We start from the raw sequence: 69,517 nt of genomic DNA on the forward strand, positions 1-69,517 counted from the left end.
CGGCCACGGCCAGCTTCTGGAGGCGCCCGCATCCCTCGCTCCCGGCGCCATTCTCCGTCTTCGAGTCGCAGCATTACGACCTCCCCTTCCCTCCTCATCACATCTCCTTTTCCCTGACTCTGAGCCCCTCCTCACCTACCTCCCTCCTTCCCTCATGAGCACCCTCGAGGGCACGATGGTCCACCCGGGCAATCCATCCCTGTCTCATCCGAGTCGCCCCAGGGCCTGTACTCAGCCGAGCACAGGGCACGCACCTGCTCACAGCTCACAGGCCGTTGGCTCCCGGGTCCCGCCGGACTTCCCAAAGCGACGTATGAAGTCGCAGGACAGAAGTATCTGCCCCAGGTCACAGGTGGAGAGCTGAGGCGTGCGCAGCAGGGAAGGGGTGCACAGGGACCCTGCCGGGCCTGCGGCCGCTGGTAGCGAACCCGCGGCACACAGCGGGCATCTGCGCCTCCAGGCAAACGGCCACAAGTACGCGAGGGCGGGTCGGGAATTCCTCCCGCGGTACGGGTCCACGGCGCAAGCACTTTGGGGTTTGGAATGGAGGGTCTCGCTTCTCCCCCAGACTCACCTCTTCCCTATGGGGCTGCCCGAGGGAAGAGCACGGGACGAAGGGGCAGACAGACCCGGGCAATGCACGCGTGCGCACACGCACGTGGGCGGCTGAACATCCCGAGCCTCAGATCCCACCTCACTATGGACTATGAGCGGGTTGCCGTGTGCACGTTCCAAGCCCTGGGCCTCGGAGAAGGGGGCAGAGCATGACTTCTCTGCTTGGCCCTGGCTGGAATGCAGACGGGATGGAGGGAGCTGCCGCAGCCATCTGAGACCGTGAGCTCAGAGTTTCTTGTGGAGGACAGAGCAGCGGGCTCCCCGGCGTCTAGGCTTCCGATGTCCCGATGGCCCCACATCCAGAACCGCCTGTGTTTGGACTGAAGGGGGAGAAAGAAAGAAACGTCCATCATGTCTAAGCCACTCTCTGGGGGCATCTTTGTTCTAGCAGCAAGCATGAACAGCATCCCGACGGATACAGATTCGGGCACACAGAAGGGACGGGCGCTGCTCTTGTAGCTAAATCCCCCTCGGTCTGGCCTCCGTGGTCCAGGACACAGGTGTTGTGAGCTGGAAAGCTGTCGCCAGCCCCCCACCCCCACCCCGCCGTGCTGTGATCTTGCCCTAAAAGTGCTCCCTCGGACGCATAGAAGGCAGACCACATCCCGATGGCCCCTGGAACTCTAGGACTGGTTTGAAAGACTCATAATGTTGGGGTGGGGGGGGGTGCTTCCTGACTTTGGGAACTGATCTGGGAGAGTCACCAGATGGCTTTGGAGACACAGTCTCGGTGGAAGAGAAGAGGTTGGTCCCAGGAGGCATCCCCAGCAGGACAGGGGGGCCGGCCCTGGGGCCGCGATCTGAATGGAGTGCTGTCCCCCTGGCCAAGCCTGTTGATTCCGGGGACAGCAAGGCAGTCGCTCTTGAATGAGCAAGATAAGTCAAGAGCAAGATGGGCCTGGAAAGAAGAGACCAACTTTATGAGAATAAAAAGCCAGGTCTGGACAAGATCTCTAGGTGGGGTTACATGCAACATGGCACGAACCGGTTGTAAATAGACCAGCAGTTGACTAGTTTTAGAAGGAATTGTATTTCCAAATAAACCCAAAGCCTGGCTTTCAAAAGCCTGTTGTTTTTTGTAACCCGCCCCCAAAGAAATTCCTGGACGCCCCAGGAATGTGGACAGAACCAGAAATGAGTTAGGAAGGCTGAGCACGTGCCGTGCTTCTTCAGGTGTGGGCTGAGGGCGGACGGTGGGGCAGGTGCCCGCTCCGGGAGGACAGAGCCAGGACGGCGGGGACAGCAGGCGAGGTGGTCCAAGCGAGCAGACAGACGCAGGGGGGCCCAAAGGGCCGGCTGACGCAGGGCCGCGGCGATGCTGGTCCTGGGCGAGCGGCTGCCCCACGGTCCACCCTCCTCTCCGCCAAAGGCAAGTCTTTACGGCAGTCTGTCCCTGCACCGCCGTGAACTTGCCCTTTTCATGACAGTCCATGGTTCCCCATTCGTTGAGGGGTCACAGCAGCCTCGAAGTGCATCACACACGGATCCTGGATGTGGCTGGACACAGAGCCTGGAAGGATCTCAGGGCCACGCCCACTGGAAGGGGCCGAGTGCGCTCAGAGCACAGAAGGGAGAGTCTGTGCGGGAATCACGGGCCCCAAAGGGCCGGCCTGTGGCCTAGATTGTTAGCGGTCCCCCAGTCCACCTGCCCTTTCTTTCTGTCCGGGCAGAGCCCTTCAAGTTCAAGCTCGCATAGGGCAGCCCACCGAAGGGGATGCCCCCTGCCTCCCTCACTGCAGCCCGTGGCCGTGTGACCAATGGTCCGTGAGCAAAACGCGCATGTGTGGCTTCCTGCGGAAAGGGCCCCACGGCCCGCTCTCATCTACTGTCTTCCCCTGGCTGCCCGGCGGATCTGCGGCTCCCTGAGCGGCAAGGTAGAAGGTACGGGAGGACAGCGGGATGGGAATAGGAGCAGCCGGTGCCCCGGCCACCGGGAGCTGCCGCGTGAGCCCTGCGTGGCTTGTGACCCGGGAGAGGTTCCGCTCACTGGGCCGCGGGGACCTTTGTCACGGCTGCCGACCCTGTGGTCCGGCTGACACAGCCGCGGGCCTGCGTGCGGGCTGGGGAGGGGGAGGGAGGCCTCGCCACGTCTTCATGCTGCAGTGCCGGCCTCGGTCGCCCCTCCGGAAAGGGCCGCGTCGTCGGTCGCCGCGGCAACAGTGCGGCAGGTGCGCGACCCGCGGCCGCGCACACCCGAAGTTGCCGCTGCTGTAGCTCCTGACGATGTGCTTTGTCCGGGAGGCACTGGACTCGCTGTGTGTCCTCGGGTGACTTAGTCATTGTGTCTCTGTGCCGTCGTCTGTGAAAATGGGGACTGCGGTCCCCACTGCCTCCCCGGGGCGCTGGGGTCCGGTGAGACGACGCAGGTAAGGCCGGGCGCTCCGCCGGCTCTCAGCGACGTCACCTTACGGCCTTCTGACCCTGTGCTCGGAGTCCGGGACCCCGAGGAGAAGGCGGGCACGACGCTGCCCGCCCAGGAGACCCAGGCGCGGCCCACGTCGCTGAGGAGGCCCGTGAGAGGTTTGCGGGCGAGAGACGCGGTGTGGGACGCCCGGAACGGCCCGGGCACATGGCACCCGTGGCGGGGACAACGTGGGCTGCGTGGGGTCGGCTAGAGGGTGGGAAGAGGGTGGCAGAGGGGATGGGGACGGGGTCCAGTCCCCTCGTTGCACGCCGATCCTCCCGCCCTGGGCCGCTCCCCAGCAGGGTCCCGGCTGGGCTGCAAGCTTTGGAGGAGCCGGGACGGCATCCGAGTCATCTCTCCCTCCTCCGGGGTCTTCGCCCCTTCGGCAGCCCCCTCACCTGCCTCCTGCCAGCAGCGCGGCAAGGGGAGCTTGGCAGCCCCGTGCCGAGAGCCCTCCGGTGTCTCTACACCACATGGCAGGTGCCTGGTAAACGTTGGGTGGACGGAGGCCTGACACACAGTAGGTGCCTAGTCTGTGTCTGAGGATGAACATCGCGGGCGCTCAATAAATGCTGCGAGGGCCCGGCGCACAGTAGGTGCTTTAACTTTGGCCAAATCAGCCCTTGGTCTCGGGCCCCGAGTGGGTCTGGAGGCTCCCAGGCCCGACCCACTGTGCGCTCACACCTGGGAGACCTCGGTCACCTGGCGTCCCCTCGCCCACCTCTGCCAGGATCAGGGTGTCCTCAGGGGACCCCAAGAAGCGAGTGCCACAGAACTGGGAGGCAGTGTTCCTTTCTGTCTTCACATCGGGCTAAGACTCAAAACAAAACTGTCAGATTTCAGAACATTTCACAGCGGCAAAAATAACTACACTTGGGGAAAAAACACGCAGACACTTCTCAAAGTCATCTAGTCGCTTCAACAATGTGCCAAAAGCTTCTGGAATTGACAGGTTCGGTTTGCCACGCACCAACTGTGCCTGCCCCTGCCAGCCTCGTCTCCCGAGGCCCCCGAGGCCCCCGCGTGCCAAAACCTCGGCGCAGAAGAGGCGGCCGGGGCACCTTTGTCTGCCCCTACTGAGTGCCGGTTCCAAAACCGGCCCCGGGATTCACGAGCCACAGACGCCAAATCTGAGGTGACAGAGGCAGGGCAGGAAGGGGAAAGGCGACTCTGGAAAATGCCTGATGATGCGCAGGGCGCACGCTTCTGCCCATCCCACCGGCTTCTCACAACCGCCTTGTGGAGAGGCCGCCCCATCTTCCACGAGGGCGCCGGCGCGCAGGGATGGCACTCGGGTCGGGGGCGAGCCACCCTCTCCTGGGAAGGAATGCCGGCTGTTCTCCAAGTCTGCAGTAATAGAAGAGGGAGCCGGCCACACACCGCCCAGCCAGAAACGGTTCCCAGCCCCCTTGGCAGCCAGGTGTGGCCACGTAAGGAAGCCTGATCAAGCGGTGTGAGCAGAAGAACTGTGTCCAACTTCCTGGCTGCGCTCCCCCTCCCCTCTGCGATGGCAGGAGCTCAGGCAGCCACCTTGGACCCTCGAGGATAGCAGAGCCACGAGACAGAAGGAGCCTGGGGTGCCCACACCGGGGAGCTGCCATGGGAGCCTGGGCCACGTCCGCTCACTCATCAGGCTCTTGAGGAGGGACACTTGAGCACCTGGCCACCGAGGGTTGCTGTCCGAGCTCTTCCTGTGGTTCTGTATCAGGGGACCAACCAGAGCAGCCTCGTTGTGAGCCCTGGGTGAGGAGCCAGAGCAGAGGAGGTTCCAGGCAGGGCGGTGATCCGATCCCACTCATGTCTTTTAAATGTCCCACTGCCTGTTGTGTCCACGGGGATCGCGGCGGGCAGCACGGCCTCTGACGTGTGAGAGGGGGCGGTGCTCAGCCTGGGGCGGTGGCGGAGAGAGAGAGAGGGGTGGGTAGGACCAGGACGCATCCCAGAGGAGGGGGGACACACGTGGGGAGGAGGCCTGGGGCACCGGCACTCAGGGCCGCTCCGGGACTCAGCTCAGGCGGTGAAGTCCAAGGTCCCCGTGAGGCCAGCAGGCGGGTCGGGATTTCAGAAGGTGGCGTGGAGGCATTACGTGGGGGGCTCACCAGCTTCAAGTTAGTAGTAAACACAGGGAGGACATGAGGTCCGCTGAGAAGGGGGCCCGAAGGTCACAGGAGGAGGGGCTGAGGAGCACCAGCTTTGGGGGTGAGCGAGGGGGATCCTCAGAGAAGACTGGGGGAAAGCAGCCCAGAGGGGGCACGGCCACCTGCGTCAGTGCAGTCAATGGGCCGTCCCAGAGGAGGCCGACCGTGCACCTCCCCACAGAGTGACCACCAGACCCCCTGACACAGTGGCCATGGGGAAGGTGGCCGCGGGGGAAGGTGGCCGTGGGGGAAGATGGCCACTGACGTGGTGGCCATGGGGGAAGGTGGCCGCTGACATGGTGGCCATGGGGAAAGATGGCCTTGTGGGAAGGTGGCCACGGGAGAAGGTGGCCATGGGGGAAGGTGGCCACTGACATGGTGGCCATGGGGAAAGATGGCCTTGGGGGAAGGTGGCCACAGGAGAAGGTGGCCATGGGGGAAGGTGGCCGCTGACATGGTGGCCATGGGGAAAGATGGCCTTGGGGGAAGGTGGCCACGGGGGAAAGTGGCCACGGGGGAAGGTGGCCACTGACATGGTGGCCATGGGGAAAGATGGCCTTGGGGGAAGGTGGCCACGGGGGAAGGTGGCCACGGGGGAAGGTGGCCGCTGACATGGTGGCCATGGGGAAAGATGGCCTTGGGGGAAGGTGGCCACGGGGGAAGGTGGCCACGGGGGAAGGTGGCCGCTGACATGGTGGCCATGGGGAAAGATGGCCTTGGGGGAAGGTGGCCACGGGGGAAGGTGGCCACTGACATGGTGGCCATGGGGAAAGATGGCCTTGGGGGAAGGTGGCCATGGGGGAAGGTGGCCACGGGGGAAGGTGGCCATGGGGGAAGGTGGCCCTGGGGGAAGATGGCCACAGGGGAAGGTGGCCCTGGGGGAAGATGGCCACGGGGAAAGATGGCCTCAGGGGAAAGTGGCCACTGACACGGTGGTCACGGGGGAAGGAAGGAACAAGACACAGACAGCAGAGGATCCGGGAGACAGGCTGCAGCGGGGTCCTTCTCTGCAGGTTTTCCCTGACACAGAACGGGTGTGGACGGCTGGCAAGGGCAGGTCCCCGGGGAGGTCCCTGCGGAGCCCCGCGGAGCCCGGGGTGCAGGACGAGGGGGCTGGCACCGTGCTTGGTGTTTTTCCAAGTCCCTGGTTTCTTGCCATCTAGACTGATTCTTACTGAATGTTTTTCTCAAATGCAAAATCCTTAATAGTTTTGTTCTTCAAAACTTGCTTTTTTTTTTTTCTAGGCAATATCCTCAGTGAAATCACAGATTTGATGGGTTGACTTTCCTCCTAATACACATGACACCAAATACACAGTTATGTAAAAGGCTCCATCCGCAGGCCGCCGCAGTGGTCTCGGGACCCACCCCGTCTCCCTCGCTTTTGGAACTGACTTGGGAGGAGGACCACCGGCCAGTCCCTGGTGTCAGGCGACCCGGGCCCAGCCCCGCCTCACCTCTCCCCGGCAGGGCGACCTCAAGCAAGTTATGTAAGCCCTCTGGGCTCCACCTCCATAAACTGGAGACAACAGTCTATCTCAAGAGTGGGCGTAAGAGAAAGGATCCACAGGGAGTCCTTAGCGGAGAGCCGGCAGTCGGTTTAGGCCGAGGAGCGCCTGGCACGGCAGGATGGGCCCCGGGACCGTTCACGAAGGTTCAGGTGAGCGGAGAGCCCACGGGACCTCCTGGTGCCGGCGCCCGGCCCGCCTCACTCTGGCCGGGACCTGGAATGTTGTAACATATCCCAGCAAGGCTCTGGAATGCATTACACCCCAGGGAGCAAACATGAGCAGAGGAGGGACCTCTGTGTGTGCCAGGCTGTGACCGTCCCCCCCCCCGCCGAGTGACATCGGCTTCTCCGAGGACCCTACCGGGGAGAGCCGCTCACGACGGCAGACAGGCACATGGGCTGGAAGCACACCATCCTGCCCATTTCCACCATTTTTAAATGTGGTTCTCTCTGAGCTCCCAGGATCTGCAAATACAAACCTCATGCTACCTTTCTGGAGCTGCCTCTTACACGCTATCCTTTTACAGACGGGAAACTGAGGCAGAAGGAGTGACCTTTTAGAACCGGACAGAACTCTCGAGAACAACCGGTCCCGCCTCTGCCCCTGCCTGTGGAAAGCGAGGCCCAGCAGGGGCAGGGCGGGAGGGGGGGGACTCCAAGAGGTCAGCGGCCTGTCCCATTGTCACAGGCTCAGGAAACCACCGTCCTGGGGGCTCTCCTCCCCAGGTAATACCCCGTCACCATGCAAAAGGGGATACCGCAGGCCTCTCTTCTCTCTCTTCTCTGCAAAGTTAGCAACTCGTTCCATAGAAGCTGGGCGCTCTGGCTGGGTGGCGGCTGTCTGTGCAGAGCAGAGGCCAGCTGAGTCCGGGGTCAGCACCGGGACCGTGCTGGGCCGACCCACGCCTTTCTACCCTGACTGAGCCCTTGGCAAAGGGTGCCGCGTTCTGACCGCCTCCCGCACCCTCAGCATCAGGGCCTTACCAAGCCAGTGGCTCCCCGAGAGGCCGGTCTCTGCACAGATAAGGAGTGTCTGTGATTAGCGTGAGGCCATTTGCCCCAGGACACCTGGCTGTCCAGAGCCGGGCCGGGGACACCCCTCTGCCCTCTAGGGCCTCTCTAGGCCTGTGGGGCAAAGGTGAGCCCCTGCCCAGCTCTGTTTCAATTACTTCCAATTCTAAACTCGCAGGGTCCAAAGAGCAGACCCAAACATACTTCTATAAAAATGTGTTTGAAAAAGAACATTCTCTACTCATGCTGGCCCTCTGCCTGCTTCCACTTTGGGGTTCTGGGCAGACTTTTAGAAGCAAACCTCTCACCAATTACCAAGAGCAAAACAACTCCCAGAAGATCTCAGCTGTGCCAAGCAGAGCAAGGAACAAGCCCCTTTTGCAGAGAGTTTCCGCTCCGTTCGAGAAATCCCGGGAGGTGCACATCGTGTTGGCCCTGGCCACATCCATAGCTGAGCTGGTGCCCTCTACCTGGTGCCCCCGCCCACCCCCTGACCCCACCCCCTGCGTCTCCCCCCAACCCCGGCCATCTCTGCCTTCCTCCTCAGCTCCTAGAAGGACCAGAAGGAGCCCCCCAGCTGCCACCAGCCAACACTGAGCACCCTGGACCGTCAACGCACGGGTCCAGAAAGTCCAGACAGAGAGGGGCGCCGTAGCCAGCTGGGGCTCCCCGGGGCGCACCCTCTAAGGCACAGCCACCCCCTTCCCATTACCATCGCTGCAGGCCCTGGGGCTCTGGGCAACACAAGCCAGGACTTATTTCCATGTCGCACGAGGGCGCTGAACATTCTGGAGCTAGGTCTTGTACCTCGGCGGCCTGAGGCTGCGAAGGAGAGGAGGGCTCCGGGGGGGCCCCTCTCTCCTCATCTCCAGCCCCCTGTTGCAGATCACTGACGGGAAAGGCAGCAGGAGGGACCTTCGGATGTGCTCTGCTCAGGGGCTCGGGGCCGGGGCCAGGGAAGTGGGCCTACGCCGTGTCCCGGAATGATCCCGATACGCTGGGAGCTGGGCCTTTCAGGAGCAGATTGGAAAATCCCCCGGAGCGGGTGGGGCCTTGCCAGCTGCTTGGGAAAATGTCTTTTCAGAGCTTAAGGGCGTCATCTCCTCGATTCCCTCTCATTCAGGCTGCAGGTTGCAGAGCCCTGTGCCTCGGGCTGGAGGCTGGGGCCCCACGGAGGAATCCAGCCCAGCCACCGCCACCACCCCCCCCCCCCCACCTTGCTGGAGGAGCCTCCGCCCAGAGCAGGAGACGGTCCTGACAGGAGACGGCGGCAATCACGCGGGGTAACTGGGGGTTGTGCACTGTGTCCCAGGCTTGAAGGAGGGAAGAGGTCAGGGAAGGCTTCCTGGAGGAGGCGGCTCCCGAGGACCAAGTCGGAGTTAACCAGAAAACAAGTGGGGAAAGGGCACCCCAGGGGACGGAAGCAGACGTGCAAAGACCCCGGGTGGAAGCAGAAGTAGCCTGTGCAACGGTGAGGACAGAGAGCGTGCGGGCGCCCAGTGGAGAGACGCCGGAGCCAGTCCAGATGGGGCCTCGGTGCCACGTGAAGGAGTATGGGCTTTATTCGGAGAGCAGTGGGGAGCCATGCAGGCCTTTAAGCTGGCGACGACCCAGCCTGGGTTTATGTCTTGGAAAGTCTACCCTTCTGGCTGCCAGGAGAGCACAGCACAGAGGGAGGCCAGCCGTGGGGACCGGTGGGGGGGGGGGGGGGGGGGGCGGATGAGAATCTCCTTTCTGGATCCACAGCCGCTTATCCCGAGCCCTTCCCACCTGGCCCCTTCTCCAGCCTCACAATCCTTCAGACTCACCATGATCGCCCTACCTCTGAGCCTTTGCAAGTGCCGTTCCCTCTGCCTGCTGTGTCCTTCTTTGCCATCTACCTGCAGAGCCTATGCACATGGGCAGCCAGAGTGCCCGCCCTGCTGGGCCTCCCTGCCCACTCCTCTTCTGGGAAGAATTTGTTCCTCGTTTAGAAGGTTCCAGCAGAGACCTGGCCACGCCCCAGGTGTGGCAATCCTCTGGTCAGGAGGCGGCCTCCCCACCAGACTAGAAGCCTTTTGAGGGCCGAGATGTGCCTTTGGATCCTGAACCCTCAAGCAGGGGAGGGCACGCGTGGGGTGGGCCCTCTGGGAAGGCTGAAAAGGCTGGCAGGCTGTCCCGGGACACCTGGTTCTGAGGTCCCCTTGACTCCCGCAACCTCAGCTCTAGCTCACCCCGGAGCAGTTCAGCCCCATGTTGGCCAGAAACCGTGAGATGCCACCTAGCTTCCCGGCCGAAAGGAGAACTCTCTCCCCGGCCTCTGGATGTGCTGCTCGAGAGGCCAGCAGTTGATGTCAGCCCTCTGGAGAGTGACTCAGCTCGATAGGGCTCCCTTGCCCAGGATCCCTTCCTAGGGTGGCCCGTATCCAGTGACCGGTCACCACGGGGCTACGCGAGGCCAAGCCATTCATCCCAACCTGAGATAACTCGGAACGGCCATCCCAGTCTTAGACTCCTCGGGGCTCGTCTGCGGGCCCCGCTGGGACAGCAGCTCCCTCTGCCCGGTGGGCTTCCTGTCCTTCCTGTCCCCAGGTAGCGACCCAGGACCCCCCCCATCACATGCCCTCCTCCACCTCCGGGTCTGCTTCCTGGTTCACGGCCTCAGTTCTCACGTGAAAATGGGGCCGAGGAGCGGGCTCACCGACCGCTGGCTGCCTGCGAGGACCCCTGGCCAGTGCCAGGAGTTAAAGGCGGGAGAACTTGTCCAGATGGTCACCAGAGCGGACCGGGCTGGTCTTCCGGCGGGCAGACGTGGGTGGTGGGTGTGGTGCCTCAGGCTCCCGAGGGATGGGGAGACCGCCCGCCATGTAGGGAGGGGGGACCGGGATGGCTGTTGCAACGCTCGCCTGATGCTTTGGGGAAAGATAACACTGTATGTGGGGAAACCGCGAGGCCTCCTCGGCGGCTATAAATCCCAGGATTTAGCGAAATGAGTAATCAGGCTCCAAAGGTTAAGCTCCCAACACAGGCAGGTCTGCTATGACAAGGTCAAGGCCAGAATTGGAAAATACTAAGATCTTTAACAAACGGGGTGGTGACTTCTGAGTCGAGGCACCCAAAACCTTGAGCCCCTCGCGTCCCCTGAACTCTCCAAGCTGGCAAAAAAAAAAAAAAAAAGAAAAAAGTGGTCTGGTCTGTCTGTTCCTACTAAGGGCAAGTGCTCCCATTTCCTTGAAGATGTCAGGAACCTCCTCACCACAGGACAGCAGGCACCCCCCAGAATTCACCCCACCTCCCCTCCCGGCCACCAGGGCAATGACTCAGGCTAAGTCACAACACAACTCATCCAGGGTCATGGGAGAAAGAGGAGGGGACTGAGGACCTAGCCAGCACGGGACTGGGGTCCAAAGGTGCCCGACCAGGGGGTGGGACACACAGGTAGATCCGGGAGGGCTTATCTCTTTGGGAACAGGTTTGCGGGGTGTGGCAGGTGCCACGGATGACGGTGCCAGCACACAGAACCGATGGCACCCAGCAGCACGGGGCAGCGACGGCGTCCGCCGAGGGCAGTGGAGATGCCGGGGGCGCCGTGGCAGGCGAGCAAAGGGGCAGAGGCGTAGGCACGCTGGATGGATAGAACACGGACGGCCCGCACGGCCACCGGAGGACTGCGCTCCATGGAAGGACCTGGAAGAGACACCCCTTAGCAAAGCAAGGAACGCACCGGCGCCTGCGAGAAGCCCAGGGGCTGATGGTAGGACGTGATGCTTCAGAACCAGGCTCGCTGGTGGCAATGAGGACAACAGGGCCCCGAAAAACAGGGGTGAGGTGGCAGCGGCCAGCCGTCCGCAGCAGGTAGAAACGATGACAGCAATGAGCATCAGCACGCGAGCGGCAGCCGGTGGGCTTTGGCAGTGGTGTGTGTGGCTAATAAAACAGGGGGCCGATAGCCGGGTAGCCTGTAAGGGTAAAGCACAATCTGCACAATTAAAAAATATTAAGAATGATGGGGCGCCGGGCGGGGGGGGGGGCTCAGTCGGTTAAGCGTCTGACTTCGGCTCAGGTCACGATCTCACGGTTCGCAGGGTCGAGCCCCCTGTGGGGCTCTGTGCTGACCGCGTGAACCCTGGAGCCTGCTTCAGGCTCTGTGTGTGTGTGTGTGTGTGTGTGTGTGTCTGTTCCCCCTCCACCCGCACTCTGTCTCTCTCTGTCTCTCAAAGAGAAATAAATGTTAAACTATATACATTATATACGTTAACGTATATATTCTATACATTAAGAATGAGTGATCGGGATGCTACGGACGACACCACAATGCAAAGCCAGGATTCCTTGCTCGGTTTCCAATCAGACCAGGAGTCAACTGATAGAAGGCGGGCCAGTCTCCGGGAAGAAGGACGTCGGGCCACCCCAAGTATACACGTCCCAACAGCCTGTTCCTCCCCAGAGGGGTGTAAGCGTGCTGACAGAGTCTCTGGCAAGGGAAACAGAGAATACCCAGTCGCGTTGAAGGCTGTTGGACTCAGGGTCCCAGGTGACACTCCCGATGTCGTCCCCGATGGGGGTTGGGGGGATGGGGACCAGGGGGTAGGTGCGTCCGGATCCAAGTGTGGCTCCGGGGTCTGTGGGCCTCCCCAGTCTCCCCAGTGATTATTTCCCTGGATCTTCAGTGAATAATTCAAACAGACCTATTCGGTGGTTGGGACCACCCTCACCTGGGCCAAAAAAGTAAACCAAACACAGTGTCAAACACAGGAGAATGGCACGAATGAACACCACCTTTCAAAGCTTGGGGCGCCTGGGGGACTCAGTCGGTCAAGCGTCCGACTCTTGGTGTCGGCTCAGGTCGTGATCTCGCGGTTCGTGAGTTCGAGCCCCGAGTCGAGTTTGCGCTGACAGGGCGGAGCCTGCTTGGGATTCTCTCTCTCTCCCTCGCTCCCTGCCCCTCCCCCACTCATGCTGTATCTCTCTCTCTCTCACAATGAATGAAACTTAAAAAAAAACCTTTTAACGCCTAACGGATGCGGGAGCGGTCCCCCGTGTATCTCCATTTATTAAATTTTTTTTAATGTTTATTTATTTTTGAGACAGAGAGAGAGTATGAACAGGGGAGGGGCAGAGAGAGAGGGAGACACAGAATCTGAAACAGGCTCCAGCCTCTGAGCTGTCAGCACGGAGCCCAACATGGGGCTCAAACTCACGGACCGCGAGATCGTGACCCGAGCCGAAGTCGGACGCTTAACCGACTGAGCCACCCAGGCGCCCCTGTATCTCCATTTAATTTGCCTGTCGGGCCCAGGAGAGTCGGGGGACGGGTCCCGGACGGTGTCAGTGGATTAGTACCAGCTCAGCAGAGTGGTTACCCCGGCCACAACCTCTGTGCCAAATATGGTCTTTGTCAGCCCAGATGGACGCGGCCTCGGGTTCTTGGTAGGGCCCATCGCGTTCTCATCCCGGGAAGAAGAGAGGATCTGACACGGATTGTCCTCACTTGCGATGAACAATAATACACAGTTAGTCCTGCACCATGGCCCGTGCTCTCCCTTCTCTGTCTCCTTCTGGCCTCGAGTCTGTCATATTACTTTCTGGCTGCACACCCCCCAGAACATGATGTTGGGCCACTGTCACAGCGGCACCACGCAAATCAGGGGCGCCTGGGGGGCTCTGTCGGTTAAGCGTCCGACTTCGGTTCAGGTCATGACCTCGTGGCTCGTGGGTTCCAGCCCCGCGTCGGGCTCTGTGCCGACAGCTCGGAGCCCAGAGCTGGCTTCTGATTCTGTGTCTCCCTCGCTCTCTGCTCCTCCCCCGCTCACGCTCCGTCTCTCTCTGTCTCTCAAAAATAAATACACGGTAAAAAAAAAAAAAAAAAATTTGAAATACCCTGCAAATCAACTGCATGAATGAGGCCTTCTCTCCGGGGGGGTGAGATACAAGCCCTTTGGAAACTCCCGGGCCTGCCGCATCCGTCACGGGAGTATCACGTCCGCGAGGGAGCCCCGCAGCGTGGGTCCCCACTTTCCAAGGCCGGTCCAGCCAGTGCCACTGCGGAATGTCCAGCCTGCCAGCGGGAGGGGGCACCGGTGAGTCCGTAAGGTGGAGCCATTCCCGGGGGGAACCTATCAGCCCCTCAGAAGCAGGTAAACCACCCTGGGCTTTTTCCATCCCGGAAGAGGCGACGATGAATTTTGACAGGAATGGAGAAATCGTACGGGCGGGTTGAAGCCCGTGCTCAAGGCGGTACTTGCAAGGATGGGGCGCTGCCCTCGGGCCGTGGCACACGCTCTCCGCCAGTGACCTTCACAGCGATTTATGTCCCCACCGGGTGGAACATACGCGTCCGAGAACGAAGAGGCAGGAGCTGGAGCGGCCACGTCGACTGTCACTCCCGGTGACAGATTTGGGGAATGTGGGACTCCCGCCCCTGCGATTCGGGGCCCTGTTAGAGCGGCCACGGGGGGACACGGTAAGGGTGTCACTGAACCGGAAGCTACAGCAGATGCCACACTTTGGCTTCTTGGGCCAAAGGAGCGGCCAGGAAGCAGAGGCGTCACTGTCCCGGCGGGGCTGTCTGACCCGCCAGGTCAGGAGGAGGTGGCGAGGTCAGCACGGCACGCAGGCGGCCCGGGCCGCCACCTCTCGGGACACACCTGCCCGGTTGTGACGGTGATGCGGCAAGAGCGGCCTGGAAGGGACGCGGAGACCAGGACCCCAGGCATTTCAGGGCTGACAGTGCGGAGAGCCCGCAGGGGACCCCGCCGAGCGCTAGCTCGGGGGGAAGGGTCTAGAACAGAGCAGGGGACGAGTTCCGCGTGCAGCCTGAGGCCGGGCCAGGGTCCACCTCCTCCGAGCGTCTGTTAGGGAGGGCGGCCCCGCCAGAGTCCTGCAGAAGGGTTCCCAGAGGCTCCGTGCGGGGCAGAGCTGAGCAGCACAGGCCCGCGTGCGGGGGAGGCCGCCGTGCGCTGCCCAGACACCCCTGCGGGACGGGATGTCTTCACCCCGCGGCCTTCGGCCCTCGGCCGTGGGGACGTGTGGGCCGTGAGGCCTCGGCGGGTCCCGCCCCGTGACCGGTCAGTGTGAGAGGAGGAGGCCCGCCGCTCTCAGCTCCCTGTTGCGCTGGCGGAGGCCTGGCTGAGACTTGATTACGGCTCAGCGTCCTGCCTCCCTCCCACAGGTGGTCCCGAGCCCGCTCCAGACCCGTCAGAGTGTCCCCAGCCCCAGGCCCCGCACACCCGCGTGGCCTCCGACGCGAGCGAGGAGAGACCTGGGTGGTGTCGAGTGACTGAACTATGAGTCGGTTGTGGCGACAGTGAGCTCCCCCGCATCCTCTCTGGGGGACAAGGGACCAACCCAGCGAGTGGATGAATGCCGTGGACAGCTCATGTCTGGAAAAGCAGGGGGGGCGCACCGCATCCCGCTCGGGTCAAGAGCGGGGTCCCCTCTGCCCCGGTGGCCTCTGGCCTGCCCCGTACGTCCCGGCGGTGCATCCTAAGCCCTTGCTGGCAGCCGGCAGCCGGAACAGGTTTGTGGGGAGCGAGGGGCGAGCTGGCCACCGCCTCCCCCCAACGCCTGCCGTGCGAGACCCTCCCCTCCGGGCGTCTGGCCCACCCACCCACGAAGGGAGCCGATGCAGGCCGCCCACCCACCTGAGAACAGTTCAGGGGCCCTGTGGGTCTGGGGTCCGTGTCTCCCACCAGAGTGGGAGCCCTCGGGGGCGGGGCTCGCGGCAGAAGCAGCCGGGGGTCCTCAGCACCCAGGGCGGGGCCAGGTCTGGCTGGCGTCCAGGTTCCCTCCCTGCAGCTCCGTGCTGGGATACCGGAGCCCCTTCCTCCGGGAGCCCCGGGAGCCCATGACCTTGAAATGGAGCAATGGCCCGCTGCCCTCTCTCTGTCCGCGGCTTTGGCTCTGGGAAAAGACTCTAAACCCTGAGTTTCCTCCGTCCACCTCAGGAACCCCACCCGGCAGGCGGTACGGGGACCCCAGCTGCATCACCCAGAGCCCCAGCGGTCCTGAGCAGGGGCCTTCCGCTCTCTGAGCCTCAGCGTCCCGTCCCTGGAGGGTCACCAGGGCCCCCGAGAGCTAAAGCATCAATAGGTGCCCCGCGTGGACAGAATCTTCTTCCAGACAGCATCCCGTTTGCCGGGTGCATCGGACAGGCCCGGAGAGGACACAAGTCTGGGGTGGCAACTGGCACTCATCACATGGGGCAAGGAGCCCCTTCGAGAACCCCCCTCTGAAGGGCGGTAAGTTCCCCAGCTCTGGGGCGGCAGCTCCCAGTGAGGAGTGAGGGCTGGTGCCCGCCCCACCCGCGGACCACCCACCCCCCGCTCGGGCCGTTCACGTCGGGTCAGAGGCCAAGGGAAGAAATGAGGAGGCGGCCCAGCGCTCTCGACCCAGCTGCCTGCTTTTGCTGACGGGGGTGGCTACCCTCTCCTCACCTCCAGCCCTTACTGGGTCCACATACATACGGCTTCTTTTGCAAACTGATGCTAACAGTAGACAGTAGCTGGTGTTTTGTTTTTGTTTTCAACGTTCTTACTTGGCAGATCTGAAGTTGGCACCCTATGACAGGAACCGAAGTCGATTTTTGAAATTTTAATTGTTTGCGAAATCCACAGGCCCAGGACTTTGCGGGAGCCTCTTGTCTGATTCTTACAACATCCCCGTGGGACGGGGTTCGTCATGCCCATTTTACGGATGAGGGACCGGTGGGAGAGGACCGGCCCAAGGTCTCAGCCTGGAGGCCGGGGCGGGGCTCGAGCCCCGCTGGCCGGCCCGCCTCCCTCCCCGACCTCTTTCGTGCTCCCATCCCGCCCGCCGCGGAAGAAGGGGTCCCACCTCAGGCCTGACGCCGGCCACGGATCAGAGTTGGCCCGTCCCTCCCCGGGGCCCCTTTTTCCCCAGTGCTGAGCCTGGGAAGCCCCGCTCCCACCTTCTCCCAGCCAGCTAGATGCCCCGGGCTCCCGGGCCCCGCCGGCCCTTGAGCCTCCTCCCAGAACCAGGCTCAGGCTCACAGACATGGGGGCTTGGCCCGGGCGGGTAAGGCAGGGGGTCCCAGGCCACCCGGCCTGGGCCGCCGGCAGCCCGCTGTCCTGAAATGGCTCGGACCACAGGGCCCAAGTGCAGTTACTCAATGGCAATGAGGACAAGTTGTTTTCCGTGGCCACGGGCCAAGGGCTCCGACTGTGGTCTGCCTCGCCTGCCTGGAGAGCCATCTGGAAAGGGGGCGTGGCTGCACCAGCCCCTCCTGGGCAGCCGCCTCCTCAGCTCTCACCGCCCGCAGGATGAGCTGCCCCCGGTGGCGCCGCCCTCCCTCCAGGCTTGCCCAATAAACTCCAAACTCCGCGGGTTGGCATCCGAGGCCCCGCACGTCCCTCCCACCCGATTTCCACGCCCCCCGCCCCATGCATCCTGAAGTCAGCCAGATCCCATCCTTTCCCCTGCCCGTGCTGTTCCCGCTGCCTGCGGTGACTCACTTCCCACCCGGCCCAGTGCCCACTCCGGGGACACCGCCTCCTCCCCGATGCCCTCCTGGTGCCGCCCAGGACTTCTCTTCGTGCTCTGAGTCCCCGCGGCCCTCTGTCAGAGCCTCGGTGTTTCCACCTGTAAAACAGGCACAGTAATAGGACCTGGCTCACCAGGTGGCGGTGAGGACTGAGTCAACGAGACGGGTCTGCGACCCGGCCACTCACACATAGTAACTGCTCCATAAACGGTGCGGGCGTTATTGTCATTGTTATTGAGCTTCCCTGTCGCTGGGGGCAACTCCTCTCTTCCACCTGCCCCACGAGGGCGGGTCTTGCCCAGAGCTCTGTGTGCACCTGCTGGTCCCCCTGTCTCCACCCTCCCCGAGCAATGCCACCCTCCCAAGGCCTTAGCCACTACCTGCAGCGGTCTCCAGGGGCTGCTCTGCTGGGCTCTATGCTGCCACGTGGGCACGTCCACCTGGAGGCCCCTCGGGGCCTGAGAACCAGCATTTCCACCACATCCCCTGCCTCCTCCTGTCCCAGCGGACTCTGCTGGTTGAGTGCTGGAAAATCCTTTCCAACCGCGCTCTTGGCACGGAATCCTGTACTGGGCGGGAATGCCTCTGGCTACAAACAATAGAAGCCACAGCAAATGGTGACTTGGCCGAAGAGAGGCTCGTCTTGCTGGCGTACCGAGGGGCCTGGGGTCAGCGGTTGCAGCCCAGGCCGGCCCCTGATGATTTCTCTTCACGGTGACCCCATTGTCGCAAAAAGGCTGCCGTGGCTCCAACCTTTCAAATGATGCTCAGAGGCCAGAAGCAGGAGGAGGTACAGGGAGGACAACCCTCTTCACATACCTGCTCTCATCAGGGAGGACAAAACCTTTCCCAGAAGCCTCCAGGAAGCACCCCCTGCATCTGGCTGCACAGACCTGGCTCCTCAGGGGGAGCCCGGGAGGGCAGTTTGCTACAGCCGCGAGACATCCAATCACCGGGCTGAACCCTGGACTCCTCTCTCTGCCACCCCGCCTCCCCCCAGCCCTGCACCCCACCTCACCACCCGCCTCCCACCCATCCCTCCCTGCTCCACACCAGCTTCCCGCACTTGCCTTGTCCTGGCCCCACAGAACAAGCAGAGTGATCTTTTAAAATCCAAACCTTTCCATGACTCCTGACCCCTCTAGGAAATGCTCAAGCTCCTTCATGTATCCTCCAAGACTGCCGGACCCAGCCTTGGCTCTTTCTAAGCTTACCCCCCACCATTTGCCAATGACCCACGGGATTACTGAGGAGTCCCCAGACGGATGCTGGCCAGGGATCGAGCGCGCGTTGTTTCTTTCGGTGGGCAGGGATCCCAGGACACCAGGAGGGGTGAGGAGGGTCAGCAGCGGGGGTTGGGGGGGAGGAGCCCATGGAGGGTTACCGCTGAGGGAAGAGACCAGGAACTCCAGTGTCCCATCCGCAGGGCAAGGAGCCAGCGTGGAGGCCTGCTCTTGGGGTGGACAGGTGGGCGTCAATCTTCTGGAACTTGTGGGCTGAACCGCTCCCTCCTGCAAAGCAGTACAGGCTCTGGGAGTGGACGTCAGGCCTGGGCCACATGGGAGGCCAGAGTGGGAGTGGGCAGCGGGCAGCGGGCTCCCTCCCAACAGCCCAGCACACCTGTCTCCTTTCAAGAATCCCGTCCCCTCGGCCTGCTTCCGATTCTGTGTCTCCCTCTCTCTCTGCCCCTTCCCTGCTTGCTCTCCGTCTCTCTGCCCCCTCAGTTCCTGCCTCAGGCCCCCCAGCGTGCCTTTTCAGTGCTCCTCTCCCTCCCGCTCACCCACCTCAGCACCCAGCCCGGCCTGGCCAGCCTCACTCCTACCACGGGACTAAGATCTCAATCCTTCCCCAAGGGGAACCCATCCCTCTCCCCGGCCCCAGCCCAGTCCCGGCTTGAACAGTGGGTCAGTCTTAATCCCCCACCCCAAGGGGGCTGGGGCTCCAGGCCTCAGGCCCTTCCCTGACCCCTAAGAGGGGAGGCAGGAGGGCAGAGGGAGCACCAAGCCAGAAAACACCGCTGCCCCGTGGGTAGCAGAGCTGGGACCCCAGGGTTGTCCACCTACCGCCGCGGGAGGTCAGAGGTCGGAAGGAGAAGGAGAACCCAGCCCAGCCCTTGGCCGCAGGACACAAAACGATGACAAGGAAGGAGCCGGTCTTCAGAGCCGCCAGGACGAGGCCACACCCTCCGTCGCTGCAGTCTGGACAAGCTCTCCGGCTCTGCGGGCCTCAGTCTCCCCATCAGGAGGACGGGCACCATCACACCTACGTCACAGACCGGCTTCGAGGAAGCCACGTGGTGCACGCACACTCAGAAGGCCAGGGCCACGCCTGGCTGCTCTGTCTCCCTTCTCACCCCGGGAGGCCCAGCCCAAAGGCCATCTCTGCCAAGAGCCAGACCGGTCCCTCTGTCCCATGAGGCCGAGGCCCAGGGCCGCCGGGGTCTGTGTCCTCGCCGGTCACCCCGCCAGACCGGCAGCTCCACCAGGAGGGCCCGGGCCTCCCCAGAGCCACCAGGGGCTCCCTCCTCCCTGGCGTCCCGGCCGCCCCTGTTTGCTCCCCATCCGGGCGCTGGGGCTCCTCTCTCAGGCCTCAGCCTGCCGGCAGCCTCAGCTCACAGTCGAGGCACGGGGCAGGGCCAGGGCCACGGAGCACCCAGGCTGCAGGCCTGGGTCCGGCAGCAGGGACCGGAGGGGCGGGGGAGTGCTGGGGGGGGGAGGGAGCGCTGGGGGGGCGGTGGCTACAAGCTCGCAGGCTGGGGCTTTGCAATTCGTCCTTTGAGCGCGTTCCTCGAACTCCTTCTCCTGTCACTGCAGAGTGGATCCAACTGGGATTTCCCTTAGAGGCCATCTGGAGGTGGGAAGGGGGAGGCCCAGAGAAGGCGCAGATGTGCTCACGGTAGCACAGCGAGCTCAGAGCCTGGGCCTCGTGCCTCCCAGCCCAGGAGGGTTTCTCACCCCTCCTTCGTTCACCTGGCGAGCAGAACCAGCCTTTGAAAACTTCCCTGGGCTATGGGAAGGGGCCGGGAGCTAGGGGCTGAGCCTCAGTTTCCCCCTCAGAAAGCGGCCATTGAGGGCTCCTTGGGACACCTACGGGCTCCTGCAGTGCCCGCTGGGGAGGAAGGTCAGTCGGAAAGGGCGCTTGTGGCCCGAGGGCGCTGGGATGGGACGGAAGACCCCCACCTCCCCCGCCCCCTTCTGCTCCAGGCCACCTAACTGGCCTCTGGCTTCTGGTGACAAGCAGGCAGGTGGGGCCCGCCCTTGAAGCAGAGACAGGGTGGCGGGCATGAGCTCCCAGGACCCTCGCCACCTCCTGAGGCCCTCCCCTCGTGCCCGCCCCCGTTCCCTGGGGTCCAAGGGCTGATGGGGGTCCAGTCCCGTGGCGACGTCCCTGGCCGGGTGGTGCCCGTGTGTGGGGGTGGGGTGGCTGCCAGCTCTCCGGTGTCTCACTCATTGTGTCCTGGGGTGTGGCCCACTGTGGGCACTGGAGCCCACGAAGCAGATGGTGGGAGCAGTGACTCGGGCGGAGGCGAGGCCGGGAAAGCCCCAGGCGGCAGGGCTGGGTCGGTGACAGACGGCCCAGCGCCCAGGCCGAGGACAGGACACTATGTTTTGATTATTTCCAGTTTCCTGACCCCCAAGTAGTGATTTAATGTTCCTGTTTACTCCGAGGGTTAGAACAGAAGGCGGGACGGCTAAGCTGGCCTCCTCGGCCTCCCCTGGTGTCACCCCTGAACTCCCAGCAAAGAGGCAGGCAGAGGGAGCAGAGGGTCCTCGGGGACAGTTCGAGGCCTCTGGGTGCATCAGGGACCTCAGATGGGCTCAGGCTGGGCCTTGCACAAAGCGGGTCCTGTCGGGGGGGTTGGAGGGCGTGACCTGCCCGTAGGAAGCACGGCTGGGTGACCCCCAGAGCTGGCCTGAGAGGCTGCCTGACGGCGGGGACCGGGGGCCAGGGCTCGCTTGCCCAGCTCTACCTGGTTAAAGGCGGACGCATCCACATTCCTGGGCCTCCCTGACATTATCTGGGGCTTGGACTTTGGCTGGGACCCTGTCACCACTCAGAGTCTGAGTACATCTCAGGGACTGCCTGGTAAGCAGAGCCAGGAGCCTGCGGCTGGCTGGGAGGGGCTCCAAGAGGTCATAAGCCCAGCTCCTCGCTCCGGAAATCTTGGCACACAGGGGCCGGCTTGTAAAAGCACTTCAAATGTGGCCTTCCATAAGCACCCTCTGAGGCCGTGGCCGTGCCTGGCAAAGTGAAGGGTGTTGCTTTTTTCAATTACAAGTAATCCAGTTTTCTGTGTGTAAATGAACCCCAGGCCATGTCACTGTTGGCAAAAAATGTGGATGCTGGTATACTTTCTGCACAGGGACGTCTATCTTAGAGGGTCTGTTCCTTTGTTCAAGAAGCATCCGCCAGCACTGGGCGGGCTCTGGGAGCACAGACGAGTGGATAGATGCAGGAAAGAGAGGGGTAGCGACTGGGGCTGGGCTGGGGAGAGGCCCCCTTCCCCCCCCCCCCCGGGAGGACCACGCAGGGAATGGAGCCGTGCGGAAGCAGGGGCCAGTCCCACAGGGATAGACGGGGCTCAGGACGAGATGCTCCCCAGGCACGGCCTGGAAGTTTCCAGGCTCCAGATGCACGCGGAGCCCGGGAGCACTACCTGGAGCACTTGTGTGCAGCCGGCCTCTCCATGACTCCTTCTTCCCAGAAGCTACAGAGGTGACAGCAGAGTCATAGAGGGGAGATGTCGGTTCAGCGTCCCCCACAGGGTAACACGGACCAACTCTCCTGTGCCACCTGTGGTCTTCAGCTGGCCTTGAGTAGCACCCGAGATGCCAAGGGGAAGGTCTCTGCCCCCGGCCAGGTGCCGTCCTGCCCTGCCCTGAGGTCACTGGTGTGCAGAGCTGGGCGGGCCCAGGAGATCACATCCCCAGCCCTGTCTCCACCTCCGAGGTCCTGTTCAACCATGGACTCAGTTTCCCCTTCACTGAAACCAGAGTTGACCCCCAAGGACCCCTCGGGTGTTCCATCACCCACCACGGTGGGGCGAGTATAGGTGGTGGAAGAGCTCGTCCCTAGAGCCGGGACCTTCGTGTCCACAAAGGTCACCCCCGGACCCCAGCCCACAGGCACGCACGAAAACTGAGTTCTTTTGGCCTCCTTCGCCAGCGTTCACGCGGCCCTGGTGTCCAGTCCCCGCCCTACCGCTTGTAGCTGTGTGACTTCAGGCAAGTTTCCTGACCTCTCTGAGCCTGAGTCCTCGAGGTGACAGACGGGAAGTCTGAGACGGCACCGAGGTGACATGGCTCTGAAGGACACTGAAACCGTGAGGAACCGTGTGCCCTTGGGGGCATCACGACAATCACCAGCGGGGCTCTTCTCCAAGTGCTCAGCGGCAGAAAGGCAGGTTTGGGGGGTGCATAGACTCAGCTTCGAAGCCCAGTCCTGCCATTTGCCAACCGTCTCCTCCTTGAAGACCTCCCGGAGGGGGCCGGTGAGAGAACAGACTGAGACCGAGGGGAGCCCAGCACAGCAGGGGCTCAGGAAGCGTCCCTCGCGAGCCTGCACGCAGGCAGGGAGGACTCTGAAGTCACTGGACAGTGTGGCCCCAAAAGCTGAGACTCCACCCCGGAGGCCGGCAGTCACTGCCCCCCGCCCCTGCCCACGACCCTGCTTCATGGTGACCGTTGGATGGGCGGCTGGGGGACACGGTGGGGAGAGGGTGCTGTTTGTGCAGAGAAGTGGAACAGTGGAAGCCAGCTCGTTCAAAGTTAGAGTCCCTTTTTCCAGAGTGGTTGTTTAGAAGGGAAAAAAACATCCTCCAAATCACAGCAGAGAAAACCTGTAATTGCCAGAGAAACGGGGGTCGGTGGCCAAGAAGGATTGCAAAACAACGGCCCTGGGGAACCGTCTGCTCATGCCAAGCCCTGCAGAGCCACGGCTCGGGGCATCTTCCCGGGTGCCCGCCTGGCCTCAAAGGCCGGGAACCTAGACCCCTCGCCCTGGACGTCCGTGCCCTGCTCTGGGACAGGGAGAGACGCAACCCAAACAGTCACGGTACCTCACGGTTTGCAAAGTGAGCCTTTGTGGGGAGGGTGCTAGAATCAGGAGTGGGGAGGGGGTTGGACGTGTTGCGGATGGGTTGGGGGCAGCTCTCGCCTGAGCATTGGGTCCCAGGGCCCAGAGCCGTGGGTAAGGAACCTGCAGAAACGAGCGGGGGTGGGGCCCCAGCTCGCCGCCGCAAAGGGGGAGGAAGAGAGCCGGTCACCGCGTTCCTGAGAAAGGGACCCACGTCTCCCTGCCCCCTACACCCCTGCATCATGCCCCACTCCGACAGCCACCCCCGCCCCCCACCGCAGGACGTCCCTGCCACCCCCTGAGCCGCACGGACTGTGTTGCCAAGCCAGCCCCATTTCCCGGATCCGTGAATCCACTTTCCCGTCTACACCTCGTCCCCAGGCGGTCCGGCTCCGAGAGCCCTGGCGGTTCCCGCCCCGCCGCCCCGCCGCCCCACCGGCTCTCGGGGGTCTCGACCGTGGTTGTGGGATAGAAAGTGGCTCTCGCGGTGTTTGCTGCCCACCGACGGCGTGCCGGGCTGGGAGCACTGAGGGGAGCACAAGGCGAGTGCCCGGCGAGGAAGCACGGGTTCCCCCGGGGGGAGGGAGGTAGCCGGGACGGCGTGGCACCCTCGACTCACGTGGGCTGCCCGCGGGCCCCGCTCCGCCACAGCCTCCCTCCCCACCCCCGCGTGCCCGACGCCCGCAGCCCTCCACGGAGAGGACTCGGGAGAGGAAGTAAAGGAGGAGGCCGGGTTCTGGTGTGGGGGGCTCCCCCAGCTCCCAACGGGACGCACCCGTTCCAGGCGAGCTCCCCGTTGGGTGCAGGGGACCCAGAATGCAGCCTCAGGCACCCACCGCGGCCGGCATCCTGCCAGCCACAGCCCCTGCAACGTGGTCTAAACATCCGAGCTCCACTCTGAGCCTCCGGGGAAGGAGGCCAGGTGCCCTGGACTCAGTCCACCCAGAGTGGGTCCTGAACACCCGTCCACGCGTGGGCAGCGGCCACACGGGCGGGGCCTCCAGACCGCAAGTTCCTCACGTCTGTCCCCAGGCCACCGCCGGGCTCGGGAGGGAAAGCCTGGCTTCCTGGAGGTCGTGGCATTCGAGCAGGGCCTCAAGGACGGCAAGGTCAAGGGGCGGGGCTTGCCTTTCAGGTGGACGGCACAGTAAGGTGAAGCCAGGACCGGCGACAGGCCCGTGTGCCTGGCGTGTGACGGGTGACGACATGGACAGCAGAGGCCGGGGTGGCGTCCCAGCACCCTGAGCCCGGAGAGATCCCGGGATACTTGTGTCAACGAGAAGGGCTCATCTTGGAGGCACAGCTGGGAAGCAGGCGTCCTCCCTGCCAGGGGCTGGAACAAGGCCCACGCGTTTTACAGAAAGAAATACTTAGGGGCGCCTAGAGGGCTGAGTCAGGTAAGCATCTGACTTTGGCTCAGGTCATGGTCTCATGGTTTGCGGGGTCGGGCCCCACGTCAGGCTCTGTGCCGACAGCTCGGAGCCCGGAGCCTGCTTCGGATTCTGTGTCTCCCTCTCTCTCTGCCCCTCCCCTGCTCTCTCTCTGTCTCCCTCTCTCTCTCTCTCTCTCTCTCTCAGAAATAAATAAACATTAAAAAAGTTTAAAAGAAAAAAAAAAAAGGACATACTTAGGCTTAGGAGACAGAGCATTTTTCTAAGGCCACCAAGGAAGCCAGGCCACAGAGCCTGCATGGTGCTTCCATGGGACAAAGGAAGGCACCCCTCCAGGCAGGTGCATCCCAGCACCCTTGTCCTCAGCCCAGACTTTGGCTTTGCACAACCACCCCCAGGAATAACATAGTCACTGTGGCCGCCATGTTTTGATGTTCACTGTGGGGCAAGACCTTGACGTGGTCCCTACAGAGCCCACCTACGTGTTTGATTCTACTTTTTCAAGGGCGGCTATTTGAGCAAAGTTTGTCTCCCCAGCAGAACAGTAAGCAACGTGGGGGCAGGACTGTGTCCGTTTTGCCCGCTAGCACCAAACCCACCTCCTTAATAAATGCTCAACAAATATTTGCAGAATGAAGGTTCTCTCTCAACCCTAAAACAACCTGATTGACTGCATTTCACACAGCTAGAAGCGGGGGTCGGTAGGAATCACCCCCCACCAGAGCCTTCACCGCTGCCTCCACGGCCCCACCCACTTCAGGCAACCTGAACCATCCGCCACCCCCCACACGCGGTGACCCAGCCTCCGGGTCCATCTCCGGACCGGGGCAGCCCCCCGGCCAGCAGGAAAGAGAGGCCGCATGGATTGGGGAAATTGCTGACCGGCTGGGGCTCAAGCCTGGTTCTGCCGTTGGCTTGCAAAGGCCCTGCTCTTCCCCGAATCTCCACTTCCATGAGGTCCAAGAGCCTTTCCTTTCTGATGGTCCGTGACGCACCGTCCAGAGCAGGAAGGCCAAATCCGCTGCACACGTGCCCCAGCCTGCGATTTCTGCACTCGTGGCAGACATCACTCATCAATTACCCATCGATCTTTCCCACCGAGTCCGTATTGAACATCAGAAACCTTGTCAACACAGGACACGAGGCAACCATTTGGACCACAATTGACAAGTGAGATAAAACTCTTTACTCTCCCTGGTTAAGGAGAAGGTGGACCCGGGAGCAAGCCCTAAGGTGCGAGCCTCATGCTACTATCTGACAGTTCTTGCCTTTCTGCAGGAAGGCCTCCGACCCCGCTGATGAGGAAGCATCAGAAGGCCTTGTGTCCTTGACGGCCTCCACCTCCAGAACGACGGCTCCCTGACCCGGCCTGACCCGGGCCAGGGGTCAGGCCCGGTCAGGGTCGGAAGGGTTTGCCCGGCAGCGGTCTCTGCGATGATCCCTAGTTCTGAGTTTGTCTCGTGACAGCTCCTTGAGTCCCGACTCGGAGCCCACCACCTCCAAAAAGCCCCCCTTCCAACTTTGCCTCCCATTTGAGGCCAGGTTCCCTGCGGTGCCTCTGCTGGTTACACACGGTCCTTTAGTCACTCAGCAAACGTACGTGTCGCATTTGTCTGCGTGTGTAAAGCTGGGGCCCTGCCTCCAGGCCCCGCGCCGGGGACAGAGCCCAGGCAAGCGAGCCCGCCACGAGCAAAGGCGCCCACTCACCTCACAAAGCACACATCATTCATCCGTTCGCTGGTTCATCGGGCATCCTGTGCCGCGGTGCAGGGCGGGCACCGTCCATGCCCTCCGGAGCTACCCCCCTGCTGGAAAAGACAGACACTCGAAAGACAGTTCTACATACAATTAAATGGCAATAAGGAGGACACTCTTTAAGAAGGGGGCCTCGCAGGGGCGCCTGGGGGGCTCAGTCGGTTGAGTGTCTGACTTCGGCTCAGGTCATGATCTCACAGCTCATGGGTTCGAGCCCCACATCGGGCTCTGCGCCGACAGCTCGGAGCCTGGAACCTGCTTCGGATTCTGTGTCTCCCTCTCTCTCTGCCCCTCCCCCGCTCATGCGCACGCTCTCTCTCTCTCTCTCTCTGTCAAAAATAAATAAACATTAACAAAATTTAATTAAAACAACGAAGGGGGCCTTGCAGGCGGGGGCCCTGGGTGCTCAGGAGGGTCTGACGTGTGAACGGAGCCCCGAGAGGTGGGCAGAGGCTGGGCAGGCACGGGGTCCCTGAGGCTGCCTCCCCTGCCTCGCCTTGTCCGTCTTCCCAGCCACCACCCGCAGACGTCAGCTGGAGCCCCGCACAGCGATGCCAGCCCAGCCAGGAGGCAGGGGTAGAGCCCCGCACCCAGCTGCTCCTGCGCTCGTGCCTCCTTGGGCACGTGTTCCCAAGGAGGGAAGCGGCCAGCATCCAGCCCGGCCAGGTCACCCGCGGGAAGCCGACGGCCCTGGGGCTGCAAGCCAGTCCCAGGCCTCCTAGTAGAGGGGCGACTTCAGCTCAGCCGGGAAGGGTGGGCAGGAGAGGGGGTGACAGGTCGCAGGGTCCACTCGGACCAGGCGTCGGCGGCCCACGGTGGCAGATGGGACGTCACCCGGCCCTCTCCACCTGGGCTGCTGGGGCTCACCGCCGCTGACAGGCGCGGTGAGTGGGACTGTCAGCTCCCCCACCCATCCCCCTGCCAAACCGCACTTAATTATGATGATAAATGATGGCAGGCGTCCACAGCCACATCGCAGAACATGACAAACACTCCACATCGCCGAGCCAACGAGCTCCGCTCCCCCCACCGCGGCGCTCCTGCCGGGAGGCTGAGGGGGGTTATCTCGGGCCACGGGCGGCCCCCACGACAGGCTCAGGGTGGGCGCTGCTGGGCAGAGCCCGGGCCCCACGGTCACCAGAGATCTGGACCTGAGCCCTCGCCCGTGTGCCCTGGTGTCCCTCCGTGTCGCCTGCTCTCTCGAGCAAGGCGTGAAAACAACAACCCGCTACCCCGCGGGGAGGGGCTGGAGAACAGCAGCCACCTTCGTTCTGGAGCAGCGTCTAGAATCAAGACTCCAGTTCACGCCCACCCTGCGGGCACACGCGGCCACCAGGGGAGCCTACTAGGACCTGGAGTGGTCCCACAGCTGACGGCCCGGCAGGGGTCAGGCTGGGTGAGCCAGGCCCGACCGGGGAAGGCCTGGGCTCATCCTGCGGGCCTCCCTCGCTGGATGGTGTCGGGGAGGGAGGAGGGCACCCACGTCCCCTGACAGGAGCCCCAGGGCCAATTCCAGCATGACAGGGGGGACCTCCTCGATCACGGCACAGGCAGGCCTTCCAGACCGCACGCCAGAGTCCTGGTCCCAACACGAGCAACGGGGCAAGCGCTCTGTCCGGGCTGCACCACCCGGTCCCCCCACTCCTGCATCCGGACCCGCGCGGCGCCTGAGGGACAACGGTCACGCTGCTGCTGTGGATGTGTCCCCTACGTGGAGGCGCTAGGCAGTGGACCCAGCAAGCCAAGAGGGCGGGGAACCGCATGTGAAAGGTCTCAGGGTCAAAGCCACCCTTGAACTTGGCCAGAAGAGAAAGCAGCTGGGAGTGGCTTCAGCCTGGAGCTGCAGGGGAGGGGTGGGGTGGGAGGGGAGCCACTGTAGAAGGGGGAGGGCAGGGGCCTGGACTGTGGCAATGGGGGCAGAAACGGGGGTGCGGGCAGCGGGCAGCGGGAGCTGGCAACAGAGGAAGTGGTGGCCGCAGAGACGCCTCGTTTGCAGGTGGATGGTGCTTCCGTCCGAGGTGGGACGAGCGGGTCAGCAGGTGTTTGGGGGCCTGTTTCCCGGAGACGCCCCGGCACAGGTGTCCAAGGGCAGCTGGGTCCAGGGGGCGGACAGCAACGGTCAGCATCTGTTGAACTTAGCTGTGGGCAAGATGGCCCTGGAAGGGTGAGGCGTGGCCCCTAGAGGAGCAAGGGGGGGGGACTCAGTTACTAGAGCCTGGAGCTGGAGGGTAGAGGGGGGTGAGGAGGGCCTTTGTGCAGGGGCGCAGGCCCCCACAGCCATCTCGCGGGGAGAAAACCCAAAACCCAATACACCGCCTGGCTCTCCTACACTCCACTGCCTGGTGGTCCATTCCAGGGGCGAGCCCGGGGGGAAGCCAGTGGGCCTCCTCCGTGTGGCCCGCCCAGATTCACACCCTGGGACACACAGCAAGCAGAAAGCGTGCCCAAGAGCACAGCCTACCTAAGGAGGCAGCCGCAGAGAAGAAAGGGATCGGCAGCCTGCTGTGCCCCGGAACCCTGAGTGGGGATCTGAGGGCAATGCACACGTTCTTCCACGGACGGCTCTACAAAGAGGAGGAGCTGGGGACGCCTGGGGGGCTCTGTCGGTCAAGCGTCTGACTTCGGCTCAGGTCACGATCTCACGGTTCGTGGGTTCGAGCCCCACATCGGGCTCTGTGCTGACGGCTCGGAGGCCGGAGCCTGCTTCCGATTCTGTGTCTCCCCCTCTCTCTGCCCCTCCCCCACTCACGCTCTGTCTCTCTCTCTCTCTCTCAAAAATAAACAAAACGTTAAAAAAACAAACAAAGAGGAAGAGCTGGAAGAGAGGCTAGAGGAGGCCAAGCATTAAGGCAGGTTTGCTTCTGTTCAGTAAGAGCCCCAAGCGGAGCCATGGACCCTGCAGTGCAGGAGAGAGAGGATGCCGGACAGACAGGACGCAAGAGAGACAGGATGCAGAAGAGGGAAGGCCTTAGGAGAGCTGAGGACGCGGCCGAGGGAGGGGGTGCCAGGGAGCGAGGGGCCAGGAGAGCGGGGATGCGGTAGAAGGGGCAGAAGGCGACGTAACTGACAGGGTGGACGTCGAGGGCAAGAGCAGCTGGGCCCGATCCCAAGGCTGGGGAGGGCCCAGGCAGGTGGGAAGGGGGGCTGCCCCTTGCACAGACGCTGGGGACGCAGGGGGAACATGGCTGGGGAGTAGTTCGGAGACAGCTCCCCGAGGCAGAGCCAGCTGGGTATTGATGGAGTCCGTGTGCACCACGGCAGGGCAGGGAAGGACTCTGGCGGGGGGGGGGGGGGGGGGGGCGGGGTTGCCGATCCACGGGGGCAAGGATGAGGGACCCAGGTGGTGATGGGTCACCCACAGGGATGTGGGCGCTGACGTGGAACCCGGTGGGAGAGGCAGGCAAGGGCTGGGGGTGGAGTAGGGTGAAGGGCGGGGGTGGGGGGCCCAAGCAGGTGGCCTGGGGTGGGAGAGGAAGAGCCAGGTCAGCCTCGGCCAGAGGAGGATGTAGGGCCGTGTGGCGGGGACCCCTGGGCTCCCTGGACACCAGCAGCCTATTATAGACGGGGAGACCGAGACCCCGCGTGGCAAAAAATGGGGCGCCACACCCCAAAGCCTGCAGGACTCAGACGTGCCTCTCCGAGCTCTATTTCGTGCTTCCCAATGTAGGTCCGTTGTGCTCATGTTGGGGGTGGCACAGGTGGGTGTCGGGGCAGGTGATCCACCAAGGCCCACGGAACCCCCAGCCCCGGCTCTGCCCAGTCCACATACGGGGGCTGGGAAACGGGGGGAGGGTGTATGGGTGGGGGCGCATTTTTGTGGAAGCGAGTGGATGTGCTCACCATGTGGGTAATTATGACCACAGGGGTGACAGGTGCCTACAGGGAGGAGACAATGCGACTGTGTCTCCAGGCAGCGTGGGCGGATACAGAGTAGGAGTTGCGGGGGCCCAGGGGGTGGGCTGCTGGGGGGGGGGCTGTCTGCAGAGGGTGGATCTGGGGGTACCGGGCGATACGGGGGTGCACCGGCAGCGTGCACGTGAGCCTGTGTGTGGGAGGAGGGGAGGGTGTGGGTGGGTGGGAGCTCATTAGCAGGAGCCTGGTCTCCATGCAGAGCCTGGACGGGAGCCCGTGTCTGGCAGCCTCATTTCAGCCCGCACCAGCCCCCCCTCTGTCTTACTGTGGCTCCCCATCTGCCCCAGAAGCCCCCAGGTGCCCGCCAGGAATGGCCAGGGCAGTCGCACGCCGAGTCAACCAGGTCAGAGCAGGGGGTGAGCGCAGAAGGCCCTCGCTCGGGGCAGGGAAGAGTAGCTTCCGTTTCCCATCTGAGGTTCCCACCCCACCCTGGCTCCTGTGGGGGGCAGGAGGGCCTCCCCACCCAGCCTGTGAAGGTCAGGGTAAGCAGCCCAGGTTCAGGGGAGGGGAGCCACTCTCCCAACTCCCAGAGCAGGAGGGAACAGAGCCAGCTCTCCAGCCGCCGCCCCCCACCCCCACCCCTACCCATCCAGACCCTGGCTCGGGCCCCTCTGGGTTTTCCAAGCTCCTGGGCCAGCCTGGGGCAGCAGCTGTGCCCTCTTCCTCCAGGCGATCCTGCCCTTGATCCCAGTGATAGGCACTTCTGCAGCCCCTCCCATCGATCCCAGAAGCCAGCCCCACCTCTGAACTCCCAGGCCCACCAGACACGCAGAACAGAGCGAACAAGGAGTTTTAAGAAAGGCAGGCAGAACTCACCCAGACGGCCAGGTGCTCAACTGACCGCCCACGGGAAACGGGCCCCCGCTCTACAGGCTAACAGGGAATGAAAGCGGGGCTTGTCCTTGCCCTGACCCCGGCCCCCCATTGTCCTAGAGCAGGCCCCATGGCCTAGAGAGGCCCAGAGGTCATGCTGGGACCTGGGAAGGGCCGCCTGCGGCCAGCACGCCTCTATTCCTTTTGGATTCCCCCTTACTTGACGGCTAGCAACTCCACGGCCAACGCGAGAAGCTAAGAGGCCCCTCCCGACGTCTCTCCACCCGTTCATCCACCATCTTCCACCTGCCCGCCCATCCCGACATACCTCGGTCCATCCACTCATTGACCCGGAAAGCCAGCCCGTAAGCGTCCATTCCAGGGACGTATCCAACTGTATCGACCAACCTGTTCATGTATCTCTCAGCCCGTCCACGGATCCAGCCAGCGGCCCAACCATTAGTCCCTCTGGCCACCTGACGATGCAACCGGTCGTCTACACATTCATCTTCCCGTCGATTCACCACCACCCACCATCCCCACACAGTGCACTCACCCAGCCAGCCAGCCACCGACCTGCCCACCGTCGGACCAGGACCGATCGGTCCCGCTATCCATCCACCTGTCTACTTACCCATCCACCCTCCCCCCCCACTTGCTCGTTGTCAAAATCAAGGACCTCAGCCCCTTCCTAAGTCTGGGAAAGGCCAACCCTCGCCCCCAGCCCAACTTCCTTCCCCGGCCCTCCTCACTTGCTGCCGGCTCGAGACTACGTGCCCTTTCCTGCTGCACCCAGGCCTGCTCTCTGGGTGGACAGGGGGCCCCAGCGCCAGGGTCAGGAGAACACAGGTGGGATCCACGAACAGCGAGCGGTCCCACAACCACCTTCAGTGGCAGGCTGATCCCGCCCTGCCCCAGCCCAAGAACCCCGACCATATCCATGCACAATAAAGAGGAAACGTCACATCCTCCCAGAGACTCCTCCTCCTTTCTCCCTGTTTCCCACAGTAGTAACACCCCGTCTACGACAATCGCCCTCACACCTGTGGCACTCGGGCCAGACCCTGTTCTAAGCCCTCTACTTGCGCCTCGCCATTACCCAGTCACCCCACAGTGGCACTGCCGTACCCATTTTATAGGTGAGGCATGGAGAGGCTAAGAGAGAACGGAAGCTAACGTTGATTGGGTCCTGCTTACATGCCGAGCTGTGCTACGTGCTTTGCATGCATGACCCATTCAAACCTCACCACGGAGGGCACCCCCACTGGCATCCCCCTGTTACAGCTGGGGAAACCGAGGCCCGATAATGCATCCAAGGCCACAGAGCTGCAGAGTGGAAGCACTGGGATCTGAACTCAGCTTTCTGATTCCAAAGCCCGTGCTCTCAGCCACCCAGGCCCCTGCTGGTGCTGGGCAGCCAAGCTTTGCCCTAGAAAAGGTGTGGGCAACGGGTGGCCGAGGGCCCAGACACAAACGAGCTCCCACAACCCCGCCCAGTCTCAGCACTGGGTTCCGGTGACGAGTCTAGAACAGAGACCCCGGAGTGGGGCGGGCATCGGGGGTTTTAAGACATGCTCCAAGCCCGAGCACAATTTGTGAAGTCCTACCACGGCCCGGCCTTAGGAGCTAAACCAGCCGGGATGCTTCTGGCAACATTCAGTAGGGGGTCAGTAGAGGCTGGTCACAGGCAGGGCCTGGCTCCCCCAGGGCGGCGGTCAGTAGAGAACTTGAACAATTAACTTTCTTCCGATTATTAAGTCCCATGCACGTTGTAACACCACAGGAAGTTTGGGGAAATGAAGAGAAAAGGTGAGGAGGCTCAAGTCTTCTGTGAACTCCTCCGGCAAAACCACGGGCTGCCGAGACGTGGCCCTTGGTGCTGGCATCCGAGTGAACGGGCCGCACAGGCCCCTGCTTTCCTCGCCTCACACAGACGCCAGAGGGGTGCACGCAGGCCACTCGGAAGATGGAACGCACCTCCGGTCCTGGTTCATTCACCTGTTCCAACCCCAGTGCGCAGGGCCCGGGGAGGCCCACTGAGGCCGGGCTGGGAAAGCCTGGGGGACAGGAATCGTGGCCCCCTAGAAACTGGGCACTGATCCCTGGAACCTGGGAGCGCTCCCTCCCATAGGCCAAGTGCTTGCAGACAAAATTCAGTCAACAGTCTTGAGATGAGCTGACCCTGGATCATTCGGGTGGGGCCCCAGTGCCATCACAAGGGTCCCTGTAAGGGGGCACAGGGAGGTCAGACTTACGAAGGAGAAACCGATGTGAAGGCAGAGGCAGAGACTGGAGAGAAGCGGCCTCAAGCCAAGGTCCTGGTGCCACCAGAAACTTCACGAGGTAGGGGGACAGGTCCCCCTCTGGAGCCTCCGTGGGGAGCAGAGCGCCGACCACAAGGCGATCAGATCTCGGGTCTCCACAAGCGTAAGAGAGGACATTTGGTTGTCTTAAAGCCATGTTCGTGGTGACTGGGTACGACAGCTGTGTGGTTGGGGATTTTTGGAAAAGCGGGGCCAGCGGGAGCCGGCGGGGAGAGAGATAAGCCTGGGACTTCGAGGCAGGCCAGCCCTGAGGTCTGCAGTGGGAGCGCGAGCCGGTTTAGCTACAGCCCCCGCAGTCTTTTGGGGCTGCTGTGACAGAACAGCACAGGCCGGGGGCTCATAAACACAGGAACGGCCTTCTCACAGCTCTGGAGACTGGAAAGCTGAGAGCAGAGAGCCGGCACGGGCAGGTGGGGACTTCTTTCCGGGTCCTCTCGTGGTAGAAGGGATGAGGGAGCTCTCTGAGGCATGTCTTTTGAGGGCACCAAAGTCCCCACCTCCTAACAGCGTCACCTTGGGGGTTAGGTTTCAGCATTTGAATTTCGGGGACACACATTCAGACCACAGCACTGTCCTCCAAAGGCCGGAGGCCCGGGCGAGCTGAGGGTGTAGCTCCCGTCCAGCAGCCGATAGAGTCAAGGCCCAGGAAAAACTGATGTGCCAGTTTGAGTCCAAAGGCAGGAAAAAGGTAATGTCCCAGTTCAAAGGCAGGCAGGCAGGAAGAATTCTCTCCTACCTGGGGGAGGCCGGCTTTTGTTCTACGCAGGCCTGTGACTGGCTGGATGAGGCCCACCCTCAGCAGGGAGGGCACTCTGCGTTACTCACTCGACCAGTTTAAACGTTAATCTCATCCAGGCACCCTCAGAAACACCCAAAACGATGTTTGACCAAACATCTGGGCACCCCAAGGCTCAGTCGACACATAAACTTAGGCAACACAGGGGCACCTGGGGGGCTCAGTCGGTTAAGCCTCTGACTTGGCTTCGGCTCAGGTCATGATTTCACAGTTCGTGAGTTTGACCCTCGCGTCAGGCTCTGCGCTGACGGTGAGGCGCCTGCTGAGGAGTCTCTCTTCCTCGCTCTCTGCCCCTCCCCCGCTTGCTTTCTCTCTCTCTCTCTCGAAATAAACTTAAGACAAGAAATTAGGCATCACAGCTGCCATGGGAAACTAATACACGGCTCACGTGCCAGGGCAAGGAGCTCCCTCTTTGTCCCGAGGGCAGTAGGGAGCTACAGAAGAGTATTGAGCAGGGAAGCATCAGGGTCTGATTATATGTGACAAAGACCCTAGGTGGTGACTGAAGGGGAGACCCGGGAGGAGGCCCAGGCATGGCTGCAGGGATGCAGAGAGTGAGTTGTACCTGGGAGGGAATGAGCAGGGCCAGGCGGGCAGGACGGGAAAACAGAGGGGACAGCAGACGGGGAACAGTGGAATCCCAGGCTCCACTTAGCAAGGGGTGACCGAGGTGTCACAGCGCTCGCCACCTCTGCGTCGTCCGCACTGACACCCCTTGTCAGGATGCTCTAGCGGGGCCCGCAGGGGACTAGGTCCCGGCCCTACGCGGGGAACGCGACCCTGCGGGAATGACCTCAGCTCGGCCAAGCTCATGACTCTGTGGCTGCACCCCTCCCCGCCCCGCTGCCACCCCCAACCCCTGGTCTTGGGCGGGGGGCGGGGGGGGGGAAGGGGGGGTGAAACACATCTTTTTTACTGAAGGAAATGGAAACATCACCTCGCCTCCACTGTAATAAACTTTCTCTGCTAAATGGGGCATAATGAAATCCAGCCCCATAGCCTCATTTCCAGGCAACTTTATTCATTGTTATTTTTATTCCAAGAATTCCTTGGCATTTTCTGGGAGCCACTGAAGTGTTTAATAGCTGCCTAAGTAACAACGTATCCTGTTTGGAGCGAAACCCAGGAGCACATAGTGGCACCCGGGGGTTATCCCGGGAGGACACGTGAGGTCAGCGGGCCCCAGAGCAGAGTGAGGGGCACCTGGCCGGCCCCGGGGGGCCGAACGCGACAGAGTTTCGGGGCCTCCGGCTCCCCGGGCAGGGTCACTTCTAAAACACCGGGGAGCCTGGGCGGAGGATGCAGTCGGGCCTCTGGCTTCCTTCCCAGGGCTGCCCCGGGGCCCGGTGAGGTGGAAAGGCACCGGCCCCTTCCGTACCTTCTCAGTGGCCAAACCAGAGGGCACCTCGTGTGCAGGGGCAGCAAGAGAAGGGCAGGGTCCGTGTCTCTTCTGTGTCCTGCACGGGGACCCCAAGGCAGCAGGAGAAGGCAGGGAATGAACCGACAGCAGGGAGGGCGGCTAGAGGTCAGTGAGGAGGCCACTGCCACGGCCAAGCGACAGCGTGGCCTGGAGTCTGGGGACAAGGGACATACAGAAGGGACTCACAGGCGGAGGCTAGGCCACCTGGAGGCGGACAGTCTGGACACAGGGCGCAGGGCAGCCAGGTTTGAGGCCGGCAGAGAGCAGCTGGGGCCGGGAAGGGGTGTCAGCCCAGGAGCAGCGTGGGGGCACTTTGGGGCGTCCAGGAGGCCCGGAGGGGTTCAGGTGCTGGAGTCAGGAGAGAGCTTGGGGAGGGAGGTCAGACGCACACAGGGGCCGCCCCCGGCACTCCTTCGACAGCCCCGTCCGCCCGCTGCCCACGTCCCCTCGGTCCCCTCCGCACGTGGCCACCAAGCCCCTCCTGGCTCGGTGAGAATTGGTGAGCTTTCAAGGAGGTCCAGCCGGTATGTTTCCCATTCTTGTTGCTTAAACCATTAAACGGCTCTTTTGTAAGAGTCACTTGATGCTCAGGAAGTCTTTTGAAGCCTTCAAAGAGCTTTTTAATAAGCGTTTCTAATCCTTTTCTCTTAAAAACAGGAAGTTACACTCTGCCAATCGTAAACACCAGAAGGTCCGAGTTTGGTTGGCGAGGCAGGAGCCACAGACTCCCGATGGCGACTAAACCCACCGGGGCTTGGCCAGGGCCCCGGCGCTCAGCAGCTCTGGGGCTGAGGACAGCCCAGGAGCCCCCGCGGGGGTCCCGGAGCCCAGGTGGGCAGCCCTCGCACAGGCCACGGCACAGGCCACCCTCCCCAAGGAGGGACGCGCCAAACCCGTGGCCCGCAGGGGTCCTTTCCACGAGTCCCTCTCCTGACAGCGGCCCCACCATCAGCCACATCAGAAACCCCAGAGTCACCCTCGGCGACAGCTCCTCCTCGGCCCCGCCCCCTGCTGCTGCCCTTCCTACTCTCCGGATCTGGCCCCTCGACCCCCCCCCCCCCCCCCCCGCAGAGACCCTGTCCGGGAACAGTGCTCCAGAATCTCCACCTGCCTGGGCCGGGAGGGGGTGGGGGCCAGGGCGGAGCGCGCAGGACCAGGCCCGCCTTCGTGCCCTCCGCTCTCCACTCCAACGACACCCATCACACTGCGACTCCCTACCTACGCCGTACCCTTCCCTCTGCCTGGAAAACCCTCCTTCCACTTTCCCACACAGCAAACTCCTATCCATCCCTCAAGGCCCCTCCTCTCCAAGGTCTTTTCCTGGCTCCCCAGGCAACCTTTCCCCTCCGATCCCAGAGCCTGTGTGTCACCCTCCTTCAAGCCTCTGCGATGCTCGGAGCACACACTGCATGTCACTGCAGAAGTACGGATGTATTTGTCACCCCACTAAACAGAGAACCCCTCAGAGGGGGGATGGTGTCTTCACCTCTCCCTCGCGGCCTGGAGCACAGCAACCGCTCCCCCGGGCAGGGTCACTGGGCCGTCCGTCGGGGGGCTGTCCCCAGGCTCAGGACTCAGGCTCTGACTCCAGCCTGGGGTCTGGGCCCCCCTACAGAAGGGCAGATCCTGTACCTGTCGAGCCAGTGGACGTGGTCCAGCCTTGCCCCGCCCCCTTCCCTCCAACTGGCTGCAGGGCCTCGAGGAGGAAAACTTCTCCCTTCCAGGTTCTTTGGCTGGTCTAATAATTAATTAACACAAAACAGACTAACAGGAGGAAAAAAACAAATACAATTTCGTGTGCACAGGAACCCCAAAGAAACGAGGCTCAAAGAAGTGACCAAAGGAAGCAGGTTTTATACCTTTTAGAAAAAGATATAAGAAATCTGTGATGACTTGACCAAACCAAGGGGTTTGGTAGCTAAATAGTGAAAAGAAACAAGGGTTGTCTGTACCGCCTGCTCGACCCCCAGTTCCCCATCTCTGGTTACAGGAGATCTGCCGCCTGGTGCAGGGAGGGCTCCTTTCACAGGGCGGGAGGGATTTATTTCCTGCTTTCAGGGACACGGAGGAGATCAGAGCATCCTTCCTGCCCCAGCTGTGTCTTAAGGAACTTTAATTCAAAATAATCAATATGCCAAAGTGGCAGGTTTGGGGAGGCAGATTTTGACCCCCTCAGGGGCTTGGAGCAACCAGCTCAACTCATAGTTTAGCAGGCAATAATGTCACAAAAGAATTACTCGTCTGTGCCCGCACCGCCCCCGCGGCCGGCACCCGGCACTCTTGGTCACACGGCCAGGCCGGGCTGACGCACCAGTCGTGTGGGCACCTCCTTCCTGGGGTGGCAGGGACTCAGCCCTGACCCTGAGGAAGCAGCCCCTTCTCCCTGGGGCCCAGAGGGGCCCAGGCCCACAGGGAAGGGGGCTGGGGACCCCCTGTAGCTGGAGAGAGAGGAGGAGGGCTGCCCTATCTCAAGGGGGGTGCAACCCCGCCTTGAGTCAGGAACACAGTGGCCGCTCAAACCCCAGCTCGGAGCCAGATCTGAAGACCCCTCAGCTCCCTTATAACTCAGGTATTTATCTCTCGGTCAGTCATTCAACAAGGACGCCCTACCCCCTCTTGCGGGCAATGGGTACAGAGGTCGTCTAGGCAATGGGTACAGAGCGTACAGAGGGCGTCCAGGGCGCCCCAGCCCATAGGCAGACACATCCAGAAAGAGACAATCACTGTCCAAGGTGCCAAGAGCAGTCTTGTTCACCCCTGTGCCCCTCAACACCCAGCACAGGGCCTGGCACGTATTAGGTGCTCAGCAAAGGTTTGTCGAATGACTAAGTGCTATGGTAGAGGCCCGCAGGGAAATGAGGGCACAGAGAGGTGGCCAGCAAGGAGCAGGGCCCAACCCTAAAGGCACAGGTGGACTAAGTGAAGTGACGGGGACCCCATCCAGGGTGCAGGGAGACTCTGGCAGTGGGGGGTCAGGTCCACCTTTCTGCCAGGAGGGGACATGAGATGGGGGGCCCCAGACAGGACCCAGGGGCAGCAGCACAGTGGGGACGGGGGCAAGGACAAGGGGCAGCAACCCGCGGCCCAAAGGAAGAGAAGGAGCAACCAGGGGCAGCGGCTGCCGACGAGTCCCAGGCAGACAGGCGCCCCGCAGGGTCCCGGGGAGACGGTCTCCCGTAAGGTGGTTCCAGGGAGGGAGCCAGACCGGAGGGGCCTGAGGACTGAGCAGGCAGGTATGATCAAGCAGAGTGTAGACAGAAGAGGGGAGGGCAGAGGGGCAGATGCGGGCGCAGGGCCTGATCCAGCCAGCCCTGAGGACAGCCAGCCCTCACCCCCCAGCGGGTAAGGGGTGGCCTGGGGACACCTAAGCCCCTCCCCATGCCTCCCAGCCCCAGCCCCCGTCCAGGCCACCTGAGCAGGGGGAAGGGCTCCAGACCTGCTTTTTCTTTCTCAGCCCCAGTGGTGTTCCCGTTGGGAAGGGGGACGCTCACTCCAAGCAGGATCCTGTACAACAGATTCTCTCTTGGTGATCTTACTTAACCCTGCCGGACCCCCGAGGGGTGACGGTCGCTGAAGATAGGCTGCAGGGGAGCATCTGCCGGGTGGACAGTGCAAGACAAATGTTCCCATTCCTTTTTTTTTTTATTTTTTTAACATTTATTTTTGAGAGACAGAGAGAGACAGAGCATGAGTGGAGGAGGGGCAGAGAGAGGGGGGAAGACCCAGAATCTGAACCAGGCTCCAGGCTGAGCTGTCAGCACAGAGCCCGACGTGGGGCTCGAACTCACGAACCCCAAGATCATGACCTGAGCCGAAGTCGGATGCTTAACCGACTGAGCCCCACCAGGAGCACCCCCGTTCCTTTTTTAAAGACCAGAGGGCAGAGGCCCAGAGACGCTAACGTCTCCCAAGGTCACCCAGCAATAGGTCGGTTCTGTGCCAGTGCTGGGCCACCTCCCAGGCCACCCGTCTCCCAGAGAGGGCCCTGTCCTTGTGCAGTGTGCCTGCCACTCGGTGACCGGGAGAACAGAGCAGCCTGGATGGAAGGGGGGCCCCGGGGGTGCAGGAGCCCCAGGAAGGCCCAGCGGGTCTGAAAACCCTGTGCGGATCCACCCCCAGAACTGGGCAGATGGTACCTTGCCCATCTCCTTCCCACCCCACCTCTCCCCTCCTCTCCTGCCAACGACTCCGTAACCTTAGCTGCCCGGCAACTCTGGGGACCCGGCCAGCCACCAACTGTCAGTTCCTGGAAAGGCCACAGGAGCAGACCAGGCAGAGGTCAGCCCAGCAGCCCTGGGTCCCTCTGGAATCCCTCACATTTCCAGGAAAATTGCAAAACATGTGAAGAACAAATGGTCAGTTCCTCATAATTCTTCCCCATTGTCCTGAAAAGAAGCATTTGGGAGCGGTGAGGGGGGGGGGGGGGCTTCCTGGTCCCCCAACCAAGCCCATCCCCAGATAGGTTTGGAGGGGCAAGGCTGGCCAAGTGGTCAGGGTGGGCCAAGGGAGGAGGCAGCTGGGGCCCCGGAGGTGGGGCACCTCCAAGGAGACGGGCAGCTGCAGGGCTGTGAGATTCCAGAACCCCTTAGCAGCTGCTCCCCAGAGCCTTTTCCTACTGTCTGCCTGTCACCATCCCCTCACAGCGCACCTCCCCACCCCCCAAGTCGCAGCCCAGCCACAGCCCAGCATTAAAGGGCAGGAGCCAGGACAACCACTTCCGTTTGCCCCATGGGGTGGGGGGGGCGGCTTTCCAGGATGGCCCCACCCCAGTGTTCCCCTCTGTGGAATTCCCCTCCCCTTGATTCTAGCTGGACCCTGGGACTCACTTCCAACAAGTGATGAGCTGGCGTTCCCACGAACAGACTACGGAAGGCTGGGACTCCAGTCTCGATGGACGCTGTAGACTGGTTCGCTCCAAGGAAGCCGCCATGTTGGAGGAGCCCATGTGCCCAGGAACCCAGGGCAGGCCCTGCCCTCTGCCGGCAATGAACCCTGCCAACTGCCACCTGACAGAACTTGGAAGTTGATCCTTCCCCAGCTGGATCTCGAGACCGACACCACCCTGAACGATACCTCAGCTGCAGCCCGGGACAGACCCTGAGCAGGAGACCCAGTTAAGTGACATCCCAAGTCCTGACCCACAGAAACTGAGATCATGAAGGCTACCGTTTTAAGCCACTAAGTCTGGGGGCACTTTGTGACACAGGTAACCGATACAGGTGGTGTGGGACAAGGCAGGGTCGCGTGCTGGCTTTGTGACCTTCATGCTGTCCCGTGACCTTAGCATCACTGAGCAGTGCCCTCCCCGGTTACCCAGACATGCCAACATCCCTCCCCACAGGGCCCCATAAAGGACAAATAACGTGATGCGGCTCAAGCGCCCAGCACAGCAAATAACACGGAGATTGTGGGGCAAGGCCGACTCCTCCAGGAAGCCCTCCCCAACCCCCCAGTGGGATCTCGCCTTCCCTTCCTCACACACCCTAGTCGAGTGGCCTGCGTCGCCACACCAAATGCTTTTTCTTCCACTGGCCTTCCAATCCTCCACCCCTGAGCGCCTCCTCCAGGCCTGGCCTTGTGGGTTGCCGGGCCCCAAGGCTGGGGACAAAGGCAGAAGTAGAGCGGTTGGGGGTCCAGACCCGGCCGGCTGCAAACACCAGACCCAGCAGCACCCCAAGGCCACAGTTGCCACAAACGGGCTCCACAGAGCCTCAGGGTGCGGGACGGACTGGCCGGTGCAGGCTCGAGGCAGGAGAACAGGGGTATCGGATGCATTTCGCAGCAATTCACTCCGCCCCTGAAATGCTCATCCCCAGAGGCAGTGACACAGCTACCTGGAGAGCAGGTGGCCTGGACACTGTCAGCTGACTCTCAGAAGCTCAGCACATCACTTGCCCTCACAGAGCCTCAGTTTCTCCAAATAGGTGGTTCAGAGTTTCTCAAAGGGAGCTAACAAGTGATTTTAAAGAGTATCCCCCAAAATGCTTCTATTTCCACAGTTATTTGGGTCCAAATGTATTGGGAAAATAAGTACACAACTAGCATATCAAACCCTCAGTTCCAGAGCCTATTGCTTAGATCATAAGCATTAAAGCTTTAAAAGTTGATTTCAATAAAAACATTAAGCAAATGATAAAACCGATGGTACAAGGATATGACCTAAATCACGTTGTGAGATTCTGCGGACTCCTATTTCTTGACGAAGGAGTAACTCCTCCTATGTCTCAGCTACTGTTATCTTGTATCTTTTCATGGCAGCCAACCCTGCATCCTCACTCACGCGAGGAGCCACGCAGCTAAGGAAAGTTGTCCAAGGTAGAGAGAATAGCAGGTGCCAAGGCCCTGGGGCGGGGACTAAATTGGTTCCTACCTCAAGGCTCCAGGGGCCTTGCGCTTGCCCACACTGCTCCCTTGAGGTACAATGAGTAAAACACCTCAGAGCGCAGCGGTCTGGATGAGCAAGACTGGGGCAGAGGCTCCGGAGCCCAGCAGCCTGGCCCACCCCCTCCCTGTGGCCCCACCGAAGCAGTTCCTCATGGTGGGGAACTGTGCTGCAGAGGCAGGGGTCCCCCGAGGGTAAAGCCTGTGTTATCTGTGTGTCCCAGGACCCAGCCCCCACCTGGCAGAAGAGAAGTCTCCCCGGATGTCGCTAATAAACAAAGGAGGGGCTCTGTTGACCTGTGACCTCTGCGGGCAGAGAAGCAGCCACCAGAGGACAGGGTCAGGAGAAGGAGGCCAGGGTGGCACTGGGCTCTCCGCTCCTAGAGGGGGTAGGGCAGGGGCAGGACTGGGAGGCTCGGGGCAGTGAGTGCCAGCACTGGGAGACCGAGGAAGGACGGAGTGAGGGGGGAGGGGCCCCAGGGTGAGGCCGGGACAAAGGTGCTACATTATCGCCTGAGTGGGAAGAGAAGATCTCAATGTCTCTGCCTCCTCAGCCGCCAGGGCCTGTGGGGCCACAAGCCGGTCCGTCCGGGGGCAAACTCCACAGCTGGGTATGAAGGGAGGACACTTCCTTGCCAAGCCTGGGCCCCAGCTCTCCTCGTGGCACCCCACCGCCCCACCCAGGCCTGTCCTGTCCACGCTCTCTACTACTGACTCTAGGAAAATTGCCGGGCAAGGCTTCCGGATGCCAGCTGGACCTCCCGCGGCCAACGGATTCAAGCAGACCCCTGGTGGGGCCTCTGGGGGGCCTCCCGCCCATCCCTGCCCCCCAATCCTCTCCGAGGACCCTGGATCGCCGACAGTTCTCACGGCAGTGTGGGGCCAGGCCCCGCTCCCAGGGGCTCACAGCACTGGGACCAGAGCCTCGTGCTTTAGACCACGCTACAGCGCAGGCAAGGAGGAGCCTCGGTTTTCCTGGAGGAGAAATGGGGAAGAGGGGGGAAAGGAATCTCAGGAGACGCTTTGTGTTGGGAAACTCCTGGCCCAGGGAGGCTGGGCCGCAGGCGCCCCACGTACAGAGGGCACAAACCAGCAGTCCTGTGAGGGCACCGTGCTGCCCTGGGCTCCAGCGCTCACCGCCTCTGGGCTCCGCTCCACACGCAACCTTCCCACTGCGGACACACCTGTCCCTGCTCCCGATCTTCTAGAGCTGTCTGATTGGCTTAGCTCCGTCCGATGCCCTATTGGACAGAGCGCTGAGGGCCAGCCCCCCGGGCACAGATCCAACCTATGGCTGCCCAGCCCTCGGGTCAGGTGCCCACCCTCACCCAATCAGAGGCCTCCCTTGGCTTAGGGCTTAGCTGGAGACCAGCGCTGGGGCAGGTAAGGACTGGGGGGGCGTGCTGAGCAGGGCTGGCGCGCTAATCGTGATGTTTTTTTCAGTGTGATGCATCTGGCAGGGGTTGGGGGGTCGGGGGTGGGGGGTGGGCAGAAATCGGGGAAGCGTGTGGGACACCTTTCCATTCCTCTGCTCCGTTGCAGAGCATTCCTGAGTCTCAGCACAACCTCATGCCCCGCCCCTGCCTCCTCCCTGGCAGCCCTTCCCCCTCCTGCCCCTCGCCACTCCCCACCCCTCCCCACTCCAGTCCCCTCTCCCCGAATCCATGCGGTGGCTTCGTTCTGTGTGCATTTATCGAGCCCCTGGCATGTGCCAGGCGCTGCAAGGGGGCTGGGGTTTCAGCTGTGAAGGGGGTGGACCCCTACCCACCACGGAGGGACATCTGCAAAAGCCGTCGGATCCCATGAGCTGCCACGAGGGATGCTGCTCAAACCCACATCTGACCAGGGCCCCTTCCTCTGTTTTAACACCTTCAGCGGCTCCCCATCGCCCTCCGGACAAGGCTAGACCCTGTGGTTGGGAGAATACCGGCCCCCAAAGTTGGTCTGTCTTCTGGAACCCGTGGACACGTTCTCTCCCCGGCAGAAGGGATTTTGCAGAGGTGATTAATTTAGGGAGACGTTCGTGGATTATCTGCATGGGTCCAGGGTCATCATGAGGGGCCTTTAAATGTAGAAGGGGTCGTGAAGCCTCTAGAAGCTAGAAAAGGCAAGGAAACAGATTCTCCCCTGAAGCTTCCATCTGTGTGGACTTCTGACCTCCAGAGCTGATAAATTTGTGTTGTTTCAAGCCACTACACTTGTGGTAATTTGCTGTTATGGCAGCAATAGGAAATCAATATCCCCGAGTCCCCCAAGGCCTGCCTTCCTTCCAGGCTTGAAGGAGCCTCTCCCCTCCCCCAATGCCCTGAGCCCCCTGCTCCTGTGGCCTTCACTCCTGCTATCCCTTCTGCCCGACCTGCTTCTTCCAGGATGTGGCCAGCGACTCTTCCCCCACCTAGATCTCCTCCCAGTGTCCCTCAATGGAGCCTTCTAGATCTCCAGGATTCTCTAAGCAAATGAGGAATTTGTTGGAAGGTAAAGGAGTAGTCCGTGGCCTCCAGACCTTGAAAAGGACAGGCCTGGCGTTTCCAAAAGCGCTGAGCCTCAAGAATGAAAGCACAGCCCCTGGAGGGCCACTCCCGGTGGGCTTGGTAGTGACCGTCCCCTGCGCTTTGGTTCTACCACTCAAGACCCAAGTTCTGGCTACACACCCAGCCAGGGTCAAGATGAGGGGAGACACCTTAACTGGCGGTTCTGCCCTGATCTGAGGCCCCAGAAAAGGATGGGATTTCAGAAATGTACAATCAACAGGTGTCCCCTGCCCCTCCTGGGCCACCCCCCAGGGCTGTCACCCCCACCAGGGTACATTTCCCCCTGGCAGCCCCATCGTCCCTAATCCCGCCATGCGTCCCCTAAGGACAGATAGCTGAGTGCTGACCCCCGCTTGCGACCCCTCCTTGGGTGGTCTGCCCTGCACCTTCCTGAGCAGGTGGCTGCGGAAGCAAGCGGATATGGGCACTGGAGAGAAGGCGTGCCAGGAATCCTGCCTGCAGCCGCGGGGAGCCCAGAGGCTGAGGGCCCTAGGGATGGGGACGGGCATCGGCCTCCCCACAGGAGGACACAGCCCTGCAGGGCAATCAGAGGAGCCTAGAGAGGAGAGAAAACGCAGTCTGTCCGTGCACGGAGCATCGCTCACCCGCGAGCGTGAAGGGGGCTGACCCCCGCTGCAACATGCATGCACCCTGAGGTCCGTGAGTGACGTAAGCCAGTCACGGAAGGACAAACACTGTATGATCCCACTTGCCCCAGGTACGTAGGGTCTTCAGATTCATAGACACAGAGAGTGGAAGGTGAGTGGGGGGCAGGGGCTGGGGGAGGGGGTGAGGCTTAGTGTTTCGCGGGCACAGAGTTTCGGGTGGGGGGAGATGAAAACCGTTCTGGAGATGGATGGTGGTGATGGGTGCAGGACGGTGTGAATTTACTGAAAAATGGTGAAGTTGGGGGTGCCTGGGGGGCTCAGCTGGTTAAGCGCCCGACTCTAGGCTTCGGCTCAGGTGGTGATCTTGTGGTTTGTGAGTTCGAGCCCCACATCAGGCTCCGCGCTGACAGTGCGGAGCCTGCTTGGGATTCTCTCTCTCCTCTCTCTTCCCCTCCCCTGCTTGCTCTCTCTCTCTCAAAATAAATAAACATTAAAAAAAAATTTTAATGGTGAAGAGGGTAACTTTCGTGTTATATCTTACCAGAATTAAAAACGTTTAAAAGGGGGGGACTGCGAACTGCACCATCTACCCCAGCCGGTTTTGTGCAGCCACGAAACCCTCTGTGTCATGTCCAAAGGACACCTTGTTCCTAAAGCTGGGAGAGCAGGGCTGCCCAGCTTGAGGTGGGGAGTGAGACCCCACAGCCACTTTCGCAGCACCCCCTCCCTCAGCACCACCCCTGGGGGGACCCCCAGAGCTCAGCACTCCCCTCCCAGGCTGGGGGAGGGCGGGGCTTGGAGTCCAGGGCTCCACAGGTGGGGGCAGGGCCCGCCAGAGCTGCCGGGACCCCTTGTTCCCACCTGGAGGTCCCTGAGGGACGAGGTATGGCCTGTGGGGTGCAGGGTAGCCCGGCGTGGGCAGAGGGCTCCCAGGAGGGCGGGCCTCCTCCGAAGGTCAAGTCAGGACTGCTTCCTACGGGGCAGATGGGGCTAGAGGGGCACATGGGCTACAGTTCTGCAGACGTTTCCAAAGATTCCGAGATTGTTAATTCAAGTGCAGGAAAAGTCCTGGGGGAAATGGTGGTCACTGTTGGAAGCTGAGCGTATTTGGGGAGGGGGCAGGGGCTCATTAAACCCACCAGGTCCCCCTGCCCCAGGGAAAGGCAGGGCCATGCAGGGGGAGGAGAGAGGAGGAAGGGAAGGCCCCTAGAATAGGAAGGGGGAGGGGGGGCAGACAAGAAGACGCTTCAGCTCTATGAGCACCCTCAAAATAAGGCCCTTGAAGTGCATCATCTCATCTGAGCCTTGTGGAGGTGGACTGTCACCCACATGTCACAGAAGAGGCATCTGAGCCACCGACCCCTTACAGAGCTTGCCCAGGGAGCCACAACTCCAGCGTGGCAGCTCAAGTCCATGGACACGCCCTTCCGTGACCTCAGAGCACCGCATGCTCCAAGAAACACAGTCCCCGGGCTATGGCTCGCTGACCTCTGGCTAGTAATCACTTAGTCATTCTGCAAACTGTTAACCGACCGCTCTCTCTCTGGATCGGTACTAATTAGGATACATTTTGGCTGCTTTAACAAATGCCACCCCCGCCCCCAAACACTGGGTTAAACAAGATAGCAGGGTTTTTCCCTCGCTCACGACACAGTCTGAGCATCAGCAGTGCCAGCCAATGTGCTGGTGACCCAGGTTCTTTCTACCTTGTCGCTCTGTGGTCCCGCTTCTATCCCATAGTCAGTGTGGCTGCTGCGGCTCCTGCCATCGTGGCTGACATCCAGCAGTAGGTACAGGGAGAAGGAGGAAGGAGAAGCCACCTCTCTTTTCTCTTGAGACAGGACCCAGCAGCTCCACAGGTCACGTCTCACATGTCATTGGCAAGGATCTGGCCAATAGCTACATGCAGCTGCAGGGGGGCTGAGAACTTGAATGGGCAGCTGTATGCCCAGCTCGGATTCAGGGTTTCTTTTACTTCCAGAAGGAAGGAGAATGGATGTTGGGGGGCAACTCGCAATCTCAGCCACTAGAACACAATCTCTCCTCCCTCCCGGGACCATGGTGAACCAAGGTCATGAGTAAAAGGCAACAGGAGACTGCAGGGGGAGGGGACAGGAGATCTGAGGAGGAATCTGAGGAGGCTGCCTGGGGGAGGCAACATCTAGGCCGAGCCTTGGAAAACAATTCACGTTTGGGAGGGAGAGGAGTTCCGGGAGAAGGCGGTGGAACCAGCGGACGGAGCACGGGTGGAGAAACAGTGGTTCAGTGTGACCACCGCGAACTTGGAGGCGGAAGTCCTGGGTTCGAGTCCAGATGCGGAGTCAGCGTAGCGAGGTGCCCAGTCTCCCTGAGCCTCCCTGAGTCTCCCTGATGGCCTCCTTCACACCTTCTCATGGGCCCGTGCGGAGGCAGGTGCTGGGAAGTGCCTGGCGCTCGGTGCAGTCAGGATGCTTCCGTGGTGGGGTGTCAGGTCGGTGTGGGCAGGGGCAGGCGATAGAGCTGCAAAGGGAAGCAGGGGACCACCCCCCCCCTCCCCGCCCCGGAGGCCAGGCCAGGTGGTTTGATGTTGTTCAGAAGCTGTGGGCAGTTACACGGCAGGGTGGTATCCTGAACAGAGAGCAGCTCTGCAAACATGACTCTGGAAGATGGAGACAAGGAAGTAAGGTCAGAGGCGCAGGGGCCCAGGACGAGGCGGCCCCAAGGTCCCCAGAGAGACTCCGTGGCGAGGAGCAGCCCAAGCCCGCAAGCCGCGAGATCTGAGCAGGCATCTGGGAAGACCGCCCGGAGGAGGCAGCCCCAAGGTTATGCCAGCCAAACACGGCAGCAAGCAGGGCTTGCCCCAGAGGACCAGCAAGGGAAGGAGGGATGAGCTGAAACCAGGTGATGCCCAGGGCAGACAGAGCCTCCCTCCGCCTGGAGATGCCCCCACCCCAAGCACCCAGGGCGCCCCCGGAGTGCACCACCACATCCCTGCCGACCCCCCAGCACACTCCAAGGTGGAGATCCCAATTTACAGAGAGGAAGCTGGAGCCCAGGGAAGGCTGATCCCTAAGGCCACATGGCAAGGACTTGGGCTCCACAGTCAGACCCAAAGTACCCAGCACTGTGGGTCCTTCTGGGGCTTTGAGATGTCCTTCAGAAATATATTATCATCCTGGACTCGGGAAGCCTTTTCATCCTGAAAAAGGATAAGACCAAGAACTGCTTTACCCATTTTCTATCCTCGAGGCCCCCGTTATGAAGCAGGAAGAGTTACCCCATTGAACAGAGAGACAAACTGAGGCCAGAGAGGTGAAGTCGTGTCCCCAGGTCACACTGCCAGGGGTGATCGGCAGGATTTGCATCCAGGTCTGTGACTGGCCCTGTTTCCCACGATCCTCCTCCTCCTCCTCCCCCCCCCCCAGACCTCTCTCCCCTCCCCCGCCCCCTCCCCCGCTGCTTTCCTGGCTCTCTCTCACGGAAGAGAATATGCTCTGAGTCTCTGTTTCCCTGGGAGAAATCCATTTTCAGAATCTGGAGGTGTTGAAATGTGTTCTTTTTTCCTCTCCAAAGAGCCCTTCTTGAGGACAGAGGTGCCCCGAGAATCCCTCTGAGGCCACCACCAGCCAGGCTAGAGCCTGGGGCTGCCCATGGAGGAGGGCACAGCCCCCACAGTGGGCCCCAAACAGGGTCTCCGGGAGGTGACCTCATCCATCCTGCCACAGTGGGCAGCTGGGCTGCTCCAGGAGCTCAGGACATGCCTGTGACCTCCAGCCCCAACCTCAGAAGACACTCCTCTGCCCTCTAGCCCGCCTGCTTACAGGGGCACTCGTGCCTCCCCAGAGCAAGGCAGTCGGTGTCCCCACCCGCCCGGCAGAGGTGCCCAGGGCAATTCCATGCTGCCTCCACCAGACTGTCCCTCTCTCAGTGACAACTGGGCCCAGGATGGTCACAGAATTCTCACGCTGGAAAGGGCACAGGCATTGCTGTGAGCATCTGATGACCCACAGAGCCAGCCCCGGGGGAGCATAGTTGTGGGCACAGGGGGTCACTTGCAGAGTGGAGAAGGGAGGGAGAGGGCAGGTGTGAAGGGGGTGAGGGGGAGGAGGGGAGAGAGGGGGGGAGGGCGGGGGTGGGGAAGGGAAGAAGACAGGTGGGGTGGACCTGGCTTCCTCACACGTGCACACCTTTCTCCTTCGGGCTTTTGTCCCAGCACACTCCCATGGCACCTGCCCCGATACCCCCCAGCCTGCCCCTTCCAAAATCTGGCCTGGCCCCAGGTCTGGCCTCTCGCTCTCCATCCTGGTCACTGCCCACTCCCCAGCTGCCACTGACCACAGCTTCCTAGGGCCGGACTGGACTCACCTAGGCTTCCAGTCCCCCCCACCCTACCGGGATCTGCTAGGAGGCCCCACCTGCTGACTGGCCACGCCCTGTGGGGACCCATGGCAGGCCTGGGGGCTTGGGGAACAGTTCCTAGAGCCTACGTCCCAGAATCAGGGACTCGTCGACTCCTGGGCTTAAGCCTGGAAGGGTCCAGCAAGGTCAAGCTACCCATGGCCCACCCCCAGGCCCCCATAGCACCCCAGGAGCTGTTCTGGGTCTCAGTCATACACCTTGAGGACAGGAAGCAGGCTCCACTAGGGATACCCCAGGACATCAGCTGAGGACGCTCACGGACTGGCCCCATGGGAGCCTCCCGCAGGGCAGACAGGTCGTGATTCTATCCGTCCCCCTCCACCCCTCAGCCCAGAGGATTAACCATAACAGGCTCCGGTTCCAGATAAACCACCCCCGCCCCCCAGGAAATAACCCCCTGGGCAGGGAAGGGGGGCAAGATGATGGGCCCTGGCCCAGAAGGACCCCCACCCCTGCCTGCCCCCTCTTCCCAAGGACTTGCCCAGCAGGCCAGCTGACAGGTGAACGGCAAGGTCATCAGAGTCACAGAAGGAGATCACACACCCAACTCCTGCACCCCTGCACCCACCACCCCCACTAAAGGGAGCCTGTAGAAGCTTCCGGAAAGAGGCAAATTGTTAGTGGCAGGGACTAAGCCTGCCTCCCAGACTCTTCCGTCTCTCTCTGTCTGACACCAAGTCCTGAACCGGAAGTCCCTTTACAACTCACCAAGTGCATCCCCATCACACAGGTGAGGACAGAGGCCCAGAAGGGCAGGAATGCTCCCCTAAGGACTTGTCAAGTGCATCAGTTAGCCCCAATGCCATCCGGACCACAGGAGATGGACCTCCCTCCCTGTCCCTGGAGCTGACTGTCCTCCAGCTTTGGGCTGTGGGAGGGGAGGGGCGAAGGGGAACACGAGACACTACCTACCCGAACGCGTCACCCCTCAAGATCAGGCTTCTGAGTCCGACAGGCCTGGCTCCGGTCCAGCAAGGGCACGGCCACCAGGAGGGTGGGGGCAGGGATGCAACCACCGCCAGAAGCCCGGGTTCCCGTCCTGCTCCGTCCCCGTGGCACAGGGCCATCTGCCCTGTGCCCCATCCGCCGCCGGGTAGCTCTGCGGGGCCCTCAGCCCCACGAGGTGCTCACCCACGGCCTCCCCGAGCCAGTGGGATGTGAGCAGACACGCAGCGGTCAGAGACTTCACACAGGTTCGTGCATGGGGGCTTCTCTCTTTCCGTGCCCCTGCCTTCCCCACGAGACCAGGCCTGGGCAAGCCTGCCAGAGGACGAGCAGAGCCACCGCTGTCCCAGCTGGGGCCATGCTCAGGTGGCCGACACCAGGCAGCCTGGCAAGGTCAGCAGGGTGCCAAACCCGGTCCGGCTGAGTCCCGCAGCACGTGAGACACGAGCAAGTATCACCGCCATGTGGTTGTTACCCAGCGTTACTCTGGCACCAGACGGACCGCAGTCCCTAACGCACGGGGTAAGATCACCTGCTCGGAGACGGCCGGCAGGCCCCCTCGAGGAACGGAGGTTCAGAGAGGCCGAGGGCTCGTTCGAGGTCACACTGGGGGCGGCTTCGGATCCCAAAGCTCTCCTGGGGCCCGCCCCCCCAGTGTGCTGGCCTGGCAGACAGGCGAGCCCATCCCAGCCTGCCCTCCAGGAGCCCACGGTCAGTAAGGGAGATACGGGTAACCAGAGAACGCGGACCGATTCAGGCATTTTGGAAAGTAAGGACGAGAGGACAGGTGCCCCGAGCCCTGAGGGATGAGGCCAAGCTCTGCAGTGGAGAATGAGGACGCATGAGGGCCTTCTCGGTGGTGGCCACGCAGTCACCGCCACCAGCCCCCACTCACGGCCCGGGACAGCCTGACCCCCGCCTTGCTAGAATGGGACCACCTGCCACCACCTTCCGCCCAATCAGACGCCAGCAGAGGAAAAGCAGTCACACACAGCTGCTGCCTCCCCAGCCCCTCCGGGCCACCTGAGAGCAAAGCGAACCCACCTGAGGGTGCGGCTGGTGCACCGGGGACACAAGCTGTCCGGCCTGGGAGAGGCGGGGCCCTGGCGGCCTCGCTGAGACACAGCTGGGCCTGGAGGCGGGGCTTCTCCTGGACTTTTTTTCACCCTTCAGAGCCAGTAAATTCCTCCTTAGCTCAAGTTTGGATGGAGCTTCTGCCATGTGCGATCCTAAAGGGCCCTATCGAAACACAATTACTGGGGACAGGGAAGTGTCCGGGGGCCAAAAGACTTCACAGAGATGGGCTTCTAGGAGGAGGAAGCCCCAACTTCCTGACCTGGCGGTGTCCGGGCGGCGTTCCAGCAGGGCCTTTCCTGGGGGCTTCCCCCAGGAGTGGGGGAAGGAGCTGGGGGGAGGAGTGAAACACGCTGGCAGGCACCAGGACGCAGGCTCCCGAAGCGCCCAAGCACAGTTGGAACACGAGTGCACGGCGCCTCGCGTGAGCTGGGGCTCAGGGCCGGCGGTCGCTGTCCTCTCCACAGCATTCCCAAGCACTAGGCTCTATCCCAGGGGCTGTGTACACACGACCAAACCTCTTCTGACAATAACTCCTCGAGTTAGGGCTGAAAGTTCTGCCCATTTTACAGATAAGCCAGGTGGAGGCACAGAGACTTCAGGTAACTTGCCCGAGATCACACAGCTTGGCCGTGGCAGAGGGAGTGTGCAGACAGAGCCACCGCGACAGAGCCTTTCCTGCCTTTCTGCGTCCGCCACCTGCTCCAGAAGGTCCTACGGAAGACGAGGAACCTTCCATGCACACGCGTGGAGGGAGGCCCAGAGCGCTCCCTCCCTGAGCAAGCCTACCCCTCCCGGGGCCCCAGCCAGGCTGGGGGGCTCCTGGAGGACAGACAGCGTGCCTGGCCCACTCTGTGTGCCCAGGACTGCCGTGGGAGCCCGGCATGGAGCAGGGCTTCAGGGTGGGGGTCCCAAAAGAGCAAAGGGCTCAGGAGGACCCCCTCAGCTCAAAACAGCCCGGGGCTGAGGTGAAGCATCACCAGCAGGCACACCCTCCATGGCCTCACCAGGGTCCCTCTCCTCTCTGAGCTCTCCCTGCCAGCACACGTGCACACACACACACGTGCATACACCTGGCGTGGCCCTGCACACACAACACATCCACGACCTCAGGCTCACCTCTCAGCTCAGAAAACTGAGGCCCAAGGAAGCAAAGCGGCTTGGGGCATCTCTCTGCTGGCTGTCTGCACCCCACGTTTTTCAAGGGAGGGTGAGAAACAGATGTAGCAGATCGACTCAAAGGCGGCCCTGCAGCCGGCCTCAGGGTTCAGAGAGGGTCTGCCCCTCACACACAAGTGGCCCAGCACCCCAGAACCCCACAGCCCCAGGAAGGCCCCAGGCCACCATACAGGGCCTCTGGCAGGTGCCGGCTCACCGTCCAGAGGGGCCTGGCCGGGCACCAAGAGCTGTGTCTGCACTCAGGGCAGGAACGCCAGCGCCCAGGCTCTGAGGGGAGGGGTGGGCCAGAGTGTGGGGGGCCAGAGCCGTGGTGGGGGCAGGGCAGGCAAAGGAAAGGCCGGCCGGGAGTGAGTCACAGGGCCAGGAGGCCACAGTGCCTTCTGTCCTCCAGTGGGGGTGCCACCAGCCCCGAAGCAGCACGTAAGTCCTATAAAACATCCTAGAACCTTCTGGAGTGGTGGAGGGACAACATAGGGAAAGCGCTGGAGAGTAGCCACCCAATCTCCTTGCAATGTCGACGAGGCCCGAGGGAGAGAAGGGGCAGGCCCAGGTCACACGGCAGGTAGCCAGGAGCCCCAGGCCTCTAACCCTGGAATGCCGCCCAAACCCCTGCGGCATCCAGGCCCTGGGACCCTCACAAGCTCTCGTGGCCCGGCTCGCAACCTGCCCCACCACCATCTCCCCTGTTCCTGCCTGGAACTGCATGGAAGGTGCCAGCTGGGGCCCGTCGTGGGAGGCGGTAGGGAGACCTGATGTCTTGAGGACCCTCTAAGACCAGACCAGTGAGACCTCAGCCACCGCCCCCCCTGCAGGGTGTCCAGTCCAGCCCAGCGAAGCTGGAGTCCAGGGAGGCAGAAGGAAGTTTGGAAAGAAGTCATTCTCGAAGCAAATGAGCACACTGACGGGAGGGCCCGGGTGCCCGTGGGAGGACCTGCTTCTCCCAGGAAGGGAAACAGATTGGCCAGGGGATGGCAGGACTCACCTGACACCAAACCCAAGGGGGACTTCCCAGGGGCTGCCTGCTCTTGGCACGGGCCCTGGGGGACCTCACTGGGCCCAGCTGCCTCCACCCTCCACCTCGATCGCGGCTACCAGCAGGCAAGAGAGCGGAATGAAATACCTCGGAATTCTCCTGCAACGAGTTTCCAGTAACTCCACGCCACGCTCATTCACTCGCTTCACAAAGGTTTATTGGGCTTGTCCTGGGTGCCGGGATCAGGTCACTGCCAAGGATCCCGACTGGGCCAACCGGGGAGAAGCAAGGCCTGAGCAGCAGCAGCTACGGAAAACCCTGGTGAGACACACGCCTACCGAGGCCGCGCAAAGGAGGAAGGATGAGGGCAAGGGAAGTCTCAGCTCCCTCCGGGTGGCAGGGCAGGCTGGGTGCAGGCCAAGGGGAAGGCAGCGGGGGAGGAGGAAGAGAGCTGCCAGGAGAGGACATGAGTGGAGGCTCAGAGGCGGGACAGCACCCAGGAATTTCCAGAGTACCAAGAGGCCAATGGAAGGGGAGACCAAGGGTCAGTGGCCAAGGACGGCTGTGACCCAGGGCTCAGCCAGGACACTCAAAGTTCTCCCCCACTTTTGGCCACGTGTGCAGGCTGGTTCATCTCCCCCAGAAGCTCTAGGAGGCCTGAAGGGTGGCCCAACCCGTCCCCATGGGAAGTCTCCACAGCAACATCCCTGGTCAGCGGGAGTTGCTCGCCGGGCCCACCATACGCCCACCCACCAAGCCCTGCACAGGACGCTGCGGGGGAAGGGTCAAAGCCTGGGCAAACCCCCCAAGGCCTCCCTTGCACAGGGAGACAGCCCCATGAGAATGGCCTGGGAAGCCAGGAGGCCACCCAACCTCCCGTTGGCTGAGCCAGGCCCCCAACGCCTGTCCCCTCCCCCCCACCAGCCCCTTTCAAGTTGCTCCTGGACACCAGATGGACCCAGTTCAACTTGTCCTTCCTTTTCTTTCCCCTGCCCGCCCCCTGCTGGAGCCGTGAGAGGGCAGGCGGGAAGGGGGGGTGGGGCGGGCCGAGCCAGACCCAGAAGCATGGGGAACAGCCCCAGCTTCAACTCTGCAGTTCAGAGCCTGCCAGGCCCACTGGGGCCAGGCCTCTGGGCCTTGGACCAAGACTCTCACTGCTGACCCCCAGGACAGGTCAGGACAGGATGGGCAGCTGGCAGGAAGGGCCAGATCCAGGTGGAGCTGGTATTCTGCCCTGGGAAGAGGGGAGGAAGGTGCAACAGGGACGCTTGGGGACGAGAGAGGGTTTCGGAGAGGGAGAAGCCAGGGATGGAGAGGGAGTCGCCAAGCCTGGGCCTGGCTTCCAAAGGCCAGGGAGCACCCGGATCTTGGGTCTGTCCTCCCCTGCACAAGCGGCCGTGGGAGCCACAAGGGCCTGAGCACCGTGTCCAATGTTCTGGAATCCTGAGGTATGGAGTGTAGCCTGTCAGCCCAAGAAACAAGCAGAACCCCCAGAGCAGCGACAGCCCGAAGGCCAAGCACTGCTTCCCCCGAGCCTCCCTGGGAATGGAGGGCATGGGGCCTGGGGGCTGCTGGCTGGGCAGGCCAGCTTGGACCAGTCTCACTTGTGCCCCAGACTACTGCTTCCACACGCCCACCAGCACCACCACCAGATCCCGGGGCACGAAGGCTCTCCCCGGCCCCAAGTGGCTTTTTCATTTTCTGAGACTAAACATGGTAAGGTGGGGAGGGCTGCCCCATGGCCCTGTCCCAGCTTCTGTGTGGGTGGGGGCAGGGCACAGGTCCTAGACTGGCATCCTCCCCTGCCCCCCAAAATCAAGAAATCAGGGCTTGAAAGTTTCTCCAACAAAAGTTGGGGCTCCCCTTGCCCCTGCGGGGGAGCGGCAACCCAGACCCCCAACCATCTCCTCGGAGACTTGCCAAGCAGGAGGCTTCACTCACCACACACACCATCCAAAAGGGGGAGCAAGAAACAGGAAGAAAACAATTTGCTAGCTCAGGGGTGCCCTGCGGGAAGAGGGGTGCAGCCCAGTGGGACCCCGCCCCCCCACCACCGCCCCAGCCAGGTTTGGCTCAGGGAGAATTCCCTAACCCACCTGAACGCCCCCTACCCAGGGCGGTGAGGGACAGTGAGGACCAGGCTGGCTTTCCTCTAGGCAGCGAGCTCCCGGGGCTGTGCAGCCTCAAACCCCTGCTCCAGACAGCAGAGAAATCACCCCGGCGGGAGATACAGAAAGGGGGCTACATTCGAGCGCACCCCGCCTTCCACTCTGGGTCTTGACTGCTGGAGCCACGGGTCCATCGGGGAGCTTACGCGGCCGAGGCTCCCGCCAGGGCCGCGAAAACCGGAGCGAAGGACCTCCGCCCAAAGCGGGGTGTGCGCCCTCGCGCCCGCGGGGTCCCGCTGGGTCCTGGGTGGGGGCTCCTTGCCCTGCAGTTGACTTCTCCAGACTTGTTCCCTCGTCGTCGCCGCCGCCGCCGCCGCCGCCGCCGCCGCTGGGAACGATTCGCCCTCTTCCCTACCCAGCCCAGCGAGCTCCCACCTCCGCCCGGGGCGCGAGCGCCGTCTCCGTCCCGGATAGAAGTTAGGCGGCTGGTCCCCGGGACGCGCAGCGCACGGGACTGTGGCAGCAGTGGCCCCGGACTCCGCCACCGCCGCCCCAGAAAAGTCCCCGCTGCCGCGAGGGCGTATCTGGAGGCTCGACTCCCCGGGACCGGGTACAAATCGCTTGCGACCGGGCCCAGACCTCACCCCGGAGGGCAAGGCGAGCCAAGGCGAAGCGGGGCTCGCTCCGGGCTTCGGGGACCCCAGGTCAAGGCACTTCCCCGCCCCGCCGCCCCTGAGCCCAAGTCGCCGGCCCCGCGCCGAGCGCAAGCGAGGAACCGGATGGTCTCCGACTCGGCGGCGGGGCCGACCAGGGCCCCCGTGGAGTTGGGGAGTCGCCCCGCACCCCCAAAAGCCTCAACATTCATTCGCGGTTGAAAGTACGCACTTTACGCGTCCAGGCGCCTCCGCGGTGAGTGGAGCTGCAGCGCTCGGGGTCGGCGAAGGTGGCTCAGCTCGGGCGCTCCAGTCTCGACGTTCCCGGGGCAGAGAGCAACGTCCGGGGACGCACGGGACGGGTGCGCCCGGCGGCCGGGGCCGCGCCGGGCGAGGAGAGCGGCGAGAGGGGAGCGCTTCGGCGTTCAGGCAACAGCTACCCCTAGTGGGAGAGCCGCCGGGGCCGCCGCCGCCCCGCGCCCGCTGCCCCGCGCCCCGCGCCCGCGGCGCCCCGCGCCTGAAGCGCTCCCGGGTCGGCTGGGGCGCAGGCACGGGCGCCGCTGTCCCCAGCCCTTCCCGTCTCCGGCGCCAGGCGCTAACCGGCCCGCGGGCCCTGGCCTCCGCGCCTCCCCGCTGCGCCCCGGAGGCCGCTGACCCTAGAACGGCGGCGCCGAACGGGGACGAGATGGGACGGGGCGGGCGCGGCCGGGACGGCGCGCGGCGGCCTCGGGCAGCGGCGGGGGGCGCCGAGCGCGGTGTGCGTGGCGGGGCGGTGCGGGGGGCGGCCGTGTGCGAGGCGCGAGTGTGAGCGCGCGCGGGAGGCGAGCGGGCGGGCGAGCGGGCTCCGGGAGGCGAGCGGCGCCCGCGGGCGAACGGGGAAGGCGGCGGGGGCCCGAAGTTGCCTCCTCGCGGGCCCGCATCCCCCGGCGGGGCGGGAGCCGGGGCCGGCAGCGCGGCGGCCGCGGCCCCGGGCTCCCGCGGCACCTGGGCAGCGGCCCCGCACGAGCAGCAGCGGCGGGGGCGGCGTTGGCGGCGGCGCGCGGGAAGCGAACCGGAGCTCCGGCGCGGCGCGGCGGCCGCCGGGGAGCTCGGCTCAGGTGCGCGGCGACAGGGGCGCGGGGCCGGGGCCGGGCCGCCAGGACCGAGGCCGCACGCAGCGCTAGAGCGCTGGCCGGAGGATCTCCCCGGCGGACGCCTGGGTCCCCGGTCCAGCTCCCCGTCCCGGGTGGCAGCCGCGACCGGGGTCCCCCGCCGCCACCGCCACCGCCACCACCACCACCACCCTCCCCCCACGCCCCCGGAGAGCTGGCCTCGGGGCCCGGCCCCGCCCCCCGCCGGCCCCCCGCCCGGCCGCTCCGCCCTCGGCCCTCGATTTCCGAGGCCTCGGCCGCGCCGCTGGGTGATCCCTCCGGGCTCAAGTTGCAAGGGGGCGGGCCCCGGCCGGAGGTGGAGTCTCCCGCCAATTGAAGCCTCGGCTATAAATCGAGCTCCCCGCACGGCCGAGGCCCAGATGCCTCGCCGGGCCGCCCCGCGGTCGCTGGTGGGGGAGGGCCGCGGGTCCCAGGGGGCTTCGGGGGCGGCAGCCACCATGCTCCGCTCCCTGCTGCTTCACTCCCTGCGGCTGTGCGCCCAGACGGCCTCGTGCCTCGTGCTCTTCCCGCGCTTCCTAGGCACGGCCTTCATGCTCTGGCTCCTCGACTTCCTGTGCATCCGCAAGCATTTCCTGGGCCGCCGCCGCCGCCGCCGCCGGGGTCAGCCCGAGCCCGCCGCTGAGCTTGACAGCGACGGCGAGGAGGTGCCCCCCGACGACCCGCCGGTCTGCGTGTCCGATGACAACCGCCTGTGCACCCTGGCGTCGCTGAAGGCCGTGTGGCACGGCCAGAAGTTGGACTTCTTCAAGCAGGCTCACGAGGGCGGCCCGGCGCCCAACTCGGAGGTGGTCCTGCCCAACGGCTTCCAGAACCAGCACATCCTTGACTACGCGAGGGGAAGCCGCCCGCTGGTTCTCAATTTCGGCAGCTGCACCTGACCACCGTTCATGGCGCGCATGAGCGCCTTCCAGCGCCTGGTCACCAAGTACCAGCGCGACGTCGACTTCCTCATCATCTACATCGAGGAGGCTCACCCGTCGGACGGCTGGGTCACCACAGACTCGCCCTACAGCATCCCGCAGCACCGAAGCCTGGAGGACCGGGTCAGCGCGGCGCAGGTCCTGCAGCAAGGTGCGCCCAGCTGCTCTCTCGTCCTCGACACCATGGCCAACTCCAGCAGCTCGGCCTACGGGGCCTACTTCGAGCGCCTCTACGTGGTCCAGAATGGCACCATCATGTACCAGGGCGGCCGTGGCCCCGACGGCTACCAGGTGTCCGAGCTGCGCACCTGGCTGGAGCGCTACGATGCGCAGCTGCGAGGCGGCCAGCCGCGTCGAGTATAAACCATCAGTGGACCGTTGGCTGAACTTGGCGGGCGGTGCCTTCGAGCCTTCGAAGCCCGCGTGCAGACGCCCCAAACCAAGTCAGGTTTGCCGAGGGCCCAATGACACAGCCGTGCCGAGCCTCGGAGGGCCGGCTGAGCCCGTGTCCTCAGCCGAGCCGCCCGAAAAGCCTCTCCCGCCTCCCTGGACTCTGTGGCTGTGACCGCCCCTCCCCTGTACCTGCCTGGCTGCCTCTAACGTGACGCCACCCTTGCCTGTGTCCCCACCCCCACCCCACTTGTCCTCCCCCCGCCCCCGGAGGCCCCTGCCTCTCTCACGCCCCCGCCCCAGAGATAAGAGCCAGCGTGCCTTCAGCCGGGAGCACAGCCCCTACACAGAGACTTCGGCCGCGCCCGCGCACCCTCGCGCACAGCTGGGTTCCAGCAGCGCCCGCGGCTTACCCTAGTTGCCTGGCACCCACACCTGTCGCTCCCAGGGAGGGGGTGCCCTGCTGCTTTTGTGTCTATTTCTTGTCCCTGGGCTGGGGGTAGGGGCTTGGGATGGGGAAGGGTGGGCAGGGTCGTTCCCCCCCCCCCTCATTTGGGGTGCTCACGAGCCCCACTGCTGATGACGAGCTATCTCTAACTGGTCTTGACCACGAGCTGGTTCTGAACCGCAGGGGGCTTGCAGCAGCGCCGAATACGAGAGAGGGAAAGTACTCCGGGTTTCCGGGAGGAAGCCACCCTAAAGGGGAGAGAGAGGGCGTGTGGGGGACGGTTTCGGGGCCAGAGGAAGCCAGCTTGACAGGCACCGGCGAGGTTCGCAGCGCCCCAGGAAGAAGCAAGAAGCTGGGGCGCCTGGGAAACGGGGTGTGGGTGGAGGAGTCCAGGGCGAGAGAGATGAGGGGAGAGCCTAGGGACCCCGAGTGAGGGCCTCGTCCGTAGGCAGAGCTGCTGACTGTGGGGCCAGGAGGTGGGAGGCCCCTGGTTCCAAGGCCATTTGTGAGTGTTTTGCTGGAAATACTCCCTGTATATAAACTTCTTTTACGCTACAGTAATAAAAGCTTGAAGTAAACTGCTTTCGGGTTGCCTCTGGTCCCTTTATTATTTTTTTTTTTTTCCTTTCCTCTGAATAGCGACAGGAATTAAACACAAATCTCTCCCTCGCGTCCCCATAGTGACCCTGGGGGGAAGGGTGGCTGGAAGGAGCCGACGCTGGCAGGGGCGCGGGAGGGCAAGGAATGAGAAAGGGGGTCTGCGGCGGTGCCCAGGGGTGTACGCACGCACGCACACACCCACGGTGGGGGAGGTGGGGTCGGAAGAAAAACCGAGAAGCGGAGCGGGGCGGGGTCCTGGAGGGAGGCGGGAGAGGCCAAGGGGTCCTTATTTGCCACCGCGCGCGCGCCCGCACAAGCGCAGTTGCTGCTGCCCCTGCAGCCGCCCGTCTAACTTCTCCGAGCGTCCGACGGTGTGGGGGAGGGGGCGGTGCGGGGGACAAAGGGGGCTACGGAGCAGGTAGGACTTGGCTCCTGGCCACCTTGGGCGCCTCTGCACACCTGGCTCCACCCTAGCCCCCCTCCTGCACCTGCAGCATCGTCTCCCCCTACCCTCCAATCTCCGCCCGGCTGCTGGGGTCCGCGGGAGGTGCTACTAGCGAAGCGTAGGTTGGCGGAGGGAGGGAGGACGGGAGGGACGGCGGGCGAGCAACGCCATCACACCAGCAGCAGCACCTACTGCGGGGCGGGAGCCGAGCGGGGTGCGCCCCCTGCCAGGACATCCCCTCCTCCTCCGCTTCGCCAAGTTCGAGCCAGACCTCACCGCCACCGCCCGCGACGCGCTCGGGGCTGGGAAGTGGAGACGCGGAGCGAGACGCAGGAGCCGAGAGGCTCCGGAAAGAGGAGGGCGGCAGTTGCCCGGACGGGGGTTGGTGGGGAGGGGGCCGGGGCGCTCGGCACCGATCTCCGTGCACAGTCGCGGCCAGGCGCTCCCGCCCAGTCTCGGCGCTCGCGGTGTCCCCTGCGGCTCCCTGGGGGGAGGGCGACGCTGGGAGCACGGGATTAGCGCGGCTCCCACCTCCTTCTGCTAGCGACACCTGGAGCGGAACGGGGGGCGGGGGGCGGGTGCGGAAGAAAGGGCGCTGAGGCGAGAGTGCAGACCGGGAGTGGGGGCAGCGGGGCAGCCGAACTTCCCCGGGCCCGGGAGGCCAGGACCGTCCGGGTCGCGGGATGGGAAGGAGGGAGTGTCAGTGAGCGCCTGGGCGCGAGAGGCGCGCCCGTTGGGGGGGGGGGGGGGGTCTACACCGGCGGGGGGGGGCGGGGTTGCAGCAGGCGGGATGGAAGAGGGAGGCCCCCGCTCCACCAACGCCGCCTCGGATTCCGCGCCCAGCCCCCACGCTGCTCCTCTGTGAAAAGTTTTTGGAACTGACACCCTGAGCTGGGATTTTTTTTTTTTTTTTTGCTTTAAAAGTATTTAAATTGAAAAAAATAACTTTTAAGGGAAAAATTGGCACAGATGGAATTTCTGTATCTCCTCCCCTCCCCCTCCTCCCGCGCGCTTCTTCTCACCCCAAAACCCCCAGCAAGAATCCGGAGCAAGCCGCAGGGACGGGGGGAGGGCCGGCCCAGAGCCCCGGCCCGCGCCGGCCCGGGTCGGGGTTTAGTGGCCTGGAGGCAGCGGAGGGCGGCCGGGGACCGCGGGGCCGCTCCTGGCCCTGGCCCGCCGCTTGGGGGTCTGTCTAGCTGGGGGCGCTGTGCGACCCCCCTTCCCCGTGGTGCCTGCGCCCCCCGGGCCTCCTCCGGCTTCCCGGACCGAAATTCCCAGCCCTGGGCGCTCGGACCTGCCCACGCGCGGCCGGCTGGCTCCCGGCTTCAGGGGGGGATTCCGGCACCCCTCCCCCCACTTTTCAGCGTTCTCTTCTCCCTCCCACTCTCCCTCCCCTGCATCTTTCCCCTTCTCTTTTCCTTTTCCGTCGTTTCTTCCTTTCCTTTCTTCTTTTCGTCTCTCTCTCTGCCCTTAAAAATCTCTCCTTCTTATAAAATGTGAGTGCGTGCTCATCGAGGAAAACAGAACATTTCGGAGAAAATAACACCAACCCAAGGTAACCTCAGGGCGTGAGCACTTTGAAACATGCCTCCGGCTACCCCCACCGCTCACCACCCCCCTCCCCCCCCCCCCCCCCCCCGCATTTGTAAATATGTATGTTAATCACAAGAGCCGGATTATGCTTTTGTAGCCTGACGTTAACTTTGGACTCCCGGTACCCCTCTTTCCAGGCACCCCTCTTTCCATGCCAATAAATAAGCCTTGAACCGTGCCCACTGCCACATCATCAGATGGACAGCCAGGGATGGCTCCAGGGCCCTTCATGTGTGAGGGAGGTTTCATTATTATAAGCAAAAATGGGGGTGAGCTGCGCGTGCACACAGCCCCACACGACTTAGCCCACCAGCACATTCCTTACGGCGACATTGCTTCGTCAAAACACGCACATCTTTAAAGATGTCTGGTTTGCTATATTTTGCTGCACTGCCTTCTAGAAAGTCTACTTGGTTTTATTGTTTTGTGTCTTCCCAGTGCTCTCTCTTCTCTATTTTTAAGTAAAAAAATAGGAAGATAATACATAAATCCATTCTCAGTATTAAATTTTAAATAGAAGGAGGTTGAGCAGAGAAAGACAAGCCTCACTGAGAGCAGGAGTTTTCAAACTGCAAGTCAGGACCCAGCCCCCAGGTCAGGAAATCAACTGAGCAGATCAAGTCAAGCGTTTTGAAGAACTGAGATCGAATAAATACAGTGTGACTACAAGCAAACAGTTCACCCAGGGTAACCTCCGTTTGGGAAACTTCTGTTTCAAGGGGTAGCTAATGTGAAATGTATTTCTCCTGAAGGAGGGATCAGAAGTGTTTGGAAATGTTTGAAAGCTAACACCTCAAGGTTCCCTCCTGCCTCATCGGGGAAAATAGCCCCTGTGAACTGCTGGGCATGATTCCTTCCAGACTCCACTTCGCCTACGGACAACGGTGTATGAGCACATTCCCAGATACGGGCTCCATAATCAGGATCACGATGCTCGGTGTTTGATGACCGCCCCCGCCACCCTCACACACCTTTCTCCTGCCAGTCCTACCCAGCACCACTCTTCACCCATCGGTACATCTAGTCCAAGCAGCTCTGTGCCTGCGCTCTAATTTGTGCCAGATGCACGGATACCTGAGCCCCCACCCCCTCCTCAGGAGGCACTCTGCCCTCAAGGAATGCTGGATTCCTGGGGAGGAGGGGGTGAGCCGGCCGTTGTTCTCTTGCCATCACCCTCGTGCTCACACTTAGTGTTTCTGAGGTCTGCAGTCCGCTTAGCAACATGGCACAGGGCGAGGGAGGAGAGACGTTGAAAGAGTTCCTAGAGAAGGTCTCATTGGCCCCTTGAAGGCACAAGTGCCTCATCCAGGAAACGCCTCTGGCTGCCCCCACCCCGCCCCCCCCCCCCCCCCCGCATTTGTAAATATGTATGTTAATCGCAAGAGCCGGATTATCCTTTTGTAGCCTGACATTAACTTTGGACTCCCGGTACCCCCTCTTTCCAGGCACCCCTCTTTTCATGTCAATACGTAAGTCTTGAACGGCACCAGGAAAACACGGAAGGAAGGGCATCCTTGATGCAGAAGTCGTGGGGGCCAGAAAGGGTACCTTGTGTTCGGGAAGCAAGAAGTCCCCGGTGTGGCTGCAAAGCAGAGTGTGGTGTGGTGGAGGAGGGGCGGCGAGGAGCGTCGGGGCCACCTTGGGAGCCTAGGCCACCAGCTTGGCGTCTCTGCGGAGGCTCAGGGATGAGCCTCAGACAAGAAGGCAGGGGGCCTGGGGGGAGGGGCGGCGGATGCCTGGGGATGGGGGATGGGCCCACCGTCCAGTCCATCCGCCACTGACAGAGGGTACTGGGCACTTTCAAGAGTCAGGCTGGCATCTGCCTCTGACCTTTGAGCTGTCTTCTAGGCATCTACCTGAAGGAGATGAACTAGTGGGCACAGAGGGAGGGAGGTACCCAGAGGGCCATGGCCTCCACCTTCCACTCTGCAGACACCTCTCTGCAGAGAAGTGATGTCCCCAACCCTGGGGCTACCCACATGTGAAATAGTAGGCAGTGACAGCTGAGTATTTGCTCTAGGGGCCAGGCACTGGGCAAAGTGCTGTATTGGGATTATTCAATTTGATCGTCCTAACATCCCTCTTAGATGAATATAATTATTAGCCCCATTTCATTGACGAACACACTGAGGCTTGACATGGTTGGAGTCAGCCGGGCCAAGGTGTTATGGACTGAATTGCGTCCTCCTTCAAAGTTCATATGTCCAAGTCCTTAGTACCTCAGAATGCGACCTTATTTGGAGATAGGATCTTTAAAGAGGCGCTTAGGTTAGGATGAAGTCATTGGAGTGGGCCGTGATCCAGGATGACTGGTGTCCTTCAGAGAAGAGGAGATGAAGACACAGCCACACTGAGGGACGACCGTGTGAGGACACAGGGAGAAGAAGGTGGCCATCTACACACCAAAGAAAGAGGCCTCAGGAGAAAGCAGGTCCACTGACACCTTGATCTCTGATTTGCAGCTTCCAGAACTGTGAAGAACTAAATCTCTGTTATCTAAGCCCCCCAGTCTGTGGTATGTTGATATGGCAACTCTAGCAAACCGATGCCCAAGGTCACGGACTAGCAAGCGGCCTTGACCACAGGCCTCTCTGACCCTAGAATGAGGAGGGGTTCACATCAGGCTGCACACCATCCCTGGCAGTGGCCAGAAGGACTCAGGGAGCTTGAGATTTCCCCAGCACAGACCAGGTCCACCCTCCGTGGTGACATGAAAACACAGCTTAGAGGACGGTGGGTCTGAGTTGGGCAGTGAGTTGTGTGTGATCTTTTTTAATATCTGCAAAGACACACACACAGGCAGCTCTAGAAAAATCTACCCCGAGGAATTCACAGTAGCTGTCTTTGTGTGGGTGGGATTATGAGTGTTTTCTTACTTTCTTCTTCTTGCTTGTCTGTAGCCTGTGATTTTTCTGTAGTGAATGTGTATTGCTCTTATGACAGAAAAATAAAACTAAAAACAGCAAAAAGAGTGGCTGTGGCAAGTAGAAACCTGGAGGCAGGGAGGCCAGGGCAGGCAGAGGTTCTGGCTGGAGATGATGCGCCCTGGGCCATGTCCGGGGGTGGGAGGTGAGAGTGCCAGGGCGGTGTTGACATGAGAGACATTTGGGGGGAGAAAGGGGGGGCAGGGCTGCTGAGCAAAACACAAGGCACCCCATTAACTTTGAATTTCAGGTAAGCAACAAATGATTTTTAGTATAACTATGTCCCAAAAGTTGCATGGGATATACTTAGAAAGATATTTTTTTTTTATTCGTTGTTTATCTGAAATTCAGATTTAATTGTTTGTTCATTTTGAAATCTGACAGTCCTGGGGCACCTGGGGGGCTCAGTCAGCTAAGCTTCTGACTTGGGCTCAGGTCATGATCTCACAGCTCGTGGGTTCGAGCCCTGTGTCCAGCTCGGAGCCTGGAGCCTGCTTCGGATTCGGTGCCTCCCTCTCTGTCTGCCCCTCCCCGACTCACACTGTCTCACCGTCAAAAACAAACATTAAATCTGACAGTCCTGAGCATGGTGGGTGGGCAGGCCAGGAGCAAAGGGGGAATGACCACCAGCCGAACCAGCTGATGATTTGCAGGGCCCCTTGTCCAAGAACAGGGGAAAGCGCCGTGAAAGGCGCAAAATAAACAGCTTTTTACTTTCTTTCATGGTACCTCAACTTGCCGTGGCATTTCTTTCCTATTTAATGGCATTATAAACAAAGCGAAATTAACATTTTAAATTCTGTATTAGTCTGGGTTCTCTGGGGAAACAGAGCCAGTAGGACACAGAGAGATTTACTTTAAGGCACTGGCTCTCGTGGTTATGGAAGCTGAGAAGTCTAAGACTGGCCGTCGGCAAGCCGCAGATCCAGGAGAGCCATCGATGTAAGTTTCAGTCCAAGTGACAAAGGCCCGAGACCCCGGAGCGCCAACGGCATAGGGTCCTGTCTGGCTCCGGGTCTGAAGGCACAAGACTGATGGCCCAGCCCCACAGCGGCCAGACAGAGAGCAGACTCTCCCTTCCTCAGCCTTCGTGCAACCCAGGCCTTCAACGGATCCGACGAGGCCCACCCACATCAGGCAGGGCAATCTGCTCCATACTGTCGATCCATGCACAGGTTCGTCTCATCTGGAGACCCCCCCCCCACAGACACACCCAGAATAATGTTTGACTAAAACTCTGGGCCCCCCACGGCCCAGTCAGGCTGACACATAAAATTAGCCACCACGAGTCAGTAGCATTGGCCTTTGGATCCACACGTGGAGCCGCTGACATCACAGCTTGCCTTTCGTGGCTTGTCCCCGCGTGTGCCTCCCACCCCCCCGCCCAGGGCGGTGCATATGACGCACGGGGTTCACCCACCGTGTCTTTCGTTCCGTTCTTGGCACGTGCACACTTTCCCAACGTTCTCGGCCGTCAGTTTGCCGGTGAGAAAAGAGGCACCACGAGAAAAGGAGCCACGGGGCACCCCATCTTTCCCTTTCCGCGGTGCCAGGCTTTGGGGGCATGTGGCCGACGCCTCCAGACGCGTGTACCTCGAATCGCCCCGAGTCTCACGGAGCCTCCACCCCACCTGCTCGGCTCACACGCACCCTCCAGTGTCCCGGCCAACCTCACGAAACGCAACGCAAGACAAAAATGCTCCAGAATTTCAAGACCGCGACAGCAGAGCGTCATATCCAGCGTGGGGACCTTCAGGTGAGGGGACCAGACACCGGCCCCGGATGCACACCCAGGAGGCCTCCCTGGCCGTCGGTCCGGGCTTGCACACGGCGCGCTCGTCCCCGTGCCCTCAGGCACGCGCCTGCTTCGAGTCTGGGGAGTGGGGTCCGCCCCTCGCGTCCGTCCACAGAGCGGGCCACGCTCTGGCTGCTCCCACTCCTCCTGGGAGGAGAGCAAAGCTCAGGGGTGTGAGCTAGTGTCCCCAGGACACACGCCTTCAGCCGCAAAGCCGCGCCCTTGGTTCTTCCCGCTGCACGTGGCTCTGCTCTAGGGTGGCCACCCCTTACTGGCCGTTTGCTTGCCCCAGGCCGGATGCTGGGAAGATGGCAGGTGGATGCCCATGGTCACAGCACCCCAGGGCTCTGCTGGCTCAGGCAGTCTGTGGCCAGAGGCAGAGTGAGGGCATGGGGAGGGGGCAGAAGGTGCCAGGAAGGGGAAGGTACACGCATGAAGGCCAAGGAACGGCACAACTCACGGTTCAGCCGGGGATGCAGTACAGATGTGTGTTTGCATGCGAGCGAGTGTGTGAGTGTGGAAGACACGTGTGTGACTTCACTCTCCAGACCCTCACTGAGCCCCCAATACCCACCAGGCCTGTATGAAGCACCAAGAAGAACTGGTCCCATCCTAACAGAGCAACCGGGCTCCTTGGAGAGACAGAAATCAACAATGCAGAAGGCCTGGGATTTGGGGAACCCAAGGGAGGGCTTCCTGGAGGAGGTGTACGATGAAAGATTGGAAGCTCAGGTGGGAAGAGCCCCAGGGACGGAAAGAATGACGTGTGCTGAGCCTTGGCCGCGAGAACATCCTGGCAAGTTTGGGCAACAGCAGTCAAGTCCTTGAGGCCCGGGAGGGGTCAGGCAGGGATGAGAGGGGAGGTTAGAAGGTCCTATGTGGAGCTGCTTTACCTTGCAGGCCCTGGGGAGAGGCAGGAAAGCGCCACTGGGTGGGTAGGGAGGGTAGGAGACAAGTCTCGGTCCAGGGTAGCTGTCCCTGGTGGTGCCCTGATCACCCGAAGGAAGAGGCGGGGCTCCAGCCCTGCCCCGGCCACAGCCCTGCCCTCCCTGGCCTGAGCTTCCTCCCCTCACCCCCAGCCCTGCCCTCAGGATGGCTGGACCCAATCACACAGCTCTGGGGCTGCCTGAGCTCCCTGAATCCCCATGACCCCTTTCCCAGAGAAAGCACTCAATTTCTCTCCAACGCCCCCCACCTGTGTTTGCACCCCACCCCACACAGCAGTCTGGAGTGGGGACCCATCCTCCCCCACAGACATTGCAGAACTAGAAACTGCAAAGCATCATCTTTTTAAAAAAAATGTGTAATGTTTATTATTTATTTTTGAGAGAGAGGTACGACTGGGGGAGGGGCAGAGAGAGAGAGGGAGACACAGAATCAAGCAGAATCCAAGCTCCGATCTGTCAGCACAGAGCCCAACGCAGGGCTCGAACTCAAGGACTGTGATACCATAACCTGAGCCGAAGTCAGGCGCTTGACTGACTGAGCCCCCCGGGCACCCTGCTAAGCACCATCTTAAATGGACTGCACTGGGGTTCCAGGGAAGGCTCACCCCCGGAAACGTTCCTGTTGGGTGCAGGAATGTGCATACTGCTGTTCTCCCCAGATTGGTCTGTAAACCCAGCGGGACTCCACACAAAAGCCCCAGAGGGTCCTGGAGCTTTATCCCTGCACCCACACGAAAGAATTGGAAGACACATTGTGCATCCACTTTTTCCTTTGACAGATATTTATTCCGGGCCTGAAATGAGCCAGCCATGACTCCTGCTCCCCGGGGACAGAACCAGCCACGTCCTGCCCGGGAGGAGTGCACAGTCAGGTGGGGGGACAACAGTAATAAAGAGATACGCTTTGGGTGGTAATAATCAGCAAATCAGCTTTGAATGGTAAAAAAATGTTGCGAAGAAGAACAAGGTGAGTGTTTCACTCATCCGTAGGATCACCCCAAAACCTGAGGGCTTAAAAATGATAACATCCTCATCACTGCTCACCGTTCTGGAGGCTGACAGGGCTCCGCGGGGTGGTTCTCACCCAGGGTCTCTCGGGCAGAAGCAGCCAGATGGGGGCTGGGGCCGGGGCAACTCAAAAGCTTCCCTCCTCCTCTTTCTGGTGACAGCGGCCAGCTGCCAGCAGAGGACTTCCTGGAACGGTGGCTGAAATATCTAGATGGGGCCCCTCCGTGTGATGTGGGCCTCATCACATTATGTCAGCTGGGCTCCAAAAGCGTGCACCCCAGGAGAGTAAGACAGAAGTGCATGGCGTCTTCATGACTCTGGGGAGTTATAGAGCATCGCTCCACAAACTCTGCTGGTCCAAGAGGTCACGGAAGTCTGCCCGTCTGCCTGCGGGAGGAGAGGGGACACAGGCTCCCACCGTTCGATGCAAGACGTGCCAAAGTCCCATCAGGGGAGAGGGCTCCATGGTGCCGTCTTTGGAAAAAAACATTCCATCACAGCCAAGGTAAGGAAAGAGAGTCATTTAGTGAAAGGATAACGGAAAAGCAAGGGGGTGACGCAGGATAGACAAACAGACCGCAGGACAGAGCAGAAGTCCCAGGGAGACGTTCACGCTTGTGTGGGAACACCATATATAATGAAGGGGTGTCATCACTCCGTGGGCGCAAGGACCAATGAGGAGATTACATTGTATCTCTGTCACGCACAATACACACACACAGATTGCCAGTGGGATAAAGACTCGAGTGTGGAATGTAAACTGTTACGCCTTTCAGAAGAGTATGTAAAAAAAGTATCTCT

At 61.9% G+C, this 69,517-nt stretch overlaps 1 protein-coding gene and 1 long non-coding RNA gene across 2 annotated transcripts; both read left to right on the top strand.

Moving 5' to 3' along the window:
* The first annotated feature begins 30,475 nt into the window (after positions 1 to 30,475).
* LOC122221448 lies at positions 30,476 to 32,076 on the top strand. Its single transcript, XR_006203230.1, has 2 exons — positions 30,476 to 30,635; positions 30,962 to 32,076. It is a non-coding gene; the product is annotated as an uncharacterized LOC122221448 (long non-coding RNA).
* Positions 32,077 to 57,909: 25,833 nt separating this feature from the next.
* DIO3 (iodothyronine deiodinase 3) lies at positions 57,910 to 59,215 on the top strand. Its single transcript, XM_042944302.1, has one exon. The coding sequence runs from the start codon at positions 58,006 to 58,008 to the stop codon at positions 58,927 to 58,929; it is 924 nt and encodes a 307-aa protein (XP_042800236.1). The 5' UTR covers positions 57,910 to 58,005; the 3' UTR covers positions 58,930 to 59,215.
* The last annotated feature ends 10,302 nt before the right edge of the window (positions 59,216 to 69,517 follow it).

This window comes from Panthera leo, chromosome B3 (genome assembly GCF_018350215.1).
Source record: "Panthera leo isolate Ple1 chromosome B3, P.leo_Ple1_pat1.1, whole genome shotgun sequence".
Lineage (NCBI taxonomy): Eukaryota > Metazoa > Chordata > Mammalia > Carnivora > Felidae > Panthera > Panthera leo.